Source organism: Oncorhynchus gorbuscha, unplaced genomic scaffold, assembly GCF_021184085.1.
Source record: "Oncorhynchus gorbuscha isolate QuinsamMale2020 ecotype Even-year unplaced genomic scaffold, OgorEven_v1.0 Un_scaffold_2846, whole genome shotgun sequence".
NCBI classification, from domain to species: domain Eukaryota; kingdom Metazoa; phylum Chordata; class Actinopteri; order Salmoniformes; family Salmonidae; genus Oncorhynchus; species Oncorhynchus gorbuscha.
The window spans coordinates 1-63667 of record NW_025745149.1 but is presented as its reverse complement, the minus strand read 5'-3'; the positions used below and the strand labels follow the sequence as shown (position 1 = coordinate 63667).

General features: G+C 43.3%; 1 pseudogene; it reads right to left on the bottom strand.

The window, feature by feature from the left end:
- Positions 1 to 7549: 7549 nt before the first annotated feature.
- LOC124017598 lies at positions 7550 to 60234 on the bottom strand (annotated as a pseudogene).
- Between the last annotated feature and the right edge of the window lie 3433 nt (positions 60235 to 63667).

Genomic DNA, 63667 nt, shown 5'->3' with positions numbered 1-63667 from the left:
CTGAAACCCCACCTCTTTAAGGAATACCTAGGATAGGATAAGTATTCCCTCTCACCCCCCTTTAAGATTTAGATGCACTATTGTAAAGTGACTGTTCCACTGGATGTCATAAGGTGAATGCACCAATTTGTAAGTCGCTCTGGATAAGAGCGTCTGCTAAATGACTTAAATGTAAATGTAAATGATATTTGGAATGTCTGAGTAGTTCTATCTGATGCCATAATTCACCCCTCTGATAATCAAGTGATATTTGGAATGTCTGAGTAGTTCTATATGATGTCATAATACACCCCTCTGATAGTGATACATTTGCTCCATTGTTTCCATGTCAGTTGGTTTCCCACTCTGATGATTTATATCTGACAGAGGGGCTTTAAATGAATAGTATGGTGACATCTTAGTGTGTCTTGAAATAGAATTATTCATCATAAACTCCTATAGCAACAATATACTGCAGCTTTGACATCAAGAAGAGAATGGGTTGATGGGTGGTGGTGCTACTCTATAGGTAAGGCTGTCCAATATGAATGTTCAATACACACAATACAAATGTGTTAACCAGTTAGCTGTGCTGATATATATAGTTTGATTAACCACGTTTCATCCAAAGTTTTTATGCCAGTAAAGTCATACTGTACAAACCAATGACAGCTGTGATGGAAACAGGAAGTTGTGATCGTGGTGGTTTACACTCTATAGGTAAGGCTGTACAGTCAATGATGAATGTTCAATTCTCACAATAAGTTGATCAGTAGCCAGTTAGTCAGCTGTACAGTCCAATATGAATGTTCAATACACACAATGGGCTGGTTATGGAGGTGATGTACCACAGTCAAAGTCCTTCAATAAGAACTAAGATGCTAATATTTGTGTAAACTATACATAGTTGTGTTCTGTGGTTGTCACTGAGTTGGCTGATATCCCATTTCATGGGGTCACTCCATAGTTAAAGCTGAACAGTGACTATAGAACGTCTACACGCCTTTAACTTCTGGTTCACGTTTTGCCTTAAAATTACATCTATAAAGGGATTAGATTAGATTTAATATAAAATGTTGAACAATGTGTTTTGTTTTATATCATAATTGGAGAAGTCCGTCTCCTGTCCAAGTTAATACTTGGTGGAAGCCATTACAGTTTCATTAAGATTCCACCAACTTTGTGCAAAATACATCCATCGTTTTTGTCAAAAGTGCTCATTGGTGGACAGCGATATTTAAACAGATGTTTTTATTCAGTACATTTAAGTCAGGACTGAGATCAGACCACTTAGGAACACTCAACAACCTTGGAAAACCATTCCGGTGTGTCTTTTTCATAGAAAATGGTGTAATTCCAGAAACATAAAACCCTATCCCAGCCCTCCAGGCCTGGTGGTGGCAGCAGTGTAAACATCTGTGTAATTGTCCTTCAGAAAAATGAAACAATGTCCCAGGGTTATGTTTTCAGAAGACTGAGGTGGGTTTTAACTTTTTACCTGGGCTTTGCTCCTTTCATATTTATTTTGATCCTGACAAACTCCCCAGTCCCTGCCGGTGACAAGCATACCCATAACATGATGCCACCACAATACTTATTGTGTGGTTAATGTGTGGTCTATCTCCAGGTCATCAGACTGTTAAATAGTCACCTCTAGCCGGCCTCCGCCCAGTAACCTGCCCTGAACTTTAGTCACTGTTACTAGCTGTCTACCACCCAGTACTCCACCCTGTATTCTAGTCAAGGCTCATCCTATGTAACACTACTGTACACACCTTTTATATTCATATACGGTCCATAATGTCTAGACACACCATCATATACATTTAAACAAATTGTATTTATTTATATTCCAGACTCTGACATTCCTCGTTCTACCATTTCTATATTTCTAAATCCTTAAAATAAATTGTAAGGAAAATCAGTAGGTCACACAAATGACTATTTCTAAACAAAGATAATAGACAAGTAGAATGGGAGAGGTTTCTTATACTATACTATCAGAGACTCACGTCTGTAGCCATCAATTGCTTTGAAAAGCTGGTCATGGCTCACACCCCACCATTATCCAAGAAACCCTGGACCCACTCTAATTTGCATACCGCCCCAACAGATCCACAAATGATGCAATTCTATTGCACTCAACACTGCCCTTTCACATCTGGACAAAAGGAATACCTATGTACAGTCGTGGCCAATCTTTTTGAGAATGATACAAATATAAATGTTCACAAAGTCTGCTGCCTCCGTTTGTATGACGGCAATTTGAAGATACTCCAGAATCTTATGAAGAGTGATCAGATGAATTGCAATTAATTGCAAAGTCCCTCTTTGCCATTCAAATGAACTGAATCCCCCAAAAACTTTTCCACTGCATTTCAGCCCTGCCACAAAAGGACCAGCTGACATCATGTCAGTGATTCTCTCGTTAACACAGGTGTGAGTGTTGACGAGGACAAAGCTGGAGACTCTGTCAAAGCTGAAAGCATTTCACTAAGGTCTACACCGGTTGTATTCGGCACGTGAATAATAATATTTAATTTGATTTTCATACTTTTCTAATAAAACACTTTTCAACCCATATGATCTATTACATAATAAAAGTTGTAATACAAATATCATGTCATAGTGAATTCATGACATGTGAACGAACAAGCCTTTACATACTTTATAATATGGCTATACAGTGGGGAGAACAAGTATTTGATAACCTGCAAAATCGGCAGTGTTTCCTACTTACAAAGCATGTAGAGGTCTGTCATTTTTTATCATGGATACACTTTTTTAATTTTTAATTTTATTTCACCTTTATTTAACCAGGTAGGCAAGTTGAGAACAAGTTCTCATTTACAATTGCGACCTGACCAAGATAAAGCAAAGCAGTTCGACACATACAACGACAGTGTTACACATGGAGTAAAACAAACATACAGTCAATAATACAGTATAAACAAGTCTATATACGATGTGAGCAAATGAGGTGAGATAAGGGAGGTAAAGGTAAAAAAGGGCCATGGTGGCAAAGTAAATACAATATAGCAAGTAAAACACTGGAATGGTAGATTTGCAGTGGAAGAATGTGCAAAGTATAAATAAAAATAATGGGGTGCAAAGGAGCAAAATAAATTAAATACAGTAGGGAAAGAGGTAGTTGTTTGGGTTTAAATTATAGGTGGGCTATGTACAGGTGCAGTAATCTGTGAGCTGGTCTGACAGTTGGTGCTTAAAGCTAGTGAGGGAGATAAGTGTTTCCAGTTTCAGAGATTTTTGTAGTTCGTTCCAGTCATTGGTAGCAGAGAACTGGAAGGAGAGGCAGCCAAAGAAAGAATTGGTTTTGGGGGTGACTAGAGAGATATACCTGCTAGGAGCTCCAAGCTGTCTTCATCAGGGTATAATCACCCTCTAGGAGCTCCAAGCTGTCTTCATCAGGGTATAATCACCCTCTAGGAGCTCCAAGCTGTCTTCATCAGGGTATAATCACCCTCTAGGAGCTCCAAGCTGTCTTCATCAGGGTATAATCACCCTCTAGGAGCTCCAAGCTGTCTTCATCAGGGTATAATCACACTCTAGGAGCTCCAAGCTGTCTTCATCAGGGTATAATCACCCTCTAGGAGCTCCAAGCTGTCTTCATCAGGGTATAATCACACTCTAGGAGCTCCAAGCTGTCTTCATCAGGGTATAATCACCCTCTAGGAGCTCCAAGCTGTCTTCATCAGGGTATAATCACACTCTAGAAGCTTTGTATGCCATTTTAATATTTGATAATTAACCAATGATATTAGGCCACTCTTGGCCATGATCACAGACACCTGTGTCTTTTGACACTACATAAACGAGTCATACCACAGTGTTTGTGATTATACCCTGATGAAGACAGCTTGGCTGTCGAAACGTTGGTAATTATATTTTTGCATCTGAGCTCCTAGAGTGTGCGGCTCTCTTGAATTTTCAAGTTTTCTACTCCGCTAGCCAGCACCTCGCCTCAATAGGTGTGCGTTTCTTTTTCTTCTAGAACCTTTTGCAGACATAACAGCCGAACAAACCCGTGGCATTCTTTCTACAATGGAAATAAAATGATTGTTTGGAATGTTCTTCCCAAATGGAAATTCTCACAAATGTGTTGCACTGGTGTCTTTGCTTTCGCCCTTTGGCACAGTTGATCCCAAACCAGCACCATGAGGTTTAAGGCTGGAGAAGTGCTGGCCACTCCAAGGCTACCGTCTTGTTCTTTTCTTCTAAGGTAGTTCTGACAGGAGGTATGTTTTGGGTCATTATCCTGCTGTAGTATATATAGACTTACAGCAGTGATATGTTTTCGTACAGGTCCCCCGTGGGAATCAAACCCAGAGAGACTTACAGCAGTGATATGTTTTCGTACAGGTCCCCTGTGGGAATCAACCCCAGAGAAACTTACAGCAGTGATATGTTTTCGTACAGGTCCCCCGTGGGAATCAAACCCAGAGAGACTTACAGCAGTGATATGTTTTCGTACAGGTCCCCAGTGGGAATCAACCCCAGAGAGACTTACAGCAGTGATATGTTTTCGTACAGGTCCCCCGTGGGAATCAAACCCAGAGAAACTTCCAGCAGTGATATGTTTTCGTACAGGTGGGAATCAAACCCAGAGAGACTTACAACAGTTATATGTTTTCGTACAGGTCCCCCGTGGGAATCAAACCCAGAGAGACTTACAGCAGTGATATGTTTTCGTACAGGTCCCCCGTGGGAATCAACCCCTCAACACTGGCATTGTAAGCGACGTGCTACTACCAACTGAGCCACACTGGACCGTGTTAACGGATGTGTCTGTTTTATGGGTTTTTTCTTCATGAGCTTTTGGTTTTCTTTAATTGATTTTCAAACCAATTTGGAGGGATGTGTTTGAGCTTGTCAACCTTTTCTTTCTTGCTGGAGAGCAGGTTCATCTGCATAAACCAGGTCTTCTAGAGTTGAGGTGATCTGGTCCATCTGATGCCCCTCTTGCCATTTTTCAGGATCTGTGTCATAAACCAGTCATTGGGTCAGGGGGCATCCTTGTCCATTACAGACAACCTGACAGCAGAAATCGGTGTAGAAAGTCTCAATGACATTGACTAGTCTGGGAGAGATTCCATAGTGGTGTAGAAAGTCTCAATGACATTGACTAGTCTGGGAGAGATTCCATAGTGGTGTAGAAAGTCTCAATGACATTGACTAGTCTGGGAGAGATTCCATAGTGGTGTAGAAAGTCTCAATGACATTGACTAGTCTGGGAGAGATTCCATAGTGGTGTAGAAAGTCTCAATGACATTGACTAGTCTGGGAGAGATTCCATAGTGGTGTAGAAAGTCTCAATGACATTGACTAGTCTGGGAGAGATTCCATAGTGGTGTAGAAAGTCCCAATGACATTGACTAGTCTGGGAGAGATTCCATAGTGGTGTAGAAAGTCCCAATGACATTGACTAGTCTGGGAGAGATTCCATAGTGGTGTAGAAAGTCCCAATGACATTGACTAGTCTGGGAGAGATTCCATAGTGGTGTAGAAAGTCTCAATGACATTGACTAGTCTGGGAGAGATTCCATAGTGGCAAACGTGTTTTTTATCTGGCTTTTCAGGGGGCTTTTGTCTTTCAGATTTTATGCACCTGGTGCGTTTCTTGACATCTTTCCATTGTTCGATTGTCTTCCATGTTGTGGATGATATCCACTGTTTTCCCTCCAACAGCCCAGAACTGTCTTGTCTGTCTCTTCCATTGGCCGGTTCAAAAGAGTAGGTGGTCCTATCCACTTCCTTGTGGGGGACGATTAAATCTATTGTTTAGGGATAATGTTGAACTGACGCCTGGCCTCTGGGTGGTTCAACTTGGCAGAGTCTAAACCGGTTGTTCTTTTTCTCTCTCCCCCAGTTGAACTTCAGAGACATCTTCCTGATCAACAGTCTGTGGTCACTGCTTACTTCTACCTCTCTTTTGCTTCTATCTTTAAGGGAGTTTTTTTTAAAGGGAGTGTGTTTTTGATCATGCCACATGAAAACGAATGAATGAATTAATCGAATTCTGTATCTGACATCTAATTAATATACAGCTGACATCTAATTCTCTCTCAGAATGACCTTCTTGATCCAAATCAGTTAGGTTTCAAGACTAGTCATTCAACTGAGACTGCTCTTCTCTGTATCACGGAGGCGCTCCGCACTGCTAAAGCTAACTCTCTCTCCTCTGCTCTCATCCTTCTAGACCTATCGGCTGCCTTCGATACTGTGAACCATTAGATCCTCCTCTCCACCCTCTCCGAGTTGGGCATCTCCGGCGCGGCCCACGCTTGGATTGCGTCCTACCTGACAGGCCGCTCCTACCAGGTGGCGTGGCGAGAATCTGTCTCCTCACCACGCGCTCTCACCACTGGTGTCCCCCAGGGCTCTGTTCTAGGCCCTCTCCTATTCTCGCTATACGCCAAGTCACTTGGCTCTGTCATAACCTCACATGGTCTCTCCTATCATTGCTATGCAGACGACACACAATTAATCTTCTCCTTTCCCCCTTCTGATGACCAGGTGGCGAATCGCATCTCTGCATGTCTGGCAGACATATCAGTGTGGATGACGGATCACCACCTCAAGCTGAACTTCGGCAAGACGGAGCTGCTCTTCCTCCCGGGGAAGGACTGCCCATTCCATGATCTCGCCATCACGGTTGACAACTCCATTGTGTCCTCCTCCCAGAGCGCTAAGAACCTTGGCGTGATCCTGGACAACACCCTGTCGTTCTCAACTAACATCAAGGCGGTGGCCCGTTCCTGTAGGTTCATGCTCTACAACATCCGCAGAGTACGACCCTGCCTCACACAGGAAGCGGCGCAGGTCCTAATCCAGGCACTTGTCATCTCCCGTCTGGATTACTGCAACTCGCTGTTGGCTGGGCTCCCTGCCTGTGCCATTAAACCCCTACAACTCATCCAGAACGCCGCAGCCCGTCTGGTGTTCAACCTTCCCAAGTTCTCTCACGTCACCCCGCTCCTCCGCTCTCTCCACTGGCTTCCAGTTGAAGCTCGCATCCGCTACAAGACCATGGTGCTTGCCTACGAAGCTGTGAGGGGAACGGCACCTCAGTACCTCCAGGCTCTGATCAGGCCCTACACCCAATCAAGGGCACTGCGTTCATCCACCTCTGGCCTGCTCGCCTCCCTACCACTGAGGAAGTACAGTTCCCGCTCAGCCCAGTCAAAACTGTTCGCTGCTCTGGCCCCCCAATGGTGGAACAAACTCCCTCACGACGCCAGGACAGCGGAGTCAATCACCACCTTCCGGAGACACCTGAAACCCCACCTCTTTAAGGAATACCTAGGATAGGATAAAGTAATCCTTCTCACCCCCCTCAAAAGATTTAGATGCACTATTGTAAAGTGGCTGTTCCACTTGGTGTCATAAGGTGAATGCACCAATTTGTAAGTCGCTCTGGATAAGAGCGTCTGCTAAATAACTTAAATGTAAATGTAACTCTTCATTTAGACAATAATACACAGCAATCTGTGGGAGAGTTGTGGTGGATATTATAAAATAAGGATCTGCTGGAGTCCAAGTCAAACCAAGATTCTTTATTTCTGAGCTCAGAGAGAATAACAGTTACACAGCGCAGTGTAGACAGTCTGAATTCCTGAAGCATTGAGTGATTAGCAAATTTCTTTATAGTTTCCTGTTCCTGGGCGGGACTTTATTCATACAAGGACACAGGTGTAAATTGGTTTGCAACACAGGATGATAGTCCCAAGAACAGGAGATTATAATAGGACAGTTTCACAAGGTTAGTCACATACTCAGTTATGTGGACACACAAACAATTAACATTTTCCATTACAGAGTCTGAACATTTTCATTTCATTAAATCATCAGTGGGCCAACAATGCAAATGTCAACAATGGAACTAATGCATCACATCCAAATATCACTTGATTATCTGTAGTGCTGGAGGAATGACACACCCAGATAAACACAAAGAGTTTAAAAAAAAGGACAGTTTAAAAGAAGGAACCTGATCTTCTTTATATTCAAACTGACATACTCCATATTCAATTCATGTTTTCTAATAAAAACAAACAAATATATGTTTGAGTATACCCTGTACCATTTAATTTCATCTGGTAAAGACAGGTAAACACATTGTCAATCAACAATATAAGACAACGGGAGCAGTGTGTATGTTTTCTGATGAATTGTAAGTCAATGTGATGTGAAATATCAGTATACACGCTAAGAGGAGTAATTTCTCTCTCCTGTGTGGATTCTCTAATGACGTTTAAATGACTGTTATGAGTAATATGTTTTCCCACAGTCTGAGCTTTTCTAAGCCGTCTCCTCTGTGTGTAGTCTAATGTGTTCTTTCAGGCTTCCTAAATGGGCAAAAGCTTTGCACCCTGGGAGGAGTGGTATGGCTTCTGCCCTGTGTGTATTCTCTCATGTCGTTTCAGGTTTCCTCTCTGGTTGAAACACTTTCCACATTGGGAGCAGTGGTAAGGCTTCTCTCCTGTGTGTATTCTCTCATGTTGTTTCAGCTCCCCCCCGAACGGCCGAAACACTTTCCACATTGGGAGCAGTGGTAAGGCTTCTCTCCGGTGTGTATTCTCTCATGCCATTTCAACGTCCCTGGATGGTTGAAACACATTCCACACTGGGTGCAGTGGTAAGGCTTCTCCCCTGTGTGTATTCTCTCATGCTGTTTCAGCTCCTCTGAATGGCCGAAACACTTTCCACATTGGGAGCAGTAGTAAGGCTTCTCACCTGTGTGTATTCTCTCATGCTGTTTCAGCTCCCCCGAACGGCCGAAACACTTTCCACATTGGGGGCAGTGGTAAGGCTTCTCTCCTGTGTGTATTCTCTCATGGCGTTTCAGCTCCCATGAATGGTTGAAACACTTTCCACACTGGGAGCAGTGGTAAGACTTCTCTCCTGTGTGTATTCTCTCATGCTGTTTCAGCTCCGATGAATGGTTGAAACACTTTCCACATTGGGAGCAGTGGTGTCGTCTTGCTAGTTGGGACGTCCCTGGCTCTGGTTCCTCCGAGTCTGGTCTTTCTCCTGCCAAAGACAGTGTTATTGTTAAATAGAGACCCGAATGAAACCACATGATAAAACAACCTTGCTACGAGGGTAAATCCTAAATCAGATCTCTCAATAACCTGAGGCCAGTTTTAACAATCTTAGTGTGATTTTAAAACAAATGTAGAGCTTCCTGGTCATTTCTGCTATGTTTACATTACTTATTTTATACATCCTGTTTTACAAGTCAGAACACAAAAAACTAGACAGTTCTAGGACACTGAAGACACAGACGTCGCTGGATTCCAATTGAACAGGTGGTTCTAAATATATAACATTCATAGCTGTATGATAAAGAATGTGACCTACACACTTCCTTAAACATAAAATAACCAAAGAAGTAATTTTGTGTGGAAGTCCAAAACGTGTTTTTACGTCGCAGATACAAAGCACATCAGTAACATCTCCCCGTTGTTGAAAGGGTTCGACACATTGCTGTTTAAATGGACCAATTTCTTATTTAGATGTTCACATATTTTCAACATTTTGATTATCGCCGATGTCATATTTTGGGTAAAGTAAAAAATAAGGTGAAATATTTGGGTAAATGTTCCTAAAACTGATAGTAACTACAATAAACAAAAATATAAATGCAACATGTAAAGTGTTGGATGTTTCATGAGCTGAAAAAAAAGATTGCAGAATTTTTTACATCCCTGTTAGTAAACATGAATTCTTTGCCAAAATAATCCATCCACCTGACAGGTGTGGCATATCAAGAAGCTGATTGAACAGCTTGGTTATTACACAGGTGCACCTTGTGCTGGGGATAATTAAAGGCTACTCGAAAATGTGCAGTTTGGTCACACAACAATGCCACAGATCTCTGAGGGAACAGGCAATTGGCATTATGACTGCAGGAATGTCCACTGGAGCTGTTATCAGGGAATTTAATGTACAGTACCAGTCAAAAGTTTGGACTCGCCTACTCATTCAAGGGTTTTTCTTTATTTTTACTATTTTCTACATAGTAGAATAATAGAGAAGACATCAAAATTATTAAAAAACACATGGAATCATGTAGTAACCACAAGTGTTAAATCAAAATATATATTTTATTCTTCAAAAGTTGCCACCCTTGCTTTCTCTCAAACAGCTTCACCTGGAATCCTTTTCCAACAGTCTTGTAGGAGTTCCCACATATGCTGAGAACTTGTAGGCTGCTTTTCCTTCACTCTGCTATCCAACTCATCCCAAACCATCTCGATTTGGTTGAGGTCGGGGGATTGTGTAGGCCAGGTCATCTGATGCAGCACTCCATCACTCTCCTACTTGATCAAATAGCTCTTACACAGCCTGGAGGTGTGTTGGGTCATTGTCCTGTTGAAAAACAAATGACAGTGGGACTAAGCCCAAACCAGATGGGATAGCATATAGCTGTCGAATGCTGTGGAAGCCATGCTGGTTAAGTGTGACTTGAATAAATAAATCAATGACATTGTCAATAGCAAAGCACCCACACACCATCACATCTCCTCCTCCATGCTTCACGGTGGGAACCACACATGCGGAGATAATCTGTTCATCTACTCCTCGTCTCAAGGACAGATATCCACCGGTCTAATGTCAATTGCTCGTGTTTCTTGGCCCAAGCAAGTCTCTTCTTCTTATTGGTGTCCTTTAGTAGTGGTTTCCTTGCAGTAATTCGACCATGAAGGCCTGATTCACGCAGTCTCCTCTGAACCGATGATGTTGAGATGTGTCTGTTGCTTGAACTTTGTGAAGCATTTATTTGGGCTGCAATTTCTAAGTCCGGTAACTCTAATGAACTTATGCATCAGAAGTAACTCTGGATCTTCCATTCTTGTGGTGGTCCTTAAAGTAATGATGGACTGTTGCTTCTCTTCTCTTATTTGAGCTGTTCTTGACATAATATGGACTTCGTCTTTAACCCAATAGGGCTATCTTCTGTATACCCCCCCTACCTTGTCACAACACAACTGATTGGCTCAAACACATTAAAACCTGTTATGGCATATTAACCTTTGAAACTCGGGGGCACTATTTTCATTTTTGGAAAAATAACTTTCCCAAAGTAAACAGGCTATTTCTCAGGACCAGGTGCTAGAATATGCATATAATTGACAGCTTAGGATAGAAAACACCATAGTTTCCAAAACTGTAAAAATATTGTCTGTGAATATAACAGAACTGATATTCCAGGCGAAAGCCTGAGAAAAATCCAATCAGGAAGTGACTCTTATTTTGAAGCCTCTGTGTTCCTATGCATCCCTATTGACCATTGAAAGGGATATCAACCAGATTCTGTTCATGTATAGTCGTCTTTATTAAAAACATGAATAACCACCACGCTGCATTTTGGTCCGCCTCTCTTTCACCAGAAGAAAACCCTTACAGCGTTTGATTTAAAAAAAAACACTGATTCCAACTCACCCAGCATGACTATAAAATATCTAATAAGTTACCTGTAAACGCTGTCCAAACATTTCAAACAACTTTCCTAATCCAACTTTAGGTATTTTAAAACGTAAATAATCGAGAAAATTTAAGACGGGATAAACTGTGTTCAATACCGGATAAAAACAACGTGAAGCGAGTGACCTGGAGCGCGCATCAAAACATCAGAGAGCACTAAGCTGGACCCTCGTTCTGAATAGCCGAACTTCTTCATTTCTCTAAAGAAAAACATCAACCAATTTCTAAAGACTGTTGACATCTAGTGGAAGCAATAGGAACTGCAACCAAGTGCCATAGAAAAATGCCACACAAAACCATTTGAAAACAGAGTCACCTCAACAACAAAAAATTCCTCCTGGATGGTTTGTCCTCTGGGTTTCACCTGCCAAAAAAGTTATGATATACGCACAGACATTATTGTAACAGTTTTAGAAACTTTAGAGTGTTTTCTATCCAAACCTACCAATTATATGTATATCCTAGCTTCTGGGCAGGTAGCAGGTAGTTTACCTTAGGAACGCCAATCAGTTATTCAGCCAGACCTATATGCCATCTCTTTTGCCTCCCTCTTCATCATACCATTTTTAAATTTATCATCAATCCACGTGGATTTAACAGTTTTACAGTCATTTTCTTAATGGGTGCATGCTTATTAGGAACTGGGATAAGCAATTTCATAAACGTGTCAAGGGCAGCATCTGGTTGCTCGTCATTACACACCTCGGACCAACAAATATTGTTTCCATTGTTGAAATCGGCTAAACTTTGAACATGGAGACATTAAAGTAGTGATAGGAAGTGAAAGAGACTGGGTGTTATGTCAGAAGTTAATGGTTCTCTGAAGAAAGACAGACGGCTTCGGAATGTGTTGGGTGGACGAGAGGAGAGCAAAGTGTGAAACAGGGGAGACGAACATCTGTGGATTAGATAAAGGAGAGGTTGAGGTCAGGACAGATTCTCATCAGGGAGAAAGGTCTGGTATCCTGTTACTCTCTTTACTCTCTTCCTGTGGAACCATAAGATGTAAGGACTGGAGAGAAGGAGGAGTGTCTTAAGTGAGACATATCTGGATGGAACAAATTTAGGGTTGTCTGAATTACAGATGTACAGAACCTTTGGGAATAATTCAACTTGGTTAAAGCTTCTCTAGTGTCCGTTAGTTATTTACTGTGAGAAAAAAAAACTAATAACATCAACAACATAGGAATCCCCACAAACAATTGTATGATCTCTTATATAGAACATTAGGCCCAGCCTTTTGGAACAGTGGTTGTCCTAGATATGACTACTATATTGTGATCACAACATCCGATGAATTTGGATAATGCTTTCAAACACATTCCTGCAGCAATAGTAAAGATATGATCAAAATATGTTGATGATTCAATTTCTGCACTGTTTGTAACTACTCTGGTACGTTGATTGATAAACTGAACCAAGTTGCAGGTGTAACAGTATAACTTTGGACCCATACCCGGGTGCGAACCAGGGACCCTCTGCACACATCAACAACACCCACGAAGCATCGATACCCATCGCTCCACAAAAGCCGCGGCTCCTGCAGAGCAAGGGGAACCACTACCTCAAGGTCTCAGAGCAAGTGACGTCACCGATTGAAACGCTATTTAGCGCGCACCACCGCTAACTAGTTAGCCGTTTCACATCCGTTACACAGGCACTGGTTACAGTTCGAAGCTTTCTCTTGAGTAGGCAGCCTGATCACAGCTTTCCTCCATTATTAGTTCATTAATTAACTGTGTCTTGAGTTTAGTTCGCCTGTTCTACAGTCTTGTAAAGATAGGGGGATTGACTGGGACAGGCAATGTAACATCCATAATGTTTTATGGAATGTTTTTGTAAAACAAGCACCTTATATCAGGTCATCTTGAAACTTTCCCTCTAAATCTAACTTTCATCAAGGTTTTATATGGTCTATTGGTTTCCCTCTTTTCATTGGCAGAATCCTTTTTCAGTGTTATGATATTCATAACATCCATATACACCAGTCTATCTTCCTGTCAACTAACAGAACTCTGCTGGTTGTCCTGGTAACAGATACCAGTGGGCAGATCTATTGTATTTGTTCAAACTGAACTACAGCACTTACTTTGATGTGTCAAATCTGATCCTTTCTTCTCTTCTCCTCCTCTCACAGTTCCACTCAGTCCTGTTGTTTTCCTGCAGTCCACCAGCAGCACAGACAACCTCTTCATACCCAGCAGTAAGGTGATACCGGGAGAGGCACGACACAGGGACTCCGGGAGGGAGGAAGGGCTAGCGTTGTCCTGGTAACCATAAAGAGGGGACACAGACACATATCATTATGGATGCTGATGTCACTGTTGTCATAAACTGCTTTACAGAAACACAGCCCAGACCCAGATAGAGCAAGCTGTATGCTTGACCAGACCAAGCTGTACCATCTGGTGTTCTGATCTGGAGAGACTCTTCTCTTCCTCGTCAGCATCAGGATGTTGTTGAGGCTCCCCAGAGGATCCACGATAGTCATGTCTCTCTCCTGTGTTAACGAGAACATTAAACAGATGGTGAACTTATTACCATCATCTATTATTACTGTCTATTACAGTCATAGGGTCTTATCAGAGGCATTAATATCTCTAAATTAATTGGGTGCCTTTTGTGTCCCTTTGATATTTTAAGTATAAATTATGCTCCATTATTACATTTTAAAAGCCTGTTATATATAATTAAATCTCATTTAAAAGTCCCAAAAATATATGTAGCAATGGCAGATTGACCCTTTAACAATTTATATAGTACTGAACATCATATTGAAGTGAAGAACTTCAGTAGAATGACCCTTAAAAACCACACATTAATTCAACAACTGCATAGTTTGTGCCCCTGTTTTTAAGACAGTACTCACTGCTATTAATCTGATATTCTGTCTCCTCCTCTTTCACTCCCAAAACGTCTTCCTCCTTCACCTTTACTGTGATAGAACCTTTTAGAGAGGAAGAGGATGCTTTCTCTTCTTTCCCTATAACAGCCTCCTCTTCCTCCTCTTCCATTCTGAAAGGTTCTTTCTCTCCTTTCACTGTAATATCCTCCTCTTCGTCTTTCACGACAATGTCCAGAGCCAGAGCATCTTTCTCTCCTTTCACTGTAATATCCTCCTCTTCGTCTTTCACGACAATGTCCAGAGCCAGAGCATCTTTCTCTCCTTTCACTGTAATATCCTCCTCTTCGTCTTTCACGACAATGTCCAGAGCCAGAGCATCTTTCTCTCCTTTCACTGTAATATCCTTCTCTTCATCTTTCACGACAATGTTCAGCGCCAGAGCTTCTTTCTCCGGACAGCAGACATCCTCTTCTTTAGCAGGGGATGAGTAGTTTAATGAGCTCATGGTCAGGGATGTTAGCTAGCTAGTTAGCATTAGCGAATAGCCTAGTGCTAGGCTCAGTATCAATCTTTAACAAATTTGCAAATTGAACAAGCACATTAGGTTCAAGTTAACGTCAACTGAAATGTGTTTTAAACACTGCGATTAGCTAATGTATATTAACATGGCCTAAAACGTCAATCTTTCAGTTTTACCTTGTCTAGCAAGCTACCCAGGTGGTTGAAATAGTATCCGTGTTGTTGTTCCTGAAGAAGCGTCCGTCCAGTCCATTATACGTCACGCAAGAAGAGTCACCTGAAAGGCGCTCATCGCCATCTGCTGGCTGGAGGGGGTAACGCAGTCTGGAAACAATAGTTACTACACTTTTTGTATTGGAAAGAACGTCATAATTATTTAACAATAAGCTGATACATTTTCTCTTACGTCTTACAACTAATACTTTCCTGTACACAGACGTAGAAGCGTAATATGAACATGTAGATGATGAATAAATACTTCCATGAATAGGAAGTGTGTTTATACACATTTTCTCTGTTAATTGTTTATCTAGATGTGACCATACTATTCCCTTAAAGCTACGCTACAAAGCTACAACAGGTGTAGACATTACCGTGAAATTCTTACTGACAAGCCCTTAACCAACAATGTAGTTAAGAAAAATAAGAGGTAAGAAAAAAAGTTACACAATAAAAAAACTATACTGTGGCTACAGAGTCAATGTGGAGGCTGTATACAGGAGGTACCAGTACAGAGTCAATGTGGAGGCTGTATACAGGGGGTACCCGTACAGAGTCAATGTGGAGGCTATATACAGGGGGTACCAGTACAGAGTCAAAGTGGAGGCTGTATACAGGGGGTACCAGTACAGAGTCAATGTGGAGGCTGTATACAGGGGGTACCAGTACAGAGTCAATGTGGAGGTTATATACAGGGGGTACCAGTACAGAGTCAATGTGGAGGCTGTATACAGGGGGTACCAGTACAGAGTCAATGTGGAGGCTGTATACAGGGGGTACCAGTACAGAGTCAATGTGGAGGCTATATACAGGGGGTACTAGTACAGAGTCAATGTGGAGGCTATATACAGGGGGTACCGGTACAGAGTCAATGTGGAGGTTATATACAGGGGGTACCAGTACAGAGTCAATATGGAGGCTATATACAGGGGGTACCAGTACAGAGTCAATGTGGAGGCTATATACAGGGGGTACCAGTACAGGGTCAATGTGGAGGCTGTATACAGGAGGTACCAGTACAGAGTCAATGTGGAGGCTATATACAGGAGGTACCAGTACAGTGTCAATGTGGAGGCTATATACAGGAGGTGCCAGTACAGAGTTAATGTGGAGACTATATACAGGGGGTACCAGTACAGAGTCAATGTGGAGGCTATTTACCGGAGGTACCAGTACAGAGTCAATGTGGAGGCTATTTACAGGAGGTACCAGTACAGAGTCAATGTGGAGGCTATATACAGGGGGTACCAGTACAGGGTCAATGTGGAGGCTGTATACAGGAGGTACCAGTACAGAGTCAATGTGGAGGCTATATACAGGAGGTACCAGTACAGTGTCAATGTGGAGGCTATATACAGGAGGTGCCAGTACAGAGTTAATGTGGAGACTATATACAGGGGGTACCAGTAAATCAAATCAAATCAAATCAAATTTATTTATATAGCCCTTCGTACATCAGCTGATATCTCAAAGTGCTGTACAGAAACCCAGCCTAAAACCCCAAACAGCAAACAATGCAGGTGTAAAAGCACGGTGGCTAGGAAAAACTCCCTAGAAAGGCCAAAACCTAGGAAGAAACCTAGAGAGGAACCGGGCTATGTGGGGTGGCCAGTCCTCTTCTGGCTGTGCCGGGTAGAGATTATAACAGAACATGACCAAGATGTTCAAATGTTCATAAATGACCAGCATGGTCAAATAATAATAAGGCAGAACAGTTGAAACTGGAGCAGCAGCACAGTCAGGTGGACTGGGGACAGCAAGGAGCCATCATGTCAGGTAGTCCTGGGGCACGGTCCTAGGGCTCAGGTCCTCTGAGAGAGAGAAAGAAAGAGAGAATTAGAGAGAGCATATGTGGGGTGGCCAGTCCTCTTCTGGCTGTGCCGGGTGGAGATTATAACAGAACGTGGCCAAGATGTTCAAATGTTCATAAATGACCAGCATGGTTGAATAATAGTAAGAGAACAGTTGAAACTGGAGCAGGAGCATGGCCAGGTGGACTGGGGACAGCAAGGAGTCCTCATGTCAGGTAGTCCTGGGACATGGTCCTAGGGCCCAGGCCAGTTGAAACTGGAGCAGCAGCATGGCCAGGTGGACTGGGGACAGCAAGGAGTCATCATGTCAGGTAGTCCTGGGGCATGGTTCTAGGGCTCAGGTCCTCCGAGAGAGAGAAAGAAAGAGAGAAGGAGAGAATTAGAGAACGCACACTTAGATTTACACAGGACACCGAATAGGACAGGAGAAGTACTCCAGATAAACAAACTGACCCTAGCCCCCCGACACATAAACTACTGCAGCAAAAATACTGGAGGCTGAGACAGGAGGGGTCAGGAGCCACAGTACAGAGTCAATGTGGAGGCTATTTACAGGAGGTACCAGTACAGGGTCAATGTGAAGGCTATATACAGGAGGTACCAGTACAGAGTCAATGTGAAGGCTATATATATGAGGTACCATTACAGAGTCAATGTGAAGGCTGTATACAGGAGGTACCAGTACAGAGTCAATGTGGAGGCTGTATACAGGAGGTACCAGTACAGAGTCAATGTGAAGGTTTGCTCGTGTTTCTTGGCCCAAGTCTCTTCTTCTTTTTGCTGTCCTTGAGTAGTGGTTTCTTTGCAGCAATTCGACCATGAAGGCCTGATTCACACAGTCTCCTCTGAACAGTTGATATTGAGATGTGTCTGTTTGTTCAACTTTGTGAAGCATTTATTTTGGGCAGCAATTTCTGAGGCTGGTAACTCTAATGAACGTATCCTCTGCAGCAGAAGTAACTCTGGGTCTCAATAAAATGCAAATGAATTACTTAAAAATCATTAAATGTGATTTTCTGGATTTTTGTTTTAGATTCCATCTCTCATGGTTGAAGTGTATCTATGATAAAAAATTACAGACCTCTACATGCTTTGTAAGTAGGAAAACCTGCAAAATCGGCAGTGTATCAAATACTTGTTCTCCCCACTGTATAGCCATATTATAAAGTATGAAAAGGCTTGTTCGTTCACATGTCATGAATTCACTATGACATGATATTTGTATCACGACTTTTATTATGTAATATATCATATGGGTTGAAAAGTGTTTTATTAGAAAAGTATGAAAATCAGTATGAAAATCAAAAGTCACGTGCCGAATACAACCGGTGTAGACCTTAGTGAAATGCTTACTTACAAGCCCTTAACCAACAATGCAGTTAAGAAAAATACTTGTGAAGTAAAAAAAATAGTTATGTTTGAAAAAAAAATGATTATATAAAAGTAACAAATAATTAATAAAGAGCAGCAGTAAAATAACAATAGTGAGGCAATGTGGAGGCTATTTACAGGGGGTACTGGTACAGAGTCAATGTGCCGGGGCACCGGTTAGTCAAGGTAAATGAGGCAATATGCACATGTAGGTAGAGTTAAAGTGACTACGCATAGATAATAAACAGAGAGTAGCAGCAGCGTAAAGGGGTGGGGGGTGGGGGGGGCAGTCCCTCTGACACCGCCTGGTATAGAGGTCCTGAGTGGCAGGAAGCTTGGCCCTAGTGATGTACTGGGCAGTACGCACTGCCCTCTGTAGTGCCTTGTGGTCAGAGGCCGAGCAGTTGCCAAACCAGGCAGTGATGCAATCAGTCAGGATGCTCTCGATGGTGCAGCTGTAGAACGTTTTGAGGGTCTGAGGACCCATGACAAATCTTTTCAGTATCCTGAGGGGGAATGGGTTTTGTCGTTCCCTCTTCACGACTGTCTTGGTGTGCTTGGACCATGATAGTTTGTTGTTGATGCGGACACCAAGGAACTTGAAACTCTCAACCTGCTCCACTACAGCTCCGTTTACATATGAGATGAGTATGTAAACAAAGTGGCATAGTTAAAGTGGCTAGTGATACATGTATTACATAAGGATGCAGTCGATGATATAGAGTACAGTATATACGTATGCATATGAGATGAATAATGTAGGGTAAGTAACATTATATAAGGTAGCATTGTTTAAAGTGGCTAGTGATATATTTACATCATTTCCCATCAATTCTCATTATTAAAGTGGCTGGAGTTTAGTCAGTGTCAATGTCAGTGTGTTGGCAGCAGCCACTCAATGTTAGTGGTGGCTGTTTAACAGTCTGATGGCCTTGAGATAGAAGCTGTTTTTCAGTCTCTCGGTCCCAGCTTTGATGCACCTGTACTGACCTCGCCTTCTGGATGATAGCGGGGTGAACAGGCAGTGGCTCGGGTGGTTGATGTCCTTGATGATCTTTATGGCCTTCCTGTAACATCGGGTGGTGTAGGTGTCCTGGAGGGCAGGTAGTTTGCCCCCGGTGATGCGTTGTGCAGATCTCACTACACTCTGGAGAGCCTTACGGTTGTGGGCGAAGCAGTTGCCGTACCAGGCGGTGATACAGCCCGCCAGGATGCTCTCGATTGTGCATCTGTAGAAGTTTGTGAGTGCTTTTGGTGACAAGCCGAATTTCTTCAGCCTCCTGAGGTTGAAGAAGCGCTGCTGCGCCTTCTTCACGATGCTGTCTTTGTGGGTGGACCAATTCAGTTTGTCTGTGATGTGTATGCCGAGGAACTTACTAAACTTACTTAGGAACTTACTAAACTTACTACCCTCTCCACTACTGTTCCATCGATGTGGATAGGGGGGTGTTCCCTCTGCTGTTTCCTGAAGTCCACAATCATCTCCTTAGTTTTGTTGACGTTGAGTGTGAGGTTATTGACACCACACTCCGAGGGCCCTCACCTCCTCCCTGTAGGCCGTCTCGTCGTTGTTGGTAATCAAGCCTACCACTGTTGTGTCGTCCGCAAACTTGATGATTGAGTTGGAGGCGTGCGTGGCCACGCAGTCGTGGGTGAACAGGGATTACAGGAGAGGGCCCAGAACGCACCCTTGTGGGGCCCCAGTGTTGAGGATCAGCGGGGTGGAGATGTTGTTGCCTACCCTCACCACCTGGGGGCGGCCCGTCAGGAAGTCCAGTACCCAGTTGCACAGGGCGGGGTCGAGACCCAGGGTCTCGAGCTTGATGACGAGCTTGGAGGGTACTACGGTGTTAAATGCCGAGCTGTAGTCGATGAACAGCATTCTCACATAGGTATTCCTCTTGTCCAGATGGGTTAGGGCAGTGTGCAGTGTGGTTGAGATTGCATCGTCTGTGGACCTATTTGGGCGGTAAGCAAATTGGAGTGGGTCTAGGGTGTCAGGTAGGGTGGAGGTGATATGGTCCTTGACTAGTCTCTCAAAGCACTTCATGATGACGGAAGTGAGTGCTACGGGGCGGTAGTCGATCCAAGGTTTTGCCAGCCCTGGTTGCGCAATCGATATGCTGATACAATTTAGGGAGTCTTGTTTTCAGATTAGCCTTGTTAAAATCCCCAGGTACAATGAATGCAGCCTCAGGATGTATAGATTCCAGTTTGCAAAGAGTCAAATAAAGTTTGTTCAGAGCCATCGATGTGTCTGCTTGGGGGGGGAATATATACGGCTGTGATTATAATCGAAGAGAATTCTCTTGGTAGATAATGCGGTCGACATTTGATTGTGAGGAATTCTAAATCAGGTGAACAGAAGGATTTGACTTCCTGTATGTTTTTGTGGTCACACCACGTCTCGTTAGCCATAAGACATACGCCCCCGCCCCTCTTCTTACCAGAAAGATGTTTGTTTCTGTCGGCGCGATGCGTGGAGAAACCCGCTGGCTGCACCGCCTCGGATAGTGTCTTTCCAGTGAGCCATGTTTCCGTGAAGCAAAGAATGTTACAGTCTCTGATGTTCCTCTGGAATGCTACCCTTGCTCGGATTTCATCAACCTTGTTGTCAAGAGACTGGACATTGGCGAGAAGAATGCTAGGGAGTGGTGCACAATGTGCCCGTCTCCGGAGTCTGACCAGAAGACCGCCTCGTTTCCCTCTTTTTCGGAGTCGCTGCATGGGATCAATTCCGTTGTCCTGTTTGAAAGGCAGAACACAGGATCCGCGTCGCGAAAAACATATTCTTGGTCGTACTGATGGTGAGTTGACGCTGATCTTATATTCAATAGTTCTTCTCGACTGTATGTAATGAAACCTAAGATGACCTGGTGTACTAATGTAAGAAATAACACGTAAAAAAAACAAAAAACTGCATAGTTTCCTAGGAACGCGAAATGAGGCGGCCATCTCTGTCGGCGCCGCAATTGTTACAATTGTTACCAGTACCCAGAGTGGCTCTCCCAGTACCCAGAGTGGCTCTACCAGTACCCAGAGTCCAGTACCCAGAGTGGCCCTACCAGTACCCAGAGTCCAGTACCCAGAGTGGCCCTACCAGTACTCCCTTGGCTGAGAAGCAACCCCATACTTGAATGGTATCAGGATGCTTTACTGTAGGCATGACACAGGACTGATGGTAGCGCTCACCTTGTCTTCTCCGGACAAGCTTTTTTCCAGATGCCCCAAACAATAGGAAAGGGGATTCATCAGAGAAAATGACTTTACCCCAGTCCTCAGCAGTCCAATCCCTGTACCTTTTGCAAAATATCAGTCTGTCCCTGATATTTTTCCTGGAGAGAAGTGGCTTCTTTGCTGCCCTTCTTGACAACAGGCCATCCTCCAAAAGTCTTCACCTCCTGTGCGTGCAGATGCCCTCACACCTGCCTGCTGCCATTCCTGAGCAAGCTCTGTACTGATGGTGCCCCGATCCCGCAGCTGAATCAACTTTAGGAGCCGGTCCTGGAGCTTGCTGGACTTTCTTGGGCACCCTGAAGCCTTCTTCACAACAATTGAACCACTCTCCTTGAAGTTCTTGATGATCCGATAAATGGTTGATTTAGGTGCAATCTTACTGGCCGCAATATCCTTGCCTGTGAAACCCTTTTTGTGCAAAGCAATGATGACGGCACGTGTTTCCTTGCAGGTAACCATCGTTGACAGAGGAAGAACAATGATTCCAAGCACCACCCTCCTTTTGAAGCTTCCAGTCTGTTATTCTGGAAGAATTTGTTCTTAACTGACTCGCCAAGTTAAATAAAGGTAAAAAATAAAATAAAAAATTCGAACTCAATCAGCATAACAACGTGATCTCCAGCTTTGTCCTCGTCAACACTCACACCTGTGTTAACGAGAGAATACTGACATGATGTCAGCTGGTCCTTTTGTGGCAGTGCAGTGGAATGCAGTGGAAAAGTTTTTGGGAGATTCAGTTTATTTGAATGGCAAAGAGGGACTTAGCAATTAATTGCAATTCATCTGATCACTCTTCATAAGATTCTGGAGTATCTTCAAATTGCCGTCATACAAACGGAGGCAGCAGACTTTGTGAAAATTAATATTTGTATCATTCTCAAAAAGTTTGGCCACGACTGTACATAGGTATTCCTTTTGTCCAGATGTGAAAGGGCAGTGTTGAGTGCAATAGAAACCTGGCACCATCCCTACGGTGAAGCGTGGTGGTGGCAGCATCATGGTGTGGGGATGTTTTTCAGCGGCAGGGACTGGGAGACTAGTCAGGATCGAGGGAAAGATGAACGGAGCAAAGTACAGAGAGATAGTTGATGAAAACCTGCTCAATAGCACTCAGGACCTCAGACTGGGGCAAAGGTTCACCTTCCAACAGGACAACGACCCTAAGCACACAGCGAAGATAACATAGAAGTGGCTTTGGGACAAGTCTGATTGTCCTTGAGTGGCCCAGCCAGAGCCCGGATTTTAACCCGACCGAACAACTCTGAAGAAATCCTGAAAATAGCTGCACAGCGACGCTCCCCATCCACCCTGACAGATCTTGAGAGGATCTGCAGAGAAGAATGGGAGAAACTCCACAAATACAGGTGTGCCAAGATTGTAGTGTCATACCCAAGGTGGCTTGAGGCTATAATCACTGCCAAAGGTGCTTCAACAAAGCACTGAGTAAAGGTTTTGAATACTTATTTAAATGTGATATTTCAGTTTTAATTTTAAAATGCATTTGCATACATTTCTAATCCTGTTTTTGCTTCGTCATTATAGGGTGTTGTTGTGCAGATTCATGAGGAAAACCTCCCAATTGAATCCATTTTAGAATATTCCAGTAAATTCAGGAAGTAAACTGAAAATTCCCAATTCTCTTCTATGGTTTTCAATGAGGAAAATGTGGAATTTGGTTTACTTTCTGAATTGACTGGAAATTAAATGGAATTGACTCCAACCCTGGTTTTACTACAAATCTGTCAACGTCATAATTTAGTCAATCGATGTTATAATGCATAAAGCTCACAGATGTGATTGTTCTCATTCAGAGTAAATTATTCTAATTGAATAAAACAGAATTAAACAAATCAAATGTATTATGCACCTGAATAACTTCAACAATCTGGTTGATTCTCTGCTCAACAACACTGATCGTGTCAAACTTTGCTGTGTGTCCAGGCTGTCACTTCTGTCATCAGCTACTAACACCAGTTCTGCACCTTTGTCCTTGTCCCTGGATGACGGATTCCTGCTCCCTCTTCCATAGTGAGAACACTGATGGCTCAACATGGTTTTCTGAGAGACTGGATGACGGCTTCCTGCTCCCTCTTCCATAGTGAGAACACTGATGGCTCAACATGGTTTTCTGAGAGACAGGATGACGTCTTCCTGCTCCCTCTTCCATAGTGGGAACACTGCTGACTCAACATGGGCTTCCTGGTTATGAAAGAAAGTGTGGTGGTCAATGGTAGCCACTCCCATTGTTTGAAGCAGTTTTAGTCTTTGTTGGCATGTATCCAGACCCCAGAATGGTAGTAGAAAGGAGCCTGTTCCCCGCATGCTTCCTCACAATCATTGGCTGGATCGACCACTCCCCCACCTGACCACAGGACCAGAATTGCTGTCTGATCTTCATTCCGACAGTCTTCATCACCGTCCCTGGAGTCTCTTCACTGTCTGATCTTCATTCCTACAGCCTTCATCACCATCCCTGGAGTCTCTTCACCGAGTAAGTAAAGATAGTATAAAAAAACTCTCCCATTCTACTTGTCTATTATCTTTGTTTAGAAATAGTCATTTGTGTGACCTACTGATTTTCCCTACAATTTCTGTTAAGGATTTAGAAATATAGAAATGGTAGAACGAGGAATGTCAAGAGTCTGGAATATAAATATATACAGTTGGTTTAAAATGTATATGTTGATGTATCTAGACATTATGGACCGTATATGAATATAAAAGGTGTGTACAGCAGTAGTTATATAGGATGAGCATTGACTAGAATACAGGGTGGAGTACTGGGTGGTTGACGGCTAGTAACAGTGACTAAGTTCAGGGCAGGGTACTGGGCGGAGGCTGACTAGAAGTGACTATTTGAACATTCATATTGGACAGCCTTACCTATAGAGTAGCACCACCACCCATCAGCACATTCTCTTCTTGATGTCAAAGCTGCAGTGTATTGTTGCAGTAGGAGTTTATGATTAATAATCCTACTTACTTCAAGACACACTAAGATGCCACCATACTATTCATTTAAAGCCCCTCTGTCAGATATAAATCATCAGAGTGGGAAACCAACTGACATGGAAACAATGGAGCAAATGTATCACTATCAGAGGGGTGTATTATGACATCAGATAGAACTACTCAGACATTCCAAATCAGGCTTCATCCACATCATGAAGGTGGATATTGATCCAACCATTTCAGAAGTAATGACCGGGCTGACGGAAACAGGATATGCTTGTACACTTTTATAAATGCTGACAGACGATTTGTTACTCCGTTTGACAATTTGTTTGTATATTTGTGTCAGTAAAAATGTCTAAGTGAGAAATGGCTGTGGAAACTCCTTAATGATAACAACCACATCTTAGTTAACTTGGAGTCACATGATATGTTGTGTGGTCCTCCCACTATGACTTGAGAAACCATGTAGTTTTTTAGGCTACAGATGAAATAAGTTATGAACTTCACAGGGTGGTGAAAGTGCATGTGATGAGCTTGATGCTCCTTTCCAATACATTTTGAGGTTCTTATTCTGGTGACATGATGATCGATGCTTGGTTGCCATTTGACAAATAAAATAATAATCTCATCATTCGGGTAAAAACGTTTATTCAACCAGTGGGAAGTTTGTAAACGCTCCCAGGAAAGTTGAAAGAGGAACTCTTCATTGAGACAATAATACACAGCAATCCATGGGCGAGTTGTGGTGGATATTATAAACTAAGGATCTGCTGGAGTCCAAGTCAAACCAAGATTTTTTATTTCTGAGCTCAGAGAGAATAACAGAGTTACACAGCGCAGTGGAGACAGTCTGAATTACTGAAGCATTGAGTGATGAGCACATATCTTTATAGTTTCCTGTTCCTGGGAGGGACTTCATTCATACAAGGATGCAGGTGCAGCTGGTTTGCAACACAGAATGATCCTCCCAAGAACAGGAGCTTATAATAGGACAGTTTCACAAGGTTAGTCACATACTCAGTTATGTGGACACACAAACAATTAACATTTTCCATTACAGAGTTTGAACATTTTCATTTCATTAAATCATCAGTGGGCCAACAATGTAAATGTCAACAATGGAACAAATGCATCACATCCAAATATCACTTGATTATCTGTAGTGCTGGAGGAATGACACACCCAGATAAACACACAAAGAGTTTAAAAAAAGGACAGTTTAAAATAAGGAACCTGATCTTCTTTATATTCAAACTGACAGACTCCATATTCAATGAATGTTTTCTAATAAAAACAAACAAATATATGTTTGAGTATACCCTGTACCATTTAATTTCATATGGTAAAGACAGGTAAACACATTGTCAGTCAACAATATAATACAACAGGAGCACTGTGTATGTTCTCTGATGAATGTTAAGTCAATGTGATGTGAAATATCAACATACACGCTAAGAGAAGTAATTTCTCTCTCCTGTGTGGATTCTCTAATGACGTTTAAATCACTGTTATGAGTAATGTTTTCCCACAGTCTGAGCTTTTCTAAGCCTTCTCCTCTGTGTGCAGTCTAATGTGTTCTTTCAGGCTTCCTAAATGGGCAAAAGCTTTGCACCCTGGGAGGAGTGGTAAGGCTTCTGCCCTGTGTGTATTCTCTCATGTCGTTTCAGCTCCCCCGACTGGTTGAAACACTTTCCACATTGGGAGCAGTGGCTCCTGTATGTATTCTCTCATGAGTTTTCAGGTTTTCTTTCCGGTTGAAACTCTTTCCACACTGGGAGCAGTGGTAAGGCTTTTCTCCTGTGTGTATTCTCTCATGTTGTTTCAGATCCCCCAACTGGTTGAAACACTTTCCACACTGGGAGCAGTGGTAAGGCTTCTCTCCTGTGTGTATTCTCTCATGCCGTTTCAGCTCCCCCGACTGGTTGAAACACTTTCCACATTGGGAGCAGTGGTAAGGCTTCTCTCCCGTGTGAATTCTCTCGTGCCGTTTCAGCTCCCCTGACTGGTTGAAACACTTTCCACATTGGGAGCAGTGGTAAGGATTCTCTCCTGTGTGTATTCTCTCATGTTGTTTCAGGTTTACTCTCTGGTTGAAACACTTTCCACACTGGGAGCAGTGGTAAGGCTTCTCTCCTGTGTGTATTCTCTCGTGCCGTTTCAGCTTCCCTGAATGGTTGAAACTCTTTCCACACTGGGAACAGTGGTAAGGCTTCTCTCCCGTGTGTATTCTCTCATGTTGTTTCAGGTCCCATAACCGGTTACAACTCTTTCCACATTGGGAGCAGTGGTGTCGTCTTGCTAGTTTGGACGTCCCTGGCTCTGGTTCCTCCGAGTCTGGCCTTTCTCCTGCCAAAGACAGTGTTATTTTTAAATAGAGACCCGAATTAAACCACATGATAAAACAACCTTGCTACGAGGGTAAATCCTAAATCAGATCTCTCAATAACCCGAGGCAAGTTTTAACAATCTTAGTGTGATTTTAAAACAAATGTAGAGCTTCCTGGTAATTACTGATATGTTTACATTACTTATTTTATTCATCCTGTTTTACAAGTCAGAACACAAAAACCTGGACAGTTCTAGGACACTGAAGACACAGACGTCGCTGGATTCCAAATGAACAGGTGGTTCTAAGTATATAACTTTCATAGCTGTATGATACAGAATGTGACCTACACACTTCCTTAAACATAAAATAACTAAAGAAGTAATTTTGTGTGGAAGACCAAAACTAGTTTTTAGGTCGCAGATACAAAGCACATCAGTAACATCTCCCCGTTGTTGAAAGGGTTCGACACATTAATGTTTAATTGGACCAATTTCTTATTTAGACATTTACAGATTTTCAACATGTTGATTATCGCTGATGTCATATTTTGGGTAAATGTTCCTAAAACTGATAGTAACTCCAAAAAACAAAAATATAAACGCAACATGTAAAGTGTTGGATGTTTCATGAGCATCCCTGTTAGTCAACATTTATTCTTTGCCAAGATAATCCATCCACCTGACAGTGTGGCATATCAAGAAGCTGATTAAACAGCTTGGTTATTACACAGGTGCACCTTGTGCTGGGGATAATAAAAGGCAACTCGAAAATGTGCAGTTTGTTCACACAACAATGCCACAGGTCTCTGAGGGAGCGGGCAATTGGCATGCTGATTGCAGGAATGTCCACTGGAGCTATTAGGAAATGTAATGTACAGTCAAAAGGTTGGACTCACCTACTCATTCAAGGGTTTTTCTTTATTTTTACTATTTTCTACATTGTAGAATAATAAAGACCTCAAAATGATTAAAAAACACATGGAATCATAGTAACCACGAGTGTTGGAATGTAGTAACCACAAGTGTTAAATCAAAATATATATTTTATTCTTCAAAAGTTGCCACCCTTGCTTTCTCTCAAACAGCTTCACCTGGAATCCTTTTCCAACAGTCTTGTAGGCATTCCCACATATGCTGAGAACTTGTAGGCCGCTTTCGCTTCACCTATGCCATCCAACTCATCCCAAACCATATTGATTTGGTTGAGGTCGGGGGATTGTGTAGGCCACGTCATCTGATGCAGCACTCCATCACTCTCCTACTTGATCAAATAGCTCTTACACAGCCTGGAGGTGTGTTGGGTCATTGTCCTGTTGAAAAACAAATGACAGTGGGACTAAGCCCAAACCAGATGGGATGGCATATAGCTGTAGAATGCTGTGGAAGCCATACTGGTTAAGTGTGACTTTGATTTATTTATTCATGACATTGTCAATAGCAAAGCACCCGCACACCAACACATCTCCTCCATGCTTCACGGTGGGAACCACACATGCGGAGATAATCTGTTCATCTACTCCTCGTCTCACAAAGACATGACGCTCGGATCCAAAAATCTCAAATTTGGACTCATCAGACCCAAGGACAGATATCCACCGGTCTAATGTCCATTGCTCGTGTTTCTTGGCCCAAGCAAGTCTCTTCTTCTTATTGGTGTCCTTCAGTAGTGGTTTCCTTGCAGCAATTGGACCATGAAGGCCTGATTCACGCAGTCTCCTCTGAACCGATGATGTTGAGATGTGTCTGTTACTTGAACTTTGTGAAGCATTTATTTGGGCTGCAATTTCTAAGTCTGGTAACTCTACTGAACTTTTGCATCAGAAGTAACTCTGGATCTTCCATTCTTGTGGTGGTCCTTAAAGTAATGATGGACTGTTGTTTCTCTTTGCTTATTTGAGCTGTTCTTGACATAATATGGACTTTGTCTTTAACCCAATAGGGCTATCTTCTGTATACCCCCCTACCTTGTCACAACACAACTGATTGGCTCAAACACATTAAAACCTGTTATGGCACATTAACCTTTGAAACTCGGGGGCACTATTTTCATTTTTGGAAAAAATAACTTTCCCAAAGTAAACAGGCTATTTCTCAGGACCAGGTGCTAGAATATGCATATAATTGACAGCTTAGGATAGAAAACACCATAGTTTCCAAAACTGTAAAAATATTGTCTGTGAATATAACAGAACTGATATTCCAGGCGAAAGCCTGAGAAAAATCCAATCAGGAAGTGACTCTTATTTTGAAGCCTCTGCGTTCCTATGCATCCCGATTGACCATTGAAAGAGATATCAACCAGATTCCTTTTTCTATAGCTTCCCTAATGTGTCTACAGTCACTATACATAGTTTCAGGCTTTTGTTTTGAAAAATGAGCGTGAACGACAACATTGCGTCAGTGGTCAGGTGGTGGCTCTCAGATTGATTTGTGCGTAATAGACAAAGGCGGCCATTGTGCCTCTCGCTCCTAGTGAAAAGCCAATTGTCCTGGTTGATATATTATTAAATAGATATTTGAAAAACACCTCAAGGATTGATTATAAAAAAGGTTTGCCATGTTTCTGTCGATATTATGGATCAAATTTTTAGTTTTTTTTCGGCGTAGTCGTGACCGCAACTTCCGGTGGATTTCTCAACAAAACGTGAAGAATAAACGGAGGTATTTTGGCTAAAAAAAATAATCTTTATGGAACAAAATTAACATTTGCTGTCTAACTGGGAGTCTCGTGGGTGAAAACATCTGAAGCTCATCAAAGGTAAACTATTTAATTGGATTGCTTTTCTGATTTTCGTGACCAAGCTCCCTGCTGCTATCGATAAACTTACACAAATGCTTGTCTTGCTTTGGCTGTAAAGCATAATTTCAAAATCTGAGATGACAGGGTGATTAACAAAAGGCTAAGCTGTGTTTCACTATATTTCACTTGTGATTTCATGAATATGAATATTTTCTAGTAAGATTTTTTGTCCGTTGCGTTATGCTAATTAGTGTAGTTGATGACAATTCTCCCGGATCCGGGAGGAGTAGTTCCAAAAGGTTCAAACACATTAAAACCTGCTAGCGGAACGTTGACAACATCCAGTGAAATTGCAGAGTGCAAAGTATTTTTTTTTTAATGATAAATATTTAACTTTCATTCATTCACAAGTGCAAAGCTTAACTTCTTGTTAATCTAGCCACCGTGTCAGATCTCAAAAAGGCTTTGCGGCAAAAGCAAACCATGAGATTATCTGAGGACAGCACCCCATCAAACAAACACATGACAATCATATTTCAACCCGCCAGGCACGACACAATCCTCAGAAATAACGATATAATTTGTGCCTTACCTTTGAAGAGCTTCTTCTGTTGGCACTCCAATGTCCCATAAACATCACTTTAGTTCGATTAATTCCGTCGTTATATCTCCAAAATGTCAATTTATTTGGCTTGTTTGTCACGTTCTGTCCATCGTTCGTATGTGTTTTCCTTGTTTTAGTGTTGGTCAGGACGTGAGCTGGGTGGGCATTCTATGTTGTGTGTCTGGTTTGTCTATTTCTATGTTTGGCCTGATATGGTTCTCAATCAGAGGCAGGTGTTAGTCATTGTCTCTGATTGGGAACCATATTTAGGTAGCCTGTTTTGTGTTGGGTTTTGTGGGTGATTGTTCCTGTCTCTGTGTTTGCACCAGATAGGACTGTTTAGGTTTTCACTTTTCTTGTTTTGTATAGTCTGTTCATGTATAGTCGTCTTTATTAAAAACATGAATAACCACCACGCTGCATTTTGGTCCACCTCTCTTTCACCATTTACATTTACATTTAAGTCATTTAGCAGACACTCTTATCCAGAGCGACTTACAAATTGGTGCATTCACCTTATGACATCCAGTGGAACAGTCACTTTACAATAGTGCATCTAAATCTTAAAGGGGGGGGGTGAGAGGGATTACTTATCCTATCCTAGGTATTCCTTAAAGAGGTGGGGTTTCAGGTGTCTCCGGAAGGTGGTGATTGACTCCGCTGTCCTGGCGTGAGGGAGTTTGTTCCACCATTGGGGGGCCAGAGCAGCGAACAGTTTTGACTGGGCTGAGCGGGAGCTGTACTTCCTCAGTGGTAGGGAGGCGAGCAGGCCAGAGGTGGATGAACGCAGTGCCCTTGTTTGGGTGTAGGGCCTGATCAGAGCCTGGAGGTACTGAGGTGCCGTTCCCCTCACAGCTCCGTAGGCAAGCACCATGGTCTTGTAGCGGATGCGAGCTTCAACTGGAAGCCAGTGGAGAGAACGGAGGAGCGGGGTGACGTGAGAGAACTTGGGAAGGTTGAACACCAGACGGGCTGCGGCGTTCTGGATGAGTTGAAGGGGTTTAATAGCACAGGCAGGGAGCCCAGCCAACAGCGAGTTGCAGTAATCCAGACGGGAGATGACAAGTGCCTGGATTTGTCACCTTACAGAATCACCCACCAACCAAGGACCAAGCGGCGTGGTAAACAGAGCGGCGTGGTAAACAGAGGCAACAGCAGCAGCAGGAGAAGCGACAGGTGCAGCAGGAGCAACAGCAGCAGCAGCAAAGGCAGCAGCAGGAGAAGCAACAGAGGCAGCAGCAGCAGTGGGAGAGGCTGCACTATTTGGATAAATGGACTTGGGAGGAGATCCTTGACGGAAAAGGACCCTGCCCAGGGGAATATTGCCGCCCCAAAGCCGAGCTGGAGGCAGCGAAAGCAGAGAGGCGCCATTATGAGGAGCTAGCACGGCAGAGCGGCCGGAAGCCCGAGAGGCATCCCCAAATATTTCTTGGGGGGTGGCACAGGGAGAGCGTGGCAGAGTCAGGAGTCAGACCTGAGCCAACTCCCCCTGTTTACCGTAAGGAGCCATGGATGGAATTGGAGCTGTCGGCGAAGTGTGGAGGATGTATAGTAGAAAGAAAGCTGTTGGTTTGGCATAGTATGCACGGCATACCAGTGCCAGCACCACGCATCAGGCCTACAGTGCGTCCCGCCTGTCCAGCGTTGCCGGAGCCTTCCTCCTCTCCAGCGCAGCCAGAGTCTCCCACCTGTCCGGCGCTGTCAGAGCTACCGCCCCTCATGCCAGAGGCGCCAGAGCCCCTCATTCCAGAGGCACCAGTGCTTCTCAGTCCAGCGCTGCCAGAGCCTTTTTCTCCAGTCTGCCCAGCGCCGTCTGAGCTACCCGTCTGCCCAGCGCCGTCTGAGCTACCCGTCTGCCCTGCGCCGTCTGAGCTACCAGTCTGTCCAGCGCCGCCAGTCTGCCCAGCGCCGTCTGAGCTACCCGTCTGCCCAGCGCCGTCTGAGCTACCCGTCTGCCCGGCGCTGTCAGAGCTACCGCCCCTCATGCCAGAGGCGCCAGAGCCCCTCATTCCAGAGGCACCAGTGCTTCTCAGTCCAGCGCTGCCAGAGCCTTTTTCTCCAGTCTGCCCTGCGCCGTCTGAGCTACCAGTCTGTCCAGTGCCGCCAGTCTGCCCAGCGCCGTCTGAGCTACCCGTCTGCCCAGCGCCGTCTGAGCTACCCGTCTGCCCAGCGCCGTCTGAGCTACCAGTCTGCCCAGCGCCGCCAGTCTGCCCAGCGCCGCCGGTGCCGTCAGTCTGCCCAGCGCCGTCTGAGCTACCCGTCTGCCCAGCGCCGTCTGAGCTACCCGTCTGCCCAGCGCCGCCAGTCTGCCCAGCGCCGCCAGTGCGCCCAGCGCCGCCAGTCAGCCAGGATCAGCCAGTCGGCCAGGATCTGCCAGTCGGCCAGGATCTGCCAGTCGGCCAGGATCTGCCAGTCGGCCAGGATCTGCCAGTCTGCCAGGATCAGTTAGATCCGCCATTCAGCCAGGATCCGCTAGTCTGCCAGGATCCGCCAGTCTGCCAGGATTCGCCAGTCTGCCAGGATACACCAGTCAGCCAGGATCCGCCAGCCAGCCAGGATCCGCCAGTCGGCCAGGATCCACCAGAACTGCCAGTCGGCCAGGATCCGCCAGTCGGCCAGGATCGGCCAGAACTGCCAGTCTGCCAGGATCCGCCAGTCTGCCAGGATCCGCCAGTCAGCCAGGATCCGCCAGGATCTGCCAGTCAGCCAGGATCCGCCAGTCAGCCAGGATCCGCCAGTCAGCCAGGATCTGCCAGGATCTGCCAGTCTGCCAGGATCCGCCAGTCAGCCAGGATCCGCCAGGATCCGCCAGTCAGCCAGGATCCGCCAGTCGGCCAGGATCCGCCAGTCGGCCAGGATCCGCCAGAACTGCCAGTCGGCCAGGATCCGCCAGTCGGCCAGGATCCGCCAGAACTGCCAGTCGGCCAGGATCCGCCAGAACTGCCAGTCGGCCAGGATCCGCCAGAACTGCCAGGATCTGCCAGTCAGCCAGGATCCGCCAGAAGTGCCAGTCAGCCAGAATCTACCAGATCCGCTAGTCAGCCAGGATACGCCAGTCAGCCAGGATCTGCCGGAACTACCAGCCAGCCAGGATCTGGTAGATCCATCAACCTGCCTGAGCTTCCTCTCACCACCGCTAACTAGCTAGCCGTTTCACATCCGTTACACAGGCACTGGTTACAGTTCGAAGCTTTCTCTTGAGTAGGCAGCCTGATCACAGCTTTCCTCCAGTATTAGTTCATTAATTAACAGTGTCTTGAGTTTAGTTTGCCTGTTCTACAGTCTTGTAAAGATAGGGGGGTTGACTGGGACAGGCAATGTAACATCCATAATGTTTTATGGAATGTTTTTGTAAAACAAGCACCTTATACCAATTCGTAAGTCGCTCTGGATAAGAGCGTCTGCTAAATGACTTAAATGTAAAATGTAAATGTATATCAGGTCATCTTGAAACTTTCCATCTAAAGCTAACTTTCATCAAGTTTTTATATGGTCTATTGGTTTCTCTCTTTTCATTGGCAGAATCCTTTTTCAGTGTTATGATATTCATAACATCCATATACACCAGTCTATCTTCCTGTCAACTAACAGAACTCTGCTGGTTGTCCTGGTAACAGATACCAGTGGGCAGATCTATTGTATTTGTTCAAACTAAACTACAGCACTTACTTTGATGTGTCAACTCTGATCCTTTCTTCTCTTCTCCTCCTCTCACAGTTCCACTCAGTCCTGTTGTTTTCCTGCAGTCCACCAGCAGCACAGACAACCTCTTCATACCCAGCAGTAAGGTGCTACCGGGAGAGGCATGACACGGGGACTCCGGGAGAGAGGAAGGGCTAGCGTTGTCCTGGTAACCATAAAGATGGGACACACAGACACATATCATTATGGATGCTGATGTCACTGTTGTCATAAAGTGCCTTACAGAAACCCAGCCCAGACCCAGATAGAGCAAGCTGTATGCTAGACCAGACCAAGCTGTACCATCTGGTGTTCTGAAATGGAGAGACTCTTCTCTGCCTCGTCAGCTTCAGGATGTTGAGTCTCCCCAGAGGATCCACGATAGTCATGTCTCTCTCCTGTGTTAACGAGAACATCAAACAGATGGTGAACTTATTACCATCATCAATTATTACTGTCTATTACAGTCATAGGGTCTTATCAGAGGCATTAATATCTCTAAATTAATTGGGTGCCTTTTGTGTCCCTTTGATATTTTAAGTATAAATTATGCTCCATTATTACATTTTAAAAGCCTGTTATATATAATTAAATCTCATTTAAAAGTCCCAAAAATACATGTAGCAGTGGCAGATTGACCCTTTAACAATTTATATAGTACTGAACATCATATTGAAGTGAAGAACTTCAGTAGAATGCCCCTTAAAAACCACACATTAATTCAACAACTGCATAGTTTGTGCCCCTGTTAAGACAGTACTCACTGTGTTAATCTGATATTCTGTCTCCTCCTCTTTAACTCCCAAAACCTCTTCCTCCTTCACCTTTACTGAGAAAGAACCTTTTAGAGAGGAAGAGTATGCTTTCTCTTCTTTCCCTATAACAGCCTCCTCTTCCTCCTTTTTCATTCTGAAAGGTTCTTTCTCTCCTTTCACTGTAATATCCTCCTCTTCGTCTTTCACGACAATGTTCAGGGCCAGAGCTTCTTTCTCCGGACAGCAGACATCCACTTCTTTAGCAGGGGATGAGTAGTTTAATGAGCTCATGGTCAGGGATGTTAGCTAGCTAGTTAGCATTAGCGAATAGCCTAGTGCTAGGCTCAGTATCAATCTTTAACAAATTTGCAAATTGAACAAGCACATTAGGTTCAAGTTAACGTCAACTGAAATGTGTTTTAAACACTGCGATTAGCTAATGCACATTAACATGGTCTAAAAAGTCAATATTTCACTTTTATGTTGGCTAGCAAGCTTCCCAGGTGGTTGAAATAGTATCCGTGTTGTTGTTCCTGAAGAAGCGTCCGTCCAGTCCATTATACGTCACACAAGAAGCATCACCTGAAAGACGCTCGTCGCCATCTGCTGGCTGGAGTGGGTAACGCAGTTTGGAAACAATAGTTACGACACTTTTTGTATTGGAAAGAACATCATAATAATTTAACAATAAGCTGATATATTTTCTCTTATGTCTTACAAATAATACTTTCCTGTACACAGACGTAGAAGCGTAATATTAATATGTAGATGATGAATAAATACTTCCATGAATAGGAAGTGTGTTTATACACATTTACTCTGTTAATTCTTTCTCTAGATGTGACCATACTATTCCCTTAAAGCTACGCTACAAAGCTACAACAGGTGTAGACATTACCGTGAAATTCTTACTGACAAGCCCTTAACCAACAATGTAGTTAAGAAAAATAAGAGGTAAGAAAAAAAGTTACACAATAAAAAAACTATAACGTGGCTACAGAGTCAATGTGGAGGCTGTATACAGGATGTACCAGTACAGAGTCAATGTGGAGACTATATACAGGGGGTACCAGTACAGAGTCAATGTGGAGACTATATACAGGGGGTACCAGTACAGAGTCAATGTGGAGACTATATACAGGGGGTACCAGTACAGAGTCAATGTGGAGACTATATACAGGAGGTACCAGTGCAGAGTCAATGTGGAGACTATATACAGGGGGTACCAGTACAGAGTCAATGTGGAGGCTATATAAATAAGGGGTACCAGTAAAGAGTCAATGATGGAGACTATATACAGGGGTACCAGTACAGAGTCAATGTGGAGGCTATATACAGGGGGTACCAGTACAGAGTCAATGTGGAGGCTGTATACAGGGGGTACCAGTGCAGAGTCAATGTGGAGGCTATATACAGGGGGTACCGGTACAGAGTCAATGTGGAGGCTGTATACAGGGGGTACCAGTACAGAGTCAATATGGAGGCTATATACAGGGCGTACCGGTACAGAGTCAATGTGGAGGCTATATACAGGAGGTACCAGTACAGAGTCAATGTGGAGGCTATATACAGGAGGTACCAGTACAGAGTCAATGTGAAGGCTATTTATAGGAGGTACCAGTACAGGGTCAATGTGAAGGTTTGCTCGTGTTTCTTGGCCCAAGCAAGTCTCTTCTTCTTTTTGGTGTCCTTGAGTAGTGGTTTCTTTGCAGCAATTCGACCATGAAGGCCTGATTCACACAGTCTCCTCTGAACAGTTGATATTGAGATGTGTCTGTTAGTTCAACTCTGTGAAACATTTATTTGGGCAGCATTTTCTGAGGCTGGAAACTCTAATGAACTTATCCTCTGCAGCAGAAGTAACTCTGGGTCTCAATAAAATGCAAATCAAATACTTAAAAATCATTAAATGTGATTTTCTGGATTTTTGTTTTAGATTCCGTCTCTCACGGTTGAAGTGTATCTATGATAAAAAATTACAGACCTCTACATGCTTTGTAAGTAGGAAAACCTGCAAAATCGGCAGTGTGTCAAATACTTGTTCTCCCCACTGTATAGCCATATTATAACGTATGAAAAGGCTTGTTCGTTCACATGTCATGAATTCACTGAGATGATATTTGTATTACGACTTTTATTATGAAATATACTTTTTTTGTTACTATGGAATATTGAAGTATAATTACAAGCATTTCATAAGTGTCAAAGGCTTTTATTGGCAATTACATGAAGTTGATGCAAAGAGTCAATATTTGCAGTGTTCACCCTTCTTTTTCAAGACCTCTGCAATCCGCCCTGGCATGCTGTCAATTAACTTCTGGGCCACATCCTGACTGATGGCAGCCCATTATTGCATAATCAATGCTTGGAGTTTGTCAGAATTTGTGGGTTTTCGTTTGTCCACCCGCCTCTTGAGGATTGAACACCAATATGCTCAATGGGATTAAGGTCTGGGGAGTTTCCTGACCGTGGACCCTAAATATTTATGTTTTGTTCCCTGAGCCACTTAGATATCACTTTTGCCTTATGGCAAAGTGCTCCATCATGCTGGAAAAGCCATTGTTCATCACCAAACTGTTCCTGGATAGTTGGGAGAAGTTGCTCTCGGAGGATGTGTTGGTACCATTCTTTATTCATGGCTGTGTTCTGAGTAAAAATTGTGAGTGAGCCCACTCCCTTGGCTGAGAAGCAACCCCACACTTGAATGGTCTCAGGTTGCTTTACTGTTGGCATGACACAGGACTGATGGTAGCGCTCACCTTGTCTTCTCCAGACAAGTTTTTTCCGGATGCCCCAAACAATAGGAAAGGGGATTCATCAGGGAAAATGACTTTACCCCAGTCCTCAGCAGTCCAGTCCTCAGCAGTCCAGTCCTCAGCAGTCCAGTCCTCAGCAGTCCAGTCCTCAGCAGTCCAGTCCTCAGCAGTCCAGTCATCAGCAGTCCAATCCCTGTACCTTTTGCAAAATATCAGTCTGTCCCTGATATTTTTCCTGGAGAGAAGTGGCTTCTTTGCTGCCCTTCTTGACAACAGGCCATCCTCCAAAAGTCTTCGCCTCACTGTGCGTGCAGATGCCCTCACACCTGCCTGCTGCCATTCCTGAGCAAGCTCTGTACTGATGGTGCCCCGATCCCGCAGCTGAATCAACTTTAGGAGCCAGTCCTGGAGCTTGCTGGACTTTCTTGGGCACCCTGAAGCCTTCTTCACAACAATTGAACCGCTCTCCTTGAAGTTCTTGATGATCCGATAAATGGTTGATTTAGGTGCAATCTTACTGGCCGCAATATCCTTGCCTGTGAAACCCTTTTTGTGCAAAGCAATGATGACGGCACGTGTTTCCTTGCAGGTAACCATCGTTGACAGAGGAAGAACAATGATTCCAAGCACCACCCTCCGTTTGAAGCTTCCAGTCTGTTATTCTGGAAGAATTTGTTCTTAACTAGTTTTAAATAAAGGTAAAAAATAAAATAAAAAATACAAAATTCGAACTCAATCAGCATGACAGAGTCTCCAGCTTTGTCCCCGTCAACACTCACACCTGTGTTAACGAGAGAATCACTGACATGATGTCAGCTGGTCCTTTTGTGGCAGGGCTGAAATGCAGTGGAAAAGTTTTTGGGGGATTCAGTTCATTTGAATGGCAAATTTGGGACTTTGCAATTAATTGCAATTCATCTGATCACCCTTCATAAGATTCTGGAGTATCTTCAAATTGCCGTCATACAAACGGAGGCAGCACACTTTGTGAACATTTATATTTGTATCATTCTCAAAAGTTTGGCCACGACTGTACATAGGTATTCCTTTTGTCCAGATGTGAAAGGGCAGTGTTGAGTGCAATAGAGATTGCATCATTTGTGGATCTGTTGGGGCGGTATGCAAATTAGAGTGGGTCCAGGGTTTCTTGGATAATGGTGGGGTGTGAGCCATGACCAGCCTTTCAAAGCAATTGATGGCTACAGACGTGAGTCTCTGATCTGATGAAACCAAGATTAAACTCTTTGGCCTGAATGCCAAGCGTCAGGTCTGGAGGAAACCTGGCACCATCCCTACGGTGAAGAGTGGTGGTGGCAGCATCATGGTGTAGGGATGTTTTTCAGCGGCAGGGACTGGGAGACTAGTCAGGATCGAGGGAAAGATGAACGGAGCAAAGTACAGAGAGATAATTGATGAAAACCTGCTCAAGAGCACTCAGGACCTCAAACTGGGGCAAAGGTTCACCTTCCAACAGGACAACGACCCTAAGCACACAGCGAAGACAACATAGAAGTGGCTTTGGGACAAGTCTCTGAATGTCCTTGAGTGGCCCAGCCAGAGCCCGGATTTGAACCCGATCGAACAACTCTGAAGAAAACCTGAAAATAGCTGCGCAGTGACGCTCTCCATCCAACCTGACAGATCTTGAGAGGATCTGCAAAGAAGAATGGGAGAAACTCCACAAATACAGGGGTGCCAAGATTGTAGTGTCATACCCAAGGTGGCTTGAGGCTATAATCACTGCCAAAAGTGCTTCAACAAAGCACTGAGTTAAGGTTCTGAATACTTATTTAAATGTGATATTTCAGTTTAATATTTAAATGCATTTGCAAACATTTCTAAAATCCTGTTTTTGCTTCGTCATTATAGGGTGTTGTTGTGCAGATTCATGAGGAAAACCTCCCAATTGAATCAATTTCAGAATATTCCAGTAAATTCAGGAAGTAAACTGAAAATTCCAATTCTCTTCTATGGTTTTCAATGAGGAAAATGTGGAATTTGGTTTACTTTCTGAATTGACTGGAAATTAAATGGAATTGACTCCAACCCTGGTTTTACTACAAAGCTCTCAGCGTCATCATTTAGTCAATCGATGTTATAATGCATAAAGCTCACAGATGTGATTGTTCTCATTCAGAGTAAATTATTCTAATTGAATAAAACAGAATTAAACAAATAAAATGTATTATGTACCTGAATAACTTCAACAACCTGGTTGATTCTCTGCTCAACAACAATGATCGTGAATCAATCTGGTTGATTCTCTGCTCAACAACACTGATCGTGTCAAACTTTGTTTTGTGTCCAGGCTGTCACTTCTGTCATCAGCTACTAACACCAGTGCTGCACCTTTGTCCTTGAGAGACTGGATGACGGCTTCCTGCTCCCTCTTCCATAGTGGGAACACTGATGGCTCAACATGGGCTTCCTGGTTATGAAAGAAAGTGTGATGGTCAATGGTAGCCACTCCCATTGTTTGAAGCAGTTTTAGTCTTTGTTGGCATGTATCCAGACCCCAGAATGATAGTAGAAAGGAGCCTGTTCCCCGCATGCTTCCTCACAATCATTGGCTGGATCGACCACTCCCCCACCTGACCACAGGACCAGTATTGCTGTCTGATCTTCATTCCTACAGCCTTCATCTCTGTCCCTGGAGTCTCTTCACTGTCTGATCTTCATTCCTACAGCCTTCATCACCGTCCCTGGAGTCTCTTCACTGTCTGATCTTCATTCCTACAGCCTTCATCACCATCCCTGGAGTCTCTTCACTGTCTGATCTTCATTCCTACAGCCTTCATCACCATCCCTGGAGTCTCTTCACTGTCTGATCTTCATTCCTACAGCCTTCATCACCATCCCTGGAGTCTCTTCACTGTCTGATCTTCATTCCTACAGCCTTCATCACCATCCCTGGAGTAAAGATAGTATAAGAAACCTCTCCCATTCTACTTGTCTATTATCTTTGTTTGGAAATAGTCATTTGTGTAACCTAATTATTTTCCCTACAATTTATTTGAAGGATTTAGAAATATAGAAATGGTAGAAGGAGGAATGTCAGAGTCTGGAATATAAATATATACAGTTGGTTTACAATGTATATGTTGATGTATCTAGACATTATGGACCGTATATGAATATAAAAGGTGTGTACAGTAGTAGTTATATAGGATGAGCCTTGACTAGAATACAGGGTGGAGTACTGGGTGGTAGACGGCTAGTAACAGTGACTAAAGTTCAGGGCAGGGTACTGGGCGGAGGCCGGCTAGAGGTGACTATTTAACAGTCTGATGACCTGGAGATAGACCACACATTAACTATTGTGGTGGCAGCATCATGTTATGGGTATGCTTGTCACCGGCAGGGACTGGGGAGTTTGCTCTTTTCATATCTCTTTTGATCCTGACAAAGTGTAGACTTTGTATAGGCACTGGTCAGCCTTAACTGTGGAGTGACCCTATAAAATGGGATATCAGCCATCTCAGTGACAAATACAGAACACAACAATGTATAGTTTACACAAATATTTGTCTCTTAGCTCTTATTGCAGGACTTTGACTGTGGTACATCACCTCCCCAGTCAAAGTATTGTGTGTATTGAAAATTCATATAGGACTGTACAGCTAGCTAACTGGCTACTGACCTATTGTGTGTATTGAACATTCATATTGGACAGCCTTACCTTCAGAGTAGCACCACCACCCATCAGCCCATTCTCTTCTTGATGTCAAAGCTGCATTGTATTGTTGCTATAGGAGTTTATGATTAATAATCCTATTTACTTCAAGACACACTAAGATGTCACCATACTATTCATTTAAAGCCCCTCTGTCAGATATAAATCATCAGAGTGGGAAACCAACTGACATGGAAACAATGGAGCAAATGTATCACTATCAGAGGGGTGTATTATGACATCAGATAGAACTACTCAGACATTCCAAATATCACTTGATTATCAGAGGGGTGAATTATGACATCATATAGAACTACTCAGCCATTCCAAATATCACTTGATTATCAGAGGGTGAATTATGACATCATATAGAACTACTCAGACATTCCAAATCAGGCTTCATCCATATCATGAAGGTGGATATTGATCCAACCATTTCAAAAGTAATGACCGGGCTGATGGAAACAGGATATGCCTGAACAATTTTATAAAAGCCGACAAACTATATGTTAGTTCGTTTGACATGGTGGGGACTTTTTGTGTCAGTAAAAATGTATAAGCGAGAAATGGAGGTGGAAACTCCTTTATGAGCAAATATTTATATCATAACCATCACATCTTAGTTAACTTGGTGTCACGTGATGATATGTTGTGTGGTCCTCCCACTACGACTTGGGAACCCATGCAGTTTATTAGGCTACAGATGAAATAAGTTATGAACTTCACAGGGTGGTGAAAGTGCACGTGATGAGCTTGATGCTCCTTTCCAATACATTTTGACGGTCTTATTCTGGTGACATGATGATCGATGCTTGGCTGCCATTTGACAAATAAAATAATATTGCTCTCATCCATAATAATCTCATCATGTAGGTAGCCTACCAACCCTGTATCTGTTAGCTGCTGGCTACAGTGCACGGGACTGTATATAATGCAACAGTTTTGTTAAACCATCAGTAGAGTTGAAAATGCGATGGAAACCATTGGGAATTTAACAGCAAAAGTTATTTATTTGTCACGCAAAGCCTTTAATCTGCAATGAGTCTGTTTGATAGAAACATTTCTTGTGGGAAAATGTATATATTGTTTTATGCAGATTTTTGAAAATTCACATGAAAATCTGTCTCAAATGACATGGAAACTTAGCTACTAAGGTGGATATCGATCCAACACCTGCTGCTTATTCAAACCAGCCCACTGGGCACAGATGTCAGTTCAACATCTAGTTTCTATTTACATTTCTTTGAGTCCTCAACTAAAGTGAATTCAACACGAAATTAACACAAAATGTCACCTGTCATTGGATATCGGTTGCTGGTTGGGTGAAACACAAAATGTTACCTGTGGAAACAATGTTTATTCAATCAGTGGGAGGCGTGTAAATTCCCCCAGGAAAGTGGAACGAGGAACTCTTCTTTGAGACAATGATAAACAGCAATCCTTGGGAGAGTTGTGGTGGATATTATAAAATAAGGATCTGCTGGAGTCCAAGTCAAACCAAGATTCTTTATTTCTGAGCTCAGAGAGAATAACAGAGTTACACAGTGCAGTGTAGACAGTCTGAATTACTGAAGCATTGGGTGATTAGCACATATCTTTATAGTTTCATGTTCCTGGGCGGGACTTTATTCATACAAGGACACAGGTGTAAATTGGTTTGCAACACAGGATGATACTCCCAAGAACAGGAGCTTATAATAGGACAGTTTCACAAGGTTAGTCACATACTCAGTTATGTGGACACACAAACAATTAACATTTTCTATTACAGAGTCTGAACATTTTCATTTCATTAAATCATCAGTGGGCCAACAATGCAAATGTCAACAATGGAACAAATGCATCACATCCAAATATCACTTGATTATCTGTAGTGCTGGAGGAATGACACACTCAGATAAACACACACAAAGAGTTTAAAAAAAGGACAATTTAAAAGAAGGAACCTGATCTCCTTTATATTCAAACTGACAGACTCCATATTCAATTCATGTTTTCTAATAACAACAAACAAACATATGTTTGAGTATACCCTGTACCATTTAATTTCATCTGGTAAAGACAGGTAAACACATTGTCAGACAACAATATAATACAACAGGAGCACTGTGTATGTTCTCTGATGAATTTTAAGTCAATGTGATGTGAAATATCAATATACACGCTAAGAGAAGTAATTTCTCTTAAATGACTGTTATGAGTAATATGTTTTCCCACAGTCTGAGATTTTCTAAGCCTTCTCCTCTGTGTGCAGTCTAATGTTTTCTTTCATGCTTCCTATATGGGCAAAAGCTTTGCACCCTGGGAGGAGTGGTAAGGCTTCTCTCCTGTGTGTATTCTCTCATGTCGTTTCAGGTTTCCTCTCTGGTTGAAACACTTTCCACATTGGGAGCAGTGGTAAGGCTTCTCTCCTGTGTGTATTCTCTCATGCCATTTCAGCATCCCTGAATGGTTGAAACACATTCCACACTGGGAGCAGTGGTAAGGCTCCTCTCCTGTGTGTATTCTCTCATGTTGTTTCAGCTCCCCCGAACGGCCGAAACACTTTCCACATTGGGAGCAGTGGTAAGGCTTCTCTCCTGTGTGTATTCTCTCATGTCGTTTCAGGTTTCCTCTCTGGTTGAAACACTTTCCACATTGGGAGCAGTGGTAAGGCTTCTCTCCTGTATGTATTCTCTCATGCTGTTTCAGCTCCTCTGAACGGCCGAAACACTTTCCACATTGGGAGCAGTGGTAAGGCTTCTCTCCGGTGTGTATTCTCTCGTGTTGTCTCAGCTCCCCCGAACGCCCGAAACACTTTCCACATTGGGAGCAGTGGTAAGGTTTCTCCCCTGTGTGTATTCTCTCATGTGCTTTCAGGTTTGCTTTCTGGTGAAAACTCTTTCCGCACTGGGAGCAGTGGTAAGGCTTATTTACATTTACATTACATTTAAGTCATTTAGCAGACGCTCTTATCCAGAGCGACTTACAAATTGGTGCATTCACCTTATGACATCCAGTGGAACAGCCACTTTACAATAGTGCATCTAAATATTTTAAGGGGGGAGGGGGTGAGAAGGATTACTTTATCCTATCCTAAGTATTCCTTAAAGAGGTGGGGTTTCAGGTGTCTCCGGAAGGTGGTGATTGACTCCGCTGTCCTGGCGTCGTGAGGGAGTTTGTTCCACCATTGGGGAGCCAGAGCAGCGAACAGTTTTGACTGGGCTGAGCGGGAACTGTACTTCCTCAGTGGTAGGGAGACGAGCAGGCCAGAGGTGGATGAACGCAGTGCCCTTATTTGGGTGTAGGGCCTGATCAGAGCCTGGAGGTACTGAGGTGCCGTTCCCCTCACAGCTCCGTAGGCAAGCACCATGGTCTTGTAGCGGATGCGAGCTTCAACTGGAAGCCAGTGGAGAGAGCGGAGGAGCGGGGTGACGTGAGAGAACTTGGGAAGGTTGAACACTAGACGGGCTGCGGCGTTCTGGATGAGTTGTAGGGGTTTAATGGCACAGGCAGGGAGCCCAGCCAACAGCGAGTTGCAGTAATCCAGACGGGAGATGACAAGTGCCTGGATTAGGACCTGCGCCGCTTCCTGTGTGAGGCAGGGTCGTACTCTGCGGATGTTGTAGAGCATGAACCTACAGGAACGTGCCACCGTCTTGATGTTAGTTGAGAACGACAGGGTGTTGTCCAGGATCACACCAAGGTTCTTAGCGCTCTGGGAGGAGGACACAATGGAGTTGTCAACCGTGATGGCGAGATCATGGAACGGGCAGTCCTTCCCCGGGAGGAAGAGCAGCTCCGTCTTGCCGAAGTTCAGCTTGAGGTGGTGATCCGTCATCCACACTGATATGTCTGCCAAACATGCAGAGATGCGATTCGCCACCTGGTCATCAGAAGGGGGAAAGGAGAAGATTAATTGTGTGTCGTCTGCATAGCAATGATAGGAGAGACCATGTGAGGTTATGACAGAGCCAAGTGACTTGGTGTATAGCGAGAATAGGAGAGGGCCTAGAACAGAGCCCTGGGGGACACCAGTGGTGAGAGCGCGTGGTGAGGAGACAGATTCTCGCCACGCCACCTGGTAGGAGCGACCTGTCAGGTAGGACGCAATCCAAGCGTGGGCCGCGCCAGAGATGCCCAACTCGGAGAGGGTGGAGAGGAGGATCTGATGGTTCACAGTATCGAAGGCAGCCGATAGGTCTAGAAGGATGAGAGCAGAGGAGAGAGAGTTAGCTTTAGCGGTACGGAGCGCCTCCGTGATACAGAGAAGAGCAGTCTCAGTTGAATGACTAGTCTTGAAACCTGACTGATTTGGATCAAGCAGGTCATTCTGAGAGAGATAGCGGGAGAGCTGACCAAGGACGGCACGTTCAAGAGTTTTGGAGAGAAAAGAAAGAAAAGAAGGGATACTGGTCTGTAGTTGTTAACATCGGAGGGATCGAGTGTAGGTTTTATCTCCTTATCTCCTGTGTGTATTCTCTCATGTTGTTTCAGCTCCTCCGAACGGCCGAAACACTTTCCACATTGGGAGCAGCGGTAAGGCTTCTCTCCTGTGTGTGTTCTCTCATGCCGTTTCAGCTCCCATGAATGGTTGAAACACTTTCCACATTGGGAGCAGTGGTGTTGTCTTGCTAGTTGCGACGTCCCTGGCTCTGGTTCCTCCGAGTCTGGTCTTTCTCCTGCCAAAGACAGTGTTATTTTTAAATAGAGACCCGAATGAAACCACATGATAAAACAACCTTGCTACGAGGGTAAATCCTAAATCAGATCTCTCAATAACCCGAGGCCAGTTTTAACAATCTTAGTGTGATTTTAAAACAAATGTAGAGCTTCCTGGTAATTACTGCTATGTTTACATTACTTATTCATCCTGTTTTACAAGTCAGAACACAAAAACCTAGACAGTTCTAGGACACTGAAGACACAGACGTCGCTGGATTCCAATTGAACAGGTGGTTCTAAATATATAACATTTATAGCTGTATGAAACAGAATGTGACCTACACACTTCCTTAAACATCAAATAACTAAAGAAGTAATTTTGTGTGGAAGTCCAAAACTAGTTTTTACGTCGCAGATACAACGCACATCAGTAACATCTCCCTGTTGTTGAAAGGGTTCGACACATTGCTGTTTAATTGGACCAATTTCTTATTTAGACATTCAGATTTTCAACATTTTGATTATCGCTGATGTCATATTTTGGGTAAATGTTCCTAAAACTGATAGTAACAACAAAAAGCAAAAATATAAATGCAACATGTAAAGTGTTGGATGTTTCACTGTTAGTTATTCTTTGCCAAGATAATCCATCCACCTGACAGGTGTGGCATATCAAGAAGCTGATTGAACAGCTTGGTTATTACACAGGTGCACCTTGTGCTGGGGACAATAAAAGGCTACTCGAAAATGTGCAGTTTGTTCACACAACAATGCCACAGGTCTCTGAGGGAGCGGGCAATTGGCATGCTGATTGCAGGAATGTCCACTGGAGCTGTTACGGAATTGAATGTACAGTACCAGTCAAAAGGTTGGACTCACCTACTCATTCAAAGTTTTTTCTTTATTTTTACTATTTTCTACATTGTAGAATAATAAAGACATCAAAATGATTAAAAAACACATGGAATCATGTAGTAACCACAAGTGTTAAATCAAAATATATATTTTATTCTTCAAAAGTTGCCACCCTTGCTTTCTCTCAAACAGCTTCACCTGGAATCCTTTTCCAACAGTCTTGTAGGAGTTCCCACATATGCTGAGAACTTGTAGGCCGCTTTCCCTTCACCTCTGCGATCCAACTCATCCCAAACCCTCTTGATACAATACATTAGATTCAAAGGTACCAAAAAGTAAAGTAAAAATTACTTCCATCTCTGGAAATATGGACCAAAAAAAAAAGATAAAATAAAAACCGTGGGGGATTGTGTCTGGGGATTGTGTAGGCCAGGTCATCTGATGCAGCACTCCATCACTCTCCTACTTGATCAAATAGCTCTTACACAGCCTGGAGGTGTGTTGGGTCATTGTCCTGTTGAAAAACAAATGACAGTGGGACTTAAGCCCAAACCAGATGGAGTGGCATATAGCTGTAGAATGGTGTGGAAGCCATGCTGGTTAAGTGTGACTTTGATTTATTTATTCATGACATTGTCAACAGCAAAGCACCCGCACACCATCACATCTCCTCCTCCATGCTTCACGGTGGGAACCACACATGCGGAGATAATCTGTTCATCTACTCCTCGTCTCACAAAGACATGACGCTCGGATCCAAAAATCTCAAATTTGGACTCATCAGACCCAAGGACAGATATCCACCGGTCTAATGTCCATTGCTCGTGTTTCTTGGCCCAAGCAAGTCTCTTCTTCTTATTGCTGTCCTTTAGTAGTGGTTTCCTTGCAGCAATTGGACCATGAAGGCCTGATTCACGCAGTCTCCTCTGAACCGATGATGTTGAGATGTGTCTGTTACTTGAACTTTGTGAAGCATTTATGTGGGCTGCAATTTCTAAGGCTGGTAACTCTAATGAACTTTTGCATCAGAAGTAACTCTGGAACTTCCATTATTGTGGTGGTCCTTAAAGTAATGATGGACTGTTGTTTCTCTTTGCTTATTTGAGCTGCTCTTGACATAATATGGACTTTGTCTTTTACCCAATAGGGCTATCTTCTGTATACCACCCCTACCTTGTCACAACACAACTGATTGGCTCAAACACATTAACACCTGTTATGGCTAGGGATTCCGCTAGCGGAACATTTCAACAAAATCCGGTGAAATTGCAGAGTGCAAAATATATATATTTAGAAATATTTAACTTTCATGCATTCACAAGTGCAATACCACAAATTAAAGCTTAAGACTCCATAATGTTTCATCGTTAGATGCTACCGGCCTCCTTTAAGACTCCATAATGTTTCATCATTAGATGCTACAGTCCTCCTTTAAGAATCCATAATGTTTCATCATTAGGTGCTACAGTCCTCCTTCAATACTCCATAATGTTTCATCATTAGATGCTACAGTCCTCCTTTAAGACTCCATAATGTTTCAACATTAGCTGTTACAGTCCTCCTTTAAGACTCCATAATGTTTCAACATTAGCTGTTACAGTCCTCCTTTAAGTCTCCATAATGTTTAGAATGTTTCTGGAAGCGCTACTCTATCTATTCTACTCTCATCCTTTCGGTTTTAATAATATTTTATAATAATAATGTTATAATAGGTAATAACTAACTTTAATAACTAGGGTTAATACCTGCCTGGCGCACCAACAAAATATTTATTTAGCCCCCTCTAACAATACCGCTACAGAATTAGCATAGTAGGCCATGTAACTTAACCTGTAGTAATATAATAAATAATAATATATGCCATTTAGCAGACGCTTTTATCCAAAGCGACTTACAGTCATGTGTGCATACATTCTACGATAACAACATTAGACCATTACAACATTAGACCATAACAACATTAGACCATAACAACATTAGACCATAACAACATTAGACCATTAGATCATAACAACATTAGATCATAACAACATTAGACCATAACAACATTAGATCATAACAACATTAGACCATTAGATCATAACAACATTAGATCATAACAACATTAGATCATAACAACATTAGACCATAACAACATTAGACCATTAGACCATAACAACATTAGATCATAACAACATTAGACCATAACAACATTAGACCATAACAACATTAGACCATAACAACATTAGACCATTAGACCATAACAACATTAGATCATAACAACATTAGACCATTAGACCATAACAACATTAGACCATAACAACATTAGACCATAACAACATTAGACCATAACAACATTAGACCATAACAACATTAGACCATAACAACATTAGACCATAACAACATTAGACCATAACAACATTAGACCATAACAACATTAGACCATTAGACCATAACAACATTAGATCATAACAACATTAGACCATAACAACATTAGACCATAACAACATTAGACCATAACAACATTAGACCATTAGACCATAACAACATTAGACCATTAGACCATAACAACATTAGATCATAACAACATTAGACCATAACAACATTAGATCATAACAACATTAGACCATAACAACATTAGACCATAACAACATTAGATCATAACAACATTAGACCATAACAACATTAGACCATTAGACCATAACAACATTAGACCATAACAACATTGGACCATTAGACCATAACAACATTAGACCATAACAACATTAGACCATAACAACATTAGACCATAACAACATTAGACCATAACAACATTAGACCATAACAACATTAGACCATAACAACATTAGATCATAACAACATTAGACCATAACAACATTAGACCATAACAACATTAGACCATAACAACATTAGACCATAACAACATTAGACCATAACAACATTAGACCATAACAACATTAGACCATAACAACATTAGACCATAACAACATTAGACCATAACAACATTAGACCATAACAACATTAGACCATAACAACATTAGACCATAACAACATTAGATCATAACAACATTAGACCATAACAACATTAGATCATAACAACATTAGACCATTAGACCATAACAACATTAGATCATAACAGCATTAGACCATAACAACATTAGACCATAGTGTAGACTGTAGTGACACCCAGCCCGTGAACGGGGCCGTTATCATCATCTGACACTAATTAGATATAACGTAATGGACATAAATCTTCCTAGAAAATCTTCCTAGTCATGAAAATCACAAGTGAAATATATTGGAACACAGCTTCGCCTTTTGTTAATTAAGCCGACCCCTTACTTTTTCGAACATTCTGTTAAAAATCGCGCAACATTTCAGCGTCCTGCTACTCATGCCAGGAATATAGTATATGCATATGATTAGTATGTGTGGATAGAAAACACTCTGACGTTTCTAAAACTGGTTAAATCACGGCTGTGACTATAACAGAGCCTTCGTTTCATCGAAAAGCGGAAGAAAAACTGATATCAATGCGCCACTTGCATGTATTGTCTATGGGACAGCAAATTAGATGGGGCCGGGATTGCAAGTCCTACAGCATCCACACGATGTCGCCAGTCTTGTCAATTGCCTGCGCTGTGTTTCTTGGTCAAACGAGTCAGAGAGACCCCATTCCTTCCGGTCTCCGACAGGATGTTTTGGAAGAGAGATTTCCGACCATGATTTGAAGACGTGGAGCTATTGAATACACATACATCGCCCAGTGATATATTTGATAGATTATTAACGTCTACTAATACCTAAAGTTGGATTACAAAAGTAGTTTTCGAAGTGTTTTGTGAAAGTTTATCGTCGACTTTTTTAATTTAAAAAAATGACGTTGCGTTTTAAAACAGTGTTTTTTTCTGATTCACACACTTTTCATAGATCGATATTTGGGTATATATGAACCGATTTAATCGAAAAAAAGACCCAATAGTGATGTTTATGGGACATCTAGGAGTGCCAACAAAGAAGCTCGTCAAAGGTAATGAATGTTTTATATTTTATTTCTGCGTTTTGTGTAGCGCCGGCTATGCTAATTATTTTGTTTACGTCCCCTTCAGGTATTTTGGGGTGTTGCATGCTATCAGATAATAGCTTCTCATGCTTTCGCCGAAAAGCATTTTAAAAATCTGACTTGTTGGCTAGATTCACAACGAGTGTAGCTTTAATTCAGTACCCTGCATGTGTGTTTTAATGAACGTTTGAGTTTTAACGAGTGCTATTAGCATTTAGCGTAGCGCATTTGCATTTTCAGATGGCTAGATGGCACGCCTGCGTGTCGGGTGGGCTTAAGAGGTTAATCACCCTGTCATCTCAGATTTTCAAAATATGCTTTACAGCCAACGCTAGACAAGCATCTGTGTAAGTTTATCATAGCCTAGCATAGCATTATGCCTTGCTAACAGCAGGCAAACTTGTCACGGAAATCAGAAAAGCAATCAAATTAAATAGTTTACCTTTGATGAACTTCGGATGTTTTCACTCACGAGACTCCCAGGTAGACAGCCAAAGTTCATTTTTTCCCAAAATATTATTTTTGTAGGCGAAATAGCTCCGTTTGTTCTTCACGTTTGTCTGAGAAATCGTCCGGAAATTGCGGTCACAACTCCGAGAAATATTCCAAATTAGCTCCATAATATCGACAAAAACATGGCAAACGTCGTTTAGAATCAATCCTCAAAGTGTTTTTCTAATATCTATTTGAGAATATATCCGTCGGGACAATTCCTTTTTCTCTAGGACCAATTGGAGTAATGGCTACCTCTGCACTTTACGCGAGAATCTCTCTCGGAGCCACCATGTGACCACTTACGCAATGTGCCCCCATACGGCTATTCTTCAACAGAAATACGTAAAACTTTGTCAAAATGCTGTAGACACCTTGGGGAATACGTAGAAAGCATAAGCTCCTTGATGGTACATTCAAAGCCATATAGGGAGTCATTAGAACGCAGCGCTTTCAAAACCTGGGGCACTTCCGGATTGGATTTTTCTCAGGCTTTCGCCTGCAACATCAGTTCTGTTATACTCACAGACAATATCTTTACCGTGTTTTCTATCCAAAGATGTCAATTATATGCATATTCTAGCATCTTTTCCAGACAAAATATCCCGTTTAAAACGGGGACGTTTTTTTCCCAAAAATGAAAATACTGCCCCCTTAACACCAAGAGGTTTTAAGGTAATCAGAAATATTTAGGACTAACTTATTCCTTGACACCCATTCTGAAACTAACTGCAGCTCTATGTTAAGTGTTGCAGTCATTTCAGTCGCTGTAGTAGCTGACGTGTACGGTGTTGAGTCATCCGCATACATAGACTCACTGGCTTTACTCAAATGTCATTGGCATGTTGTTGGTAAAGATTGAAAAAAGTAGGTGCCAAACAGCTGCCCTGGGGAATTCCTGATTCAAACTTGATTTTGTAGCTCTGGGGCGGCAGGTAGCCTAGTGGTTAGAGCGGTAGGCCAGTAACCGAAAGATTGCTGGATCGAATTCCCGAGTTGACAAGGTAAAAAACTCTGTCGTTCTGCCCCTGAACAAGGCAGTCCTAGGCCGTCATTGAAAAAAAGAATTTGTTCTTAACTGACTTGCCTAGTTAAATAAAGGTTACATTTTAAAAGAAAAACTCTTTATCCACAATATAGCAGGGGGTGTAAAGCCATACGTTTTTGTCAGCAACAGACTATGATCGATAATGCCAAAAGCTGCACTGAAGCCTAACAAAACAGCCCCAACAATATTTTTGTCATGAGCAATCCAAGATGGCGTAGCAGTCGGACGTGTGTTTAGTCTTGTCCCGTCCTGTCTAGTGTAAATATAGTTTTCTTCGTTTTTTTTCTGTATATATTTCGTACATATTTTAATCTCACTTTCCAACTAGAGCTGAATATACTCTCCTGCAACCCGCACCACCCAATGTGGTACGGATCTGCTTTTTCTATACTTTACTTTAGAACCGGAACCCCCATCAGAAGCTAGCCAGCTAACTAGCTACTAGCTAGTACTCAGTTAGCCATTGCTAGCGGTCTTCAAAGCTAACTAGGACACCAGCGCGACATCAACCCAGAGCACATCAGACTGCTTTTTCTCCGGATTCCTACCGCAAGCTCTGAACCTTTACACCGGATCATCGCAACTAGCTAGCTGCAATCCGAGTGGCTACTCCTGGCTAACGTCTCTGTCCCAAAACAAGCACCAATTAGCCTTGAGCTAGCCTCGAGCTAAGCCCATCTCCCGACTAGCCGAAGAGGCCCAACAATACCTCTTTTGCCAATTGGCCTGGACCCTTTACTGCCGACACGGAGCCCCGCCGATCCATCACGACTGGTCCGCCGATATAATCGTCCGAGGTGGTTTCAACAGGCTTTTTCGTTGCGACATCGCCAAAGATCCATCTGCCGGCCAAGGCCCGCGAGCTTTCTGAAACGCTGTGTCTCCAGCTCACCTAGCGTACTAGAGCACCTGTAGCATACTCCTGGGCTACAATTACCCGGGCCCACGACCGGTCTGTCGATGTCACCGCATGAAGAGGAATAAACAGACTCACCCCATCGCGACGTCCCCCCAAAGGTTAACTCTCTAGCCCTCGCTATCTCCCTGCTTGCTAATTCGGCCTGCTAACGGCTAGCTTGTCTAGCCCGGGCCTACGAACTGTTAGCTTGTTAGCACAGGCCTGCTAACCATCTGAATCACTGCATCCCAAACACATTTACTTTCTATCTCTTTTTGATTTTTATTTTGTTTATACCTTCCGGAAACCTGCCTCACCCACTGTGGTACGGAATCGCTGTTACTTTTAATTTTTATTTTATTTTTATGACACACTCAAGAACCTCCAGACGCTAACCAGCTAACTAGCTACAAGCTATTTGTAACCACCGCTGCCCCCTGGACACTGATCTCTTGGCTACATAGCTGACGCACACTGGACTGTCCATTAATCACGGTACTCCACTCTGCTTGTTTGTTTTATCTGTCGGCCCAGTTGCCTAGTCAACGCCATTTTACCTGCTGTTTGTTGTGCTAGCTGATTAGCCTCGCCCACTGTTTTTAGCTAGCTTTCTCAATTCAACACCTGTGACTACTGTATGCCTCGCTGTATGTCCCTCTCAAATGTCAATATGCCTTGTATACTGTTGTTCAGGTTAGTTATCATTGTTTTAGTTCACAATGGAGCCCCTAGATCCACTCTGCATACCCCTGTTACCTCCCTTGTCCCACCCCCCACACATGCGGTGACATCACCCATTACAACCAGCATGTCCAGAGATACAACCTCTCTCATCATCACCCAGTGCCTGGGCTTACCTCCGCTGTACCCGCACCCCACCATACCCCTGTCTGCGCATTATGCCCTGAATATATTCTACCATGCCCAGAAACCTGCTCCTCTTATCCTCTGCCCCCAACGCTCTAGGCGACCAGTTTTGATAGCCTTTAGCCGTACCCTCATACTACTCCTTCTCTGTTCCGCGGATGATGTGGAGGTAAACCCAGGCCCCGCATGTCCCCAGGTACCCTCATTTGTTGACTTCTGTGATCGAAAAAGTCTTGGTTTCATGCATGTCAACATCAGAAGCCTCCTCCCTAAGTTTGTTTTACTCACTGCTTTAGCACACTCTGCTAACCCTGATGTCCTTGCCGTGTCTGAATCCTGGCTCAGGAAGGCCACCAAAAATTCAGAGATTTCCATACCCAACTATAACATCTTCCGTCAAGATAGAACTGCCAAAGGGGGCGGAGTCGCAGTCTACTGCAGAGATAGCCTGCAAAGTAATGTCATACTTTCCAGGTCCATACCCAAACAGTTTGAACTACTAATTTTGAAAATTACTCTCTCCAGAAACAAGTCTCTCACTGTTGCCGCCTGCTACCGACCCCCCTCAGCTCCCAGCTGTGCCCTGGACACCATTTGTGAATTGATCGCCCCCCATCTAGCTTCAGAGTTCGTTCTGTTAGGTGACCTAAACTGGGATATGCTTAACACCCCGGCAGTCCTACAATCTAAGCTAGATGCCCTCAATCTTACTCAAATCATCAAGGAACCCACCAGGTACAACCCTAACTCTGTAAACAAGGGCACCCTCATAGACGTCATCCTGACCAACTCGCCCTCCAAATATACCTCTGCTGTCTTCAACCAGGATCTCAGCGATCACTGCCTCATCGCCTGTATCCGCCACGGAGCCGCAGTCAAATGACCACCCCTCATCACTGTCAAACGCTCCCTAAAACACTTCTGTGAGCAGGCCTTTCTAATCGACCTGGCCCGGGTATCCTGGAAGGACATTGACCTCATCACGTCAGTGGAGGATGCATGGTCATTCTTTAAAAGTAACTTCCTCACCATTTTAGATAAGCATGCTCCGTTCAAAAAATGCAGAACCAAGAACAGATACAGCCCTTGGTTCACTCCAGACCTGACTGCCCTCGACCAGCACAAAAACATCCTGTGGCGGACTGCAATAGCATCGAATAGCCCCGTGATATGCAACTGTTCAGGGAAGTCAGGAACCAATACACACAGTCAGTCAGGAAAGCTAAGGCCAGCTTCTTCAGGCAGAAGTTTGCATCCTGTAGCTCCAACTCCAAAAAGTTCTGGGACACTGTGAAGTCCATGGAGAACAAGAGCACCTCCTCCCAGCTGCCCACTGCACTGAGGCTAGGAAACACGGTCTCCACCGATAAATCCATGATTATCGAAAACTTCAATAAGCACTTCTCAACGGCTGGCCATGCCTTCCGCCTGGCTACTCCAACCTCGGCCAACAGCTCCGCCCCCCGTAGCTCCTCACCCAAGCCTCTCCAGGTTCTCCTTTACCCAAATCCAGATAGCAGATGTTCTGAAAGAGCTGCAAAACCTGGACCCGTACAAATCAGCTGGGCTTGACAATCTGGACCCGCTATTTCTGAAACTATCTGCCGCCATTGTCGCAACCCCTAATACCAGCCTGTTCAACCTCTCTTTCATATCGTCTGAGATCCCCAAGGATTGGAAAGCTGCCGCAGTCATCCCCCTCTTCAAAGGGGGAGACACCCTGGACCCAAACTGTTACAGACCTATATCCATCCTGCCCTGCCTATCTAAGGTCTTCGAAAGCCAAGTCAACAAACAGGTCACTGACCATCTCGAATCCCACCGTACCTTCTCCGCTGTGCAATCTGGTTTCCGAGCCGGTCACGGGTGCACCTCAGCCACACTCAAGGTACTAAACGATATCATAACCGCCATCGATAAAAGACAGTACTGTGCAGCCGTCTTCATCGACCTCGCCAAGGCTTTCGACTCTGTCAATCACCATATTCTTATCAGCAGACTCAACAGCCTCGGTTTTTCGGATGACTGCCTTGCCTGGTTCACCAATTACTTTGCAGACAGAGTTCAGTGTGTCAAATCGGAGGGCATGGTGTCCAGTCCTCTGGCAGTCTCTATGGGGGTGCCACAGGGTTCAATTCTCGGGCCGACTCTTTTCTCTGTGTATATCAATGATGTTGCTCTTGCTGCGGGCGATTCCCTGATCCACCTCTACGCAGACGACACCATTCTATATACCTTCGGCCCGTCATTGGACACTGTGCTATCTAACCTCCAAACGAGCTTCAATGCCATACAGCACTCCTTCCGTGGCCTCCAACTGCTCTTAAACGCGAGTAAAACCAAATGCATGCTTTTCAACCGATCGCTGCCTGCACCCGCATGCCCGACTAGCATCACCACCCTGGATGGTTCCGACCTTGAATATGTGGACATCTATAAGTACCTAGGTGTCTGGCTAGACTGCAAACTCTCCTTCCAGACCCACATCAAACATCTCCAATCGAAAATCAAATCAAGAGTCGGCTTTCTATTCCGCAACAAAGCCTCCTTCACTCACGCTGCCAAGCTTACCCTAGTAAAACTGACTATCCTACCGATCCTCGACTTCGGCGATGTCATCTACAAAATGGCTTCCAACACTCTACTCAGCAAACTGGATGCAGTCTATCACAGTGCCATCCGTTTTGTCACTGAACACCTTATACCACCCACCACTGCGACTTGTATGCTCTAGTCGGCTGGCCCTCACTACATACTCGTCGCCAGATCCACTGGCTCCAGGTCATCTACAAATCCATGCTAGGTAAAGCTCCGCCTTATCTCAGTTCACTGGTCACGATGGCAACACCCATCCGTAGCACGCGCTCCAGCAGGTGTCTCACTGATCATCCCTAAAGCCAACACATCATTTGGCCGCCTTTCGTTCCAGTACTCTGCTGCCTGTGACTGGAACGAATTGCAAAAATCGCTGAAGTTGGAGACTTTTATCTCCCTCACCAACTTCAAACATCAGCTATCCGAGCAGCTAACCGATCGCTGCAGCTGTACATAGTCTATAGGAAAATAGCCCACCCATTTTCACCTACCTCATTCCCATACTGTTTTTATACTGTTTTTATTTATTTATTTTTCTGCTCTTTTGCACACCAATATCTCTACCTGTACATGACCATCTGATCATTTATCACTCCAGTGTTAATCTGCAAAATTGTATTATTCGCCTACCTCCTCATGCCTTTTGCACACATTGTATATAGACTGCCCATTTTTTTCTACTGTGTTATTGACTTGTTAATTGTTTATTCCATGTGTAACTCTGTGTTGTCTGTTCACACTGCTATGCTTTATCTTGGCCAGGTCGCAGTTGCAAATGAGAACTTGTTCTCAACTAGCCTACCTGGTTAAATAAAGGTGAAATAAAAAATAATAAAAAAATAAATCATCAATTTCTCTCAGCCAATCAGTCATTTGCAAGTCCTGTGCTTGTTGAATGAACTTCCCTATAAGCTAAAAGTCTATATTTGTTTATTGTAAAATAGCATTGTATCAGGTCAAATATTTTTTTTTCAAAATTTGTAAGGGTCGGTAACAGGCTGATTGGTCGGCTATTTAAGCCAGTAAAGGGAGCTTTACTATTCTTGGGTAGTGGAATGACTTTAGCTTCCCTCCAGGCCTGAGCGCACACACTTTCTAGTAGGCTTAAATTAAAGACAAGGCAAATAGGAATGGCAATATCGGTCGCTATTATCTTCAATTTTCCATCCACGTTGTCAGACACCAGTGACTTGTCATTGTAGATTTTATTTGCGCAAAATTTCATTGAAGATGCTCCAAAGATTTTTACAATCATTCTTCATGTATTTTATCTTTGTTTCATTGTGTACTTTCATATTTTTATTCAGTTTAGTCACATGATTTCTCAATATGCAATAGGTTTGCCAATCAGTTATACAGCCAGACCTATTTGCCATCTCTTTTGCCTCCCTCTTCATAATACCATTTTTTAATTCCTCATCAATCCACGTGGATTTAACAGTTTTTACAGTCGTTTTCTTAATGGGTGCTGCTTATTAGTAACTGGGATAAGCTATTTCATAAACGTGTCAAGTGCAGCGTCTGGTTGCTCATCATTACACACCACAGACCAACAAATATTATTTACATGTATGACCTCTTATACACAATATTAGTCCCAGCCGTTGGAACGGTGGTTTTCCTAGACATGGCTCCTATATTGTGATCACTACATCTGATGGATCTGGATACTGCTTTAAAACCCATTTATGCAGCATTAGTAAAGATATGATCAAACCATGTTGATGATTTCATTCCTCTACTGTTTGTAACTACCCTGGTAGGTTGATTGATAACCTGAACAAGGTTGCCGGCACTGGTTACAGTTCAAAAGCTTTCTCTTGAGTGGGCAGCCTGATCACAGTTTTCCTCCAGTATTAGTTAATGACCAAAGTCTTGAATTTAGTTTGCCTGTTCTACAGTCTTGTAAAGATAGGGGGGTTGAGTGGGACAGGCAATGTAACATCCATCATGTTTTAAGGAAAAGGTTTTGTAAAACAAGCATCTTACATCGGTTCATTGAAACTTTCTCTCCAAAGCTAACTTTCATCAAGGTTTTATATGGTCAATTGGTTTCTCTCTTTTCATTGGCAGAATCCTTTTTCAGTGTTATGATATTCATAACATCCATATACACCAGTCTATCTTCCTGTCAACTAAAAGAACTCTGCTGGTTGTCCTGGTAACATACTAGATGGCAGATCTATTGTATTTGTTCAAACTAAACTACAGCACTTACTTTGATGAGTCAAATCTGATCCGTTCCTCTCTCTTCTCCTCCTCTCACAGTTCCACTCAGCCCTGTTGTTTTCCTGCAGTCCACCAGCAGCACAGACAACCTCTTCATACCCAGCAGTAAGGTGCTACCGGGAGAGGCACAATACAGGGACTCCGGGAGGGAGGAAGGGCTGGTGTTGTCCTGGTAACCATAAAGAGGGGACACAGACACATATCATTATGGATGCTGATGTCACTGTTGTCATAATGTGCTTTACAGAAACCCAGCCCAGACCCAGAGAGAGAAAGCTGTATGCTAGACCAGACCAAGCTGTATGCTAGACCAGACCAAGCTGTACCATCTGGTGTTCTGATCTGGAGAGACTCTTCTCTGCCTCGTCAGCATCAGGATGTTGAGTCTCCCCAGAGGATCCACGATAGTCATGTCTCTCTCCTGTGTTAACGAGAACATCAAACAGATGGTGAACTTATTACCATCATCAATTATTACTGTCTATTACAGTCATAGGGTCTTATCAGAGGCATTAATATCTCTAAATTAATTGGATGCCTTGTGTCCCTTTGATATTTTAAGTATAAATTATGCTCCATTATTACATTTTGAAAGCCTGTTATATATAATTAAATCTAATATAAAAGTCCAAAAAAATATATGTACCAATGGCAGATTGACCCTTTAACACTTCCTACAGTACTGAACAACATATTCAAGTGTAGAACTTCAGTAGAATAACACTTTAAAACCACACATTAGTTCAACAACGGCATAGTTTGTGTCCCTGTTTAAGACAGTACTCACTGGTGTTAATCTGATATTCTGTCTCTTCCTCTTTCACTCCAAAAACGTCTTCCTGCTTCACCTTTATTGAGATAGCATCCTCTTCCTCTCTAAACGGTTCTTTCTCTTCCTTCACTATAACAGCCTCCTCTTCCTCCTTTTTCATTCTGGAATGTTCTTTCACTATAACAGCATCTTCTTCCTTCACTATAACATTCTCCACTTCCTCCTTTTTCATTCTGAAATGTTCTTTCACTATAACAGCATCTTCTTCCTTCACTATAACAGTCTCCTCTTCCTCCTTTTTCACTCTGAAATGTTCTTTCACTATAACAGCCTCCTCTTCCTCCTTTTTCATTCTGAAATGTTCTTTCACTGTAACATCATCCTCTTCTTCAATGTTCAGCACCAGAGCTTCTTTCTCCAAACAGTAGACCTCCTCTTCTTTAGCAGGGGATGAGTACTTTAATGAACTCATGGTCAGGGATGTTAGCTAGCTAGTTAGCATTAGCGAATAGCCTAGTGCTAGGCTCAGTATCAATCTTTAACAAATTTGCAAATTGAACAAGCACATTAGGTTCAAGTTAACGTCAACTGAAATGTGTTTTAAACACTGCGATTAGCTAATACACATTAACATGGCCTAAAACGTCAATATTTCACTTTTATGTTGGCTAGCAAGCTACCGACGTGGTTGAAATAGTATCCGTGTTGTTGTTCCTGAAGAAGCGTCCGTCCAGTCCATTATACGTCACGCAAGAAGAGTCAACTGAAAGACGCTCATCGCCATCTGCTGGCTGGAGTGGGTAACGCAGTTTGGAAACTTTCTGTATTGGAAAGAACGTCATAATTATTTAACAATAAGCTGATACATTTTCTCTTACGTCTTACAACTAATACTTTCCTGTACACAGACGTAGAAGCGTAATATGAATATGTAGATGATGAATAAATACTTCCATGAATAGGAAGTGTGTTTATACACATTTACTCTATTAATTTTTTATCTAGATGTGACCATACTATTCCCTTAAAGCTACGCTAAAGCTAAGCTACGCTACAAAGCTACAACAGGTGTAGACATTATCGTAAAATTCTTACTGACAAGCCCTTAACCAACAATGTAGTTAAGAAAAATAAGAGGTAAGAAAAAAAGTTACACAATAAAAAAACTATACCGTGGCTACAGAGTCAATGTGGAGGTTATATACAGGGGGTACCAGTACAGAGTCAATGTGGAGGCTATATACAGGGGGTACCAGTACAGAGTCAATGTGGAGGCTACCAGAGTCAATGGGGAGGCTATATACAGAGTCAAGTCAATGTGGAGGCTATATACAGGGGTACTATCAATGTGGAAGCTATATACAGGGGGTACCAGTACAGAGTCAATGTGGAGGCTATATACAGGAGGTACCTGTACAGAGTCAATGTGGAAGCTATATACAGGGGGTACCAGAGTCAATGTGGAGGCTATATACAGGGTACAGAGTCAATGGGGAGGCTATATACAGGGGTACAGAGTCAATGTGGAGGCTATATACAGGGGGTACCAGTACAGAGTCAATGTGGAAGCTATATATACCAGTACAGAGTCAATGTGGAGGCTATATACAGGAGGTACCTGTACAGAGTCAATGTGGAAGCTATATACAGGGGGTACCAGTACATAGTCAATGTGGAGGCTATATACAGGGGTACCAGTACAGAGTCAATGGGAGGCTATATACAGGGGTACTAGTACAGAGTCAATGTGGAGGCTATATACAGGGGGTACCAGTACAGAGTCAATGTGGAGGCTATATACAGGGGGTACCAGTACAGGGGTACCAGTCAGAGTCAATGTGGAGGCTATATACAGGAGGTACCTGTACAGAGTCAATGTGGAAGGGGGTACTCATATGGAGGCTAGGGGGTACCAGTACAGAGTCAATGTGGAGGCTATATACAGGGGGTACCAGTACAGAGTCAATGTGGAGGCTATATAGGGGGTACCAGTACAGAATGTGGAGGCTATATACAGGGGTACCAGTACAGAGTCAATGTGGAGGCTATATACAGGGGGCACCAGTACAGAATCAATGTGGAGGCAGGGGTACCAGTCAAATCAATGTGGAGGCTATATACAGGGGGTACCAGTACAGAGTCAATGTGGAGGCTATATACAGGGGGTACCAGGAGTCAATGTGGAGGCTATATACAGGAGGTACCAGTACAGAGTCAATGGGGAGGCTATATACAGGGGTACCAGTACAGAGTCAATGTGGAGGCTATATACAGGAGGTACCAGTACAGAGTTAATGTGGAGGCTAACAGGAGGTACCAGTACAGAGTCAAAGGGAGGCTATATACAGGAGGTACCAGTACAGAGTTAGTCATAGTGGAGGCTATATACAGGAGGTACCAGTACAGAGTTAATGTGGAGTACAGAGTACCAGTACAGAGTCAATGTGGAGGCTATATACAGGGGGTACCAGTACAGAGTTAATCAATGTGGAGGTACCAGTGGAGGCTGTATACAGGATAACAGTACAGGGTGGAGGCTATACCAGTACAGAGTTAATGTGGAGGCTGTATACAGGAGGTACCAGTACAGAGGGCACCAGTACAGAGTCAATGTGGAGGCTATATACAGGGGAGTCAATGTGGAGGCAGGGGGTACAGTAAGAGTCAATGTGGAGACTATATACAGGGGGTACCAGTACAGAGTCAATGTGGAGGCTATATACAAGGGGTACCAGTACAGAGTCAATGTTGAGGCTATATACAGGAGGTACCAGTACATAGTCAATGTGGAGGCTATATACAGGAGGTACCGGAACAGAGTCAATGTGGAGGCTATATACAGGAGGTACCAGTACAGAGTCAATATGGAGGCTATATACAGGGGGTACCAGTACAGAGTCAATGTGGAGACTATATACAGGGGGTACCAGTACAGTGTCCATGTGGAGGCTATATACAGGAGGTACCAGTACAGAGTTAATGTGGAGGCTGTATACAGGAAGTACCGGTACAGAGTCAACGTGGAGGCTATATACAGGAGGTACCAGTATAGAGTTAATGTGGAGGCTATATACAGGAGGTACCAGTACAGAGTCAATGTGGAGGCAATATACAGTACAGAGTTAATGTGGAGGCTATATACATCCAGTACAGAGTTAATGTGGAGGCTGTATACAGGAGGTACCAGTACAGAGTTAATGTGGAGTTAGTATTAATGTGGAGGCTATATACAGGAGATACCAGTACAGAGTTAATGTGGAGGCTGTATACAGGAGGTACCAGTACAGAGTTAATCTGGAGGCTATATACATGAGATACCAGTACAGAGTCAATGTGGAGGCTATATACAGGAGGTACCAGTACAGAGTCAATATGGAGGCTATATACAGGGGGTACCAGTACAGAGTCAATGTGGAGACTATATACAGGGGGTACCAGTACAGAGTGGAGGCTATACAAGGGATGTTTACATACACTTAGGTTGGAGTCATTAAAACTCGGTTTTCAACCACTCCACAAATATCTTGTTGACAAACTATAGTATATGCAAGTATAAACACCATGGGACCACACAGCCGTCATACCGCTCAGGAAGGAGACTTGTTCTGTCTCCTAGAGATCAACATACGTTGGTGCGAAAAGTGTAAACCAGTCCCAGAACAACAGCAAAGGACCTTGTGAAGATGCTGGAGGAAACAGGTACAAAAATATCTATATCCATAGTAAAATGAGTCCTATATCAACATAACCTGAAAGGACGCTCAGCAAGGAAGAACCCACTGAAGAAGGGCCTTGCTTAGGGATGTATCCTTGTTTTGAATCCCAGCCACCGTAGGAGGCCTTTTGCCTTTTGGTTGGCCGCCGTTGTAAATAAGAATTTGTTCTTAACTGACTTGCCAAGTTAAATAAAGGTTCAATAATAAATAAATAAAATAAAAATAAAGTACAGAGAGATAATTGATGAAAATCTGCTCCAGAGCACTCAGGACCTCAGACTGGGGCAAAGGTTCACTTTCCAACAGAACAACAACCCTAAGCACACAGACAAAGGACAATGCAGAAGTGGCTTCGGGACAAGTCTCTGAATGTCCTTGTGTGGCCCAGCCAGAGCCTGGACTTGAACCCGATCGAACATCTCTGGAGAGACCTGAAAATAGCTGTGCAGCGACGCTCCCCATCCAACCTGACAGAGGTTGAGAGGATCTGCAGAGAAGAATGGGAAAAAATACAGGTGTGCCAAACTT